We start from the raw sequence: 72,089 nt of genomic DNA, 5'->3' as shown, positions 1-72,089 counted from the left end.
ACTTGATGAGGCATTTGTAACATTAGCCTGGGAAGCACATATTGTTTAGGCAATAAAGTCTAACAAGGCTGGTATCTGGGCCGCAGTCCTATAAACTAGGAAATGCTAACTAGGACCTATAACATTGCTCCTAACTCCATTCCAATGATTAAGGAACTTTTATTTTCTGAATCAAGGACTTACATACATGTATACCTGGCTTGCTCAGTTTTAGGTGCTGAGACGTTAGTGACAGTCTCCAAATCAGAACTAATCTTATATTGAGCCCTCAGAACTCTAGTCCTAGGAAATATCCTGACTGGCAGGATCAGTCATAGCCCTGGACAGCTGTTTCCACTTTTCTCAGTCACCAAGCAGTGATACTGGCTCATATGTGTTAATCCCCATTAGATCACAAGAGTCGAATTCCCAGACTCCTTTCTGACTGGTCTACAAGCCAAGTTCTCACTTACTGATTATATTTCTGTCCATTTCCAGTTCACAGAGATGTTCGTCTTGTTCTTGTATCTGACTATTTCTTTTGTGAAGTATTTTATCGATCATTATAAGATGTGTGGGTGTGTGTGTGTCAGGGGATAAGTCACCTTATGTATTTTTATGTGTAAACTCACATGTCAGCTGCCCTGAAATCTCCTTATATTTGTTTTTATTTCAAGCCAATTCATGACCCTCATTATTTCCCATGCATCCTTCTTATTTTCCTGTCTCAATGCCCTTGCTCTTCACTTTTCCAATTGGTCTTTCCCTGTTTCCTCATTGTGTTCAAATCCTATGAATTTTTTTCCTACCCAAATTTCAAGTCACTTCTTCCAGAAAGCATTCCTTGTGCTCACCAGCCAGAAGTGATGATTCTAACTCTGACTTCATATGATACACTCTCTGTCTCTTTGAGAACCCTTTCAATATTCTCTCAACAAATGTTTAGGGGTCTATACTGTATCAGTACCTATACTTGGGTCTGCAGCTAATAGAGGTGTAACTCGTCGTTTGATGTCTTGTGTAGTGTGCCTATTTATGCTCATAATTTATTTTCCATATTGCAATATAAGTTCTTTGAAGCCAAATGTCTATTTCATTCATCTTTTTCTCCCCAATGGCCTATTGTGCCAAACTGACGCTCACTGAATTGATACAAATTAAATAAAGGAATAAATTCCTGAATAAATCAGATGATACATTCTCAGCCCCCTAGATTGTACTTAGAATACTTGACCATGCTTTATATATTTTGGGTTCTCAGGGTCTAGAAAAGTGGTCCGTTATATAGTTACATTCAATAAGTAATTGTAGAAGATGATAGTGGTGATGTTATTTTAGTCAACTACAGTGTGTAAAAACTCACTTTAACATCAGTGAGTGTAAAAATGTTAAATACACTTTAACATCAGTGAGTGTAAAAATGTAAAAATACACTTAACATCCTCTTATTATAAATATTCCATATTCAAAATGATGGATTAAAAAGTTCTTTTTAGTCTGTGTTTCTCATTGCTAAGCTAGAACAACTTTTCTCCTTTCCTTCTGTTAATAATGTAAGTTCTATTTTGTAAGAACTCCAAGATTTTAATCAATCTTTCTTTCTCCCATTATGCTAAATTATTTTTTACTTCATCTTTACCTCTGTGTAAAATAATCCAGAAAATTATTTGAAGATTCCATTACTATTGCCCATTTTCTAATCAGATTTCCCCAATTCTAAGGAAGCAAATTCAGGTGACTTTTTTCTAAATTTTCATATTTCTTACTTTAATGTTTTCCGTGCAGTTTTGCTCTCATTACTCTAGCCATAGGATTCAATGGAAAGGTGATTATTGGTTTTAAACAATGCAAGTTTAAGCCCCGGATAAATAGGTTTTCTTTAAGAATGATATTCCTTTTAAGACATCTAGGTACACTTTATTTCTCTTGCTAGTAATGCTTTTTTTGAAAACCTATTTTATATTTTAATGTTCCTGATTTCTTCATCCTATCTGCAGACCTTAAAAGTTACCTACATAAGTCAACATGAATCCCCAGAAATTCAAGGCTCAGATTCAAGATTACTTACTAAACACTTTTTAAAGAAGAGGGGTTTTATAGGGTTAGGAGAATATGTGGGTAAGAAAATTGAGTACAGTTTTCTTAATCTTTATAACACACTGCTTCCAACCTCATTGCCTTTTATTCTTGCAGCTTCCCTGACACCAAAGCACTTACCATTTGTTCAGTGAAAATTTAATAAAAGGAGAAAACTGCTGTGTTATTTTCCCAAATGTTTACTGTGTGCATTTCTCATTTGCCAATGTTTTGATTGGCAGCTTTATATGACCCTTGATTTTAATTTTACAAGAAATTTGATGGGAGGTATATTTTAGCAGTCACAATCAAAAGTGACTGTAGTTCCTCTGTGTTTTTCTAATGAAGCTTTTCTTCCCCCAAGTTGAATTTGATAGTCTTGAGACACCATGAAAAGAATATGCCTTAACAGGCAGCAATCACTTCTGCTATTTGCAGAAATGAATAAATTGCAAACCCTTTTAAACATTACTTTGGTGGAAATCATTTGGTTCAAATTTGTTACATTTTTGTAAATTTCCTAAAATCTGATTGTCTTTCTCTTTTTGTGTTTTTTCCTGTTGTTGTCTATTAAATACCTTTTGACTAGACAAAGTTTAGAGCTGTGGGGACAATGGTCATAAAATAAATGATCTATTTTCATTATTAACCTTTGATTGTCATCCTCAAGACTTTCTATTCTATGTTCTCAAGGCCCTAGCTACTCCGTCGACTACCAGGCAGCTTGTTACAAATGTGGAATCTTAGACTCCACCGCAAATCTCCTGAATAAAAAATCTGCCTTTTAACAGAAACTTGGGGTAATTCATATACCTTCCAAATTTTCGGAAGCATTACTCCAGATAAATTGGTTATATATTTTACACCATTCCCACAATCTTTTATTGGCTGATTTAAAATGATTCTCATGCCCCGGAATTACTTCTCCACACCATGAAGTTCATATGTTCTGTTTTTCCAATATCAGAGAAGGGAGTTTTCATTAGACTAGTATGGAATAGTATCTTGAATTTCTTGCTAATGTAAAGCTATCACTTTTTGTAGCATTGCTTCTTTATTTTAACTATTTGAATGGGAACATTTCCAAAATACATGACACATTTCCTAATCTCTGAAAATAGGGTGTGCAAAACATAATTTAACCTTTTCTTAGAAAATGCTGGTTATTATTATGAACTTCAAAAATATCACTACTGGAAACAAAAAGGAGCTTAAAAGTTAGTGTGCTATTCAGGCATTAATCAATCTTATATGATTTTCCATAGACTGCTATGTTGTTTTAATTCACTTCTGTCTTAATTAATTTATTTCTCCTTTCTCCATAGTAGTGTAACTTCCTCATTAAGTTTCACCACTCTCAGTAGGATACTTTCTTCTCACTCCTGTCATGACTTCTACAGTGGTTTAATTCTTTCACTCACAGCTCTGTCTTATTGAGACAGGTTTCTCTTTCTTGTTTTTCTGTGTTTATTTTTGGTTTTGTCTAGCAATTTTTTCCTTTCTCCTGTTTGTTTTTCTTTTCCTGATACTTATTATCTCATTTGACAATTTTAGTCTTTTAAATTGCAATATTTAGTCCATTTACATTCAAGTGACACATTTGGGTTTATATTTACTATATATTTGCTTCCATAGAACCACCTGTTTTATGCTACTTTTTCTCTTTTCTTAGCTACTTTTAATTAATAAATTGCTTTGTTATTCTGTTTCTCCCTATAACTGATTATTTAAAAATTTTAAATATTATTTTAGTGGTTACCATAGATTTGAAATTTATCTTAGATTTATTGAAGCCTTAAAAATAATGATTAAAATTTTAATGTTTAATTTTAGTCTTATACAAATTAATAATTTTTATCACTTTCCCAATAATGCTAAAATGTTGGAACACTTTAATAACATTTAATTTTCTTAATTTTATATTATCATGCATTTAAATTCTACATTATATTTAAAATATTCAGACATACTATTTTTTGTACATTTTTATGTTTGTACATTGTTATTATATTGTTATATCCAGTCAAAATCCATTTATATTTAGCCTCATTTTTACCCTTTTTGTTGTTCTCCATTTCTTAGTGCAATTTAATATTTTTGCTAGATATATACTTCTAAATTGGCCATTATTTTCTCTCAGGACTTCATGATGTCATTCCATTGTCTTTTGCTTTCATTATTTGTGTTGACGAATCAGCTGTCCATTTCATTGCTACTGTGTTAAAGGTAATATGTCTTCTTCTCTGACTGCTTTTAGTATTTTTCTCTTTTTCTTTGGTTCACAGCTTATACTACATCTCTAAGTGTGTTTTTCCTTGTATTTGACTGGTTTGGGCTTGTAGAATTTCTTCAATCTGTGGGTTGATGTACTTTGTCAGTTTTGGAAAACTTTTAAGCATTATCTCCAAATATTGCTTCTGTCCCATTCTTTCTTTCTATTATTTCTGGGACTCCAATGATGCATATGTAAGATATTTTCATTTTGTTACATAGGTCAAGAAGTTGCAGAGAAACAGCTGCTCCTGGATGGGTTAAGCAGTCTGCAACAGAACTGTGCGGCTACAAAGAACAATGGAAATTTGATACAATTCAGAGATCATTTGTTTAGGTGCATTGATGAGCTGCTGAGGTACTGAAATCAAAGGAGCTAATATGAGAAAACAGAACCTGAGAAAAATGAGATGACATCTGCAGCTACTTTTACCCAGTATTTTCAGTTTCTTGATGTGGGCAAAAGACTGAGAATCCGGAGTAAAATGTTTCCACTTTTCACACATTTTATAGGTTGCTAAATCAAAGAAAAGAAAACTTTTTTTTTTTTTAGGAGCACGGTTAAATTTCAAGGTTTTTTTCTTCTTATCTACAATGGTACATAATGTAGCACAAATAACACTGGCTTTAAATTTAAATAAATCTGCATTTGAATCAGATTTGTGAATCCGCGCTCCGCTATTAAGTGCATGACATAGAGTACATCAAATATTCTCTCTCAAAATATTTATTCATTTTTTAAAATGGTAATAACAATAGTACTAAACATTTTAGATTGTGTTGATAATTAGCAATAACTGAAATAAATGTGTTTGGCAGAAAGTAAGCATTTGAAATGGCAAACATTCTTAGAGAAGAATGCCTAAAATATTACTAACATTTATATGATTAATAAATTAGTGCTAGATGCTTTAAAAATAATACTATAGTCCTGTTCTTTGTATTGAACCATAAACCTCTGTCTGGAACTCTATAGTAATAACTCAGGTGTGAGCTAAATGATGGGAGTGATATATATATATATATTCTGTTCTTTACATAACCAAACCTGTCAGCTCTCTGGGCTCTTACCCTTAGATGTGGGTGTGTTTCTGTATGAAGGCAAGTGCTTAGAACTCTCTTTACTCTCATTTCACCTCACCAGCTCTTCTTGGTCTAATGTTAACTCATGTTGGAGACTCGGAAGACAGAGAACTTTATTAGAAAGAAAAGAATTTGTTTCCATTGGCTCACGTGTTACACATTGGCTATAATTTGTAATATTTGGGATGTGTATGTGCTTTAATATTTATTAAGCACTTATGATGTGCTATACCTAGGCCAATTATTCTACGAGTATTAATATCTTTAATCCTTATAAAAATGCCGTGAGGTGGGTACTATTGCTATCCTTATTTTGTAGATGAGAAAACTAAGGTAGACATTCTAAATAATTTCCCAACATTTCACAGCTGTCGTGGTAGAGCCAAGATAACAACCCTGGTGGTCTAGTTCTTAATCACTATGTAATAATGCCTTACTATTACTATTGTCATTACGAACATTACCTTGGGGTTTGGAATCCTGGATAGTTAAAATCATTATTCAATATGGACTGGTAAAGGAATGTGTGTAGATTTTGTTACAACGAAACTTGGGAAATTCATTGTCTTGTTATTCATACTGAATTTAATTAAAATTCCTTGAGGAAACTCATACTATTCCTTAAAAACTGTATTGCAACTAATCTCAATGTCTGATAAGTACCCCAAAATGTTCATGAAAATATCCACTGGAGAATTTTCATCATAATTTAATATTTTTAAATGCTCACAGAATATCAGTTCCACACTTGATATTTTTCTATTTCTAATATGAAATGTTTGCCTGGATCTATTTCTTCAATAGTAAATAAAGAAAATGGGTTATTATTATAAAACAGTAGCTCCTTAAAATTATGCAATTCTAATTCACTCACTTATTCATGCTAAATCATTATATTGGTAGGGATCTTCTTGCACTTCTGTTATGTCCATCATTTATTTAATTGAAAAAAATCTCACAGACATGTAGCAAAAACGTTTAAGAGTGTACTTATATATTTTTTTAAAATATGGCAAAATAAAAACTCTGTAAAATAAGACCCTTGCAATATAAATCAGCAAATCTGACATTGTTAGCAAGTGTTCTGGACGTGTGAGTAGGACAGACACTATATATATTTATTATGCACTTCCAAATCATCATTTTCACCTCAACCTTTGATGGAACAGTCATCAGATCACAGGTAAAACCAACTTGACATCAAGACTAATTCACAGTTTACAAGGTTTCCTAGAATATAAAGGTTTAGAACACAAATGCATTTATCTGATGGCCTTTTCTAAACTCTAGCTATTAGATGTGTTATATAGGAACAATCAGATCTTTGGAGAAGTGTATAAATGGAATTGATGAACCAATCTCTCTATTTCTGCATTATATTTGTGGCATTCTATGTTAACTAACTGTGTTCTTTTAACAAACTCTCTCTTCTGTCACTTGCACATTTGGGCAGCAGCCATTACTATAAGTTGGCTTCAGGAAACTCAAATATGTGAAATATAAAGAATAAAAATCTGGCCACTTTTTCTGGGCTCAGGTTTTAAGTGTGTGAACTTAATCCTGGTGTTCTCTGGGTTCTCCTCCTTCTGCCAGTCACCATTTCTAATTAGCTTTCCCAATGGAGGAAGAAGATGGATTATATTTTAATATCTAGAGACTAAAATTAGTTTATATTTTAGCAAGTTAGCACTTCTTAGAAGTTGATTTACTCTTGAAGCTGCAAAATCGGTGAGCTTGCAATTAATCATACGTTGGTCATTTTCTTTCAAAAATGTTCAGTTTGGCTGTCTGTATCATAATAGGGGAAAACATGTAATTTATGCAGTTTAGAAATTATAGCTCTGTGTTTAACTATGTCATAATATATTTTCTCACCCGCTCATTGTTCTTAACACTATAAAAGAATGTCATCTCACTGGGATTTATTTAAGCAAAACCTTTAAAGTGAGATCCCTAGCAAAACAGTAACCTCTTGGAGTTGGGCTTTATTTTTCTCTAAATGGGTGCTTTTAGGATTTGTTGTGACCAGTCTTTATTTTGTGGCAACTTTTAAAAATACATTTTTAAACAGAGAAGCACATTCTTGGCTTTCCTCTTGCAACAATAATGCTTAATCTTCTTAAAATTGTCTTTAATATTCTCATGTGCATAACACATGTAAAAGTATTCTGTTAATATGCACAGAATACACAAAACTACTCCCTGGTGGCAGTGTGATAATTTAAAGACACTATAAATTCGAAGCGATAGATATCTTTTAATTCACTGAATTTTTAAGAAAATAGGCACTTATTTGAAAATCAAAAACAGTACATATTTTAAGCAGTTTCCCCAACTAATCTCTGCCAGAAAATTAACCCAAAAACTGTTTGACATCCTTGAATAGTATATCATAAGGCTGCCAGCATACTGATCACTCACTGTGCTCTGAAACAAATCAATTAGCCTGCCAATTGTGTTCATTAGAATTCATTCATATCTCCATAAAAAGTTAATTAAAAGTAAGAGTGAGGAGGAACTCATGTCTAACATTCTTATTAAATCCAAATTACCAAAGTAATTTCAAATCTAAATCAACAATCCTCACTAAAGCCCTCCTTCCAAAAGGTACAGTATACCTGAAAATCAGATAAAGCAGATGTGAACATATAACTCTTCAATAAGGATTTCCAAATTAAGGTATTTATTTTATTATCATTATTAATTATATTTGCTTATGGATTTCCCTTGACTCTGATAAAAGTGTCTCTTTTTGGTTAAACCTCTGAATTTTATTAGCATAGGTGAATGCTGTAACCGGCACTTTACCTCATTTTTCAAGACACACAGCTTAATATAGTATTTAAAAATGAATGACAGCACAAAATAACCAGTGGAACATGGCTTTCTAAACCAAATGAAATTATCTTGATATAAGGACCATCGCACGTAGAAACCAGCTGCCAAAACAGAAACAAGTCGACAAGACATAGCTTTCTGATTCCTAAAAGAGACTCTATTCCTAACATAATATCTAAATGTCTCTGGTAGAGCTGTTAAAAGCAAAAAGTGTTAGAATGTGAAGTGTTCTGATTAAAACATGAAGCTCTCTCCCAGCCTCTCTGTTTCTTCCATATTGGGTAAGGTATCAATCCCTTTTGTTCCAGAGGTCCACAATGAGAGCCCATGTGAGGGTGGAAGAATCTTCCTGACAAGCCACAGAAAGCTTCAGACTAATTTCATATTCAGTTCTTGGCACTGAGGTCTGGGTGGAGGTGGGCAGGTCCACCCTGCCTTTCAGTCTCATTAATCATTTGGCTTTCCCTGGCTGCTCCCAGCATCTTCTGGAGGAACCCTTCTCTTTATTCATTCAGACAACCCTTTGGATTAAACAGAGCCAGCTAAATGTCAAAGCAAATCTGAGTCTTGATGCAGATAATCATTTCAATAATATTTCTCCATTTGTGCCCAAACACCAGGGGAATAAAGCTTTTCTGCTGTCAGGTACTGTAAGACTGCAGTTGGTGTAAATGCTTGACACTGAGCCAGATGGCTTAGCCGTGCCTCAAACATATGTTCAACAAGCAGGCTTGCACACATTGGAATTTTATTATTTTGAACTGGTGAGGCTTGCATATTTATTTACTTGACCCCCTTTGGTGTCACTTTGGTATTAAAACAATCAGTTATAAAGCTTCTCCAAGCAATAGGGTAGGGCTAGTTTATAAACTACTTGTCAGTTTCATATCACCACCTGCAGGGAAGTATTCCTCGTCTCATGGCCTCCTCTTGGTAATTTAAGAAGAAAAGGTGGCAAGGTGCGTGTGCTTAAGGGAGGAAGGGAATGGGAATTGAAGGAGAGAATGCTGGCCTACCCCAAAGACAAAGATGAAAGTGCCCTTTTCTAACCAACTCTTTATATGACCTGGGGACAAGTAATTTTCTCATGTATTATCATGTATATTTCACTCAGAAAATCTTGTCTGGGTTTTAAGGAAATCACCCATTAAAATACACAGCTACAAACACCCTTTAAAATATCACATATAAATCTATATATGTGTATGCACATACAGCACATATGTATATATGTAACTGTATGTTTATACATGTAATAAAAATGAAAACCCATGCTATTGGTTTGCTAAGAAAGCGTTTGCAAGCATCACAAATATTATCATGCTGCTAATATATTGCTCAAAATACAATTTAAGCGGTTTACTATTTAGTAGAAAATATATTTATACAAACTTAATTTCATGTTACTTAATAGGTTCAAACTGAGCATTAGACAAGACCCCAAAACAGGTATCAAAAACAATGAATATTGCAAACGAAATATGTGGGTTTCTGTGTAGATTCTATACTATGGAAATAAATTCTGCCTGTAATAGTATGGTGTCTTAGAAAAATTAGAGTTCATCAATTCCAGCACTTTAATCAAAAGAAAAGGCATGCCCAGAGAAATGTATTGACTCACCCCAAATCACACAGCATGTAATTGTCCATCAGGACAACAACTCAGGGCACGTGTCTCCCACACTCGACCCCACTGTTTTCTGTGTTATGTACATTTGTCCTTTCACCAAAGTCATCTTTTGCTGAACAATTGGCTATATTACAGGCATCCTGCTGGGAGACCTAAATCTACTTGAGATAAAATGTTTCTAGGATAGTGGTTCTCAACACCATCAGACCCAATATTCCCCATTTTATAGCAAATATATTGTAATGTCCTCATTATTTTCCTGAACTAAAATCCATAGATAAGAGAATTTACCTATAAAGTTAACTTTTAAACATCAAACCATAATATAAATAATAAATGAAAGAAAAGTACTAACTGATGGAATATGTATGTATGTGTGTGTCTGTTTCAATATGTCAAGCATTTGGAAACAACTATACTAGATAATATAACGAAGTCATTAAATGCTTGCCCCTTTAAGGAATTCTCATGAACACATAGCTACAAAATGCAGGGTATTCAATCAGTGACTCAAATACCACAAATGTTGTTGCTGATGACTGATAAGATTTTCCAAGATGGTGAGCTAAATCTTGGTAAAATCTGAAACCAAATTATAAGCTACAAAATTGTATTATTTTGATTACTCGTATATGTTTTTCACATTCTTAGAAAAATTTTGTCATGTTAAAACTAGGCAGATGCATTTTGTTTTAATATTTAAGTTGAGATTGGTTCTAGAGCCAGATTATTATCAATAGGATTTCCGATTCCCTGAATATCTATCTAGAGGGACATTTAAAAGACGTGCAGTATTCAGGAGAGTTCTTCATTGTAAGGTCTATCCTATGAAATAAAGAAGGTCTAATGTGCTACCTCCTATCCAATAAATGACATCAGTTCCCATCAATAACTGCAACAACCAACAATGTTCCCACAGGTTTCATAATGTCCCAGAGTAGAATCATCATCCTAGAATATTGCATGTGGGCTTTCTTCAGCATAGGAATCAAGGTAACCAATATCAAAACCATGAAAAAGTTAACCATTTATGAAGAACATATCATATTAAATGAATTCTTAAACATTATACATGACTGAATTTACATTCCTTTTTTACTGTTTCTTTTATTTCTCTTTATTATTATTAATATTCTTATTTGCTTTTGCTGTGAATTTACATTCTTTATATATCTGCAGAAGGGAATTTCATTTTAAAATTATAAGCTTCAGTGTCTTTGCAAACAAGTAACAGAACATAATTTCAAAATCAAAAATCCTAGACTAACATTAATATGAAATATAGTTTAACTTAAAACATAATTCATGTTAAATTTAATATTGGTTTAATTATATTTCATAATAACCCAATACTTAAAAACAACATTAATTTTTTTTGCCATAGTGACACATTTTTCTTACATAGATATGGGTATTGAGTAAATGCTATTTACTCATAATATAGAATTTACAAGAGATTTTTATGTCAGCCTAGGGAAACAGTACAGCTAACTTTGGAAATGAAAGATAAGACATCATCAAGTATAACTGTTCGTTATCCTACACATTTACATCTTTATATTGGCCTATGAATCACTGCAATTAGATTCAATGATTACATACTTTTTCAATTTTTAATTGACCAAAATGAGAATTTCTCTTATATGTGACCAGTTTCTATTAGAGGCTTTTAACTCTCAATTCACCTGTACGAGGTCTGACAATTAAGTTCGTGAACTTGTTGCAATGATGTTGCTAACCTTTTTTGATATCAGACAGATTGTTCATTATGAATTTGTGTCAACTGGACAAGCAGTTAACCACATTTACTAGTTGGAAGTGCTGAAAAAGCTGTGTGACAAAGACAAAAATGACTTGAACTTTTTGCCAACAATTCATGGTTCTTGCATCACGACAATGTACCAGCTCACATGGCACTGCCTGTGAGGGAGTTTTTAGCCAGTAAACAAATAACTGTATTGCAACACCCTCCTTACTCACCTGGTCTGGCCCCCAATGACTTCTTTCTTTATGCAAAGATAAAGGAAATATTGAAAATAAGACATTCTGATCATTTGGATGACATTCAGTACATCAAGTGTAATACCACAACAGCTCTGATGGCCATTCCAGAAAAAGATTCTCAAAATTGTTTTGAAGGGTGGACTAGGCACTAGCATTGGTGCACAGCTTCCCAAGGGGAGTACTTCGAAGGTGACTATAGTGATTTTCAGCAATGAGGTATGTAGCACTTTTTTAGGATGAGTTCCTGAACTTAATTGTCCTACCTCATATGTCAGCAACCTGCCACACAGCCCTTAAGAGAATATCTCATTATATATGTAGTTCTGACACATCTCGAACTACAATGTATATCATTGTTCATTTTCTTTTCTGAATTGTTCAACTTTCAGTTGTAGTATCCTTCCACAGAAGAACATAAAGACATCATCTGCCGCTTATTCTCTTCTCTGTTGTACATTTACTGTGTGTGAATGATCTCCAGCTTGTCCAAGAGAGAAATAGGCACAATCAAAGAACAATAGCCCATTTTATGTCACGATGAGTCTATACTGAAGGGTAGAGTACTCGTATATCTTTCTCTTTTTAAAATCACTTGGTGTCACTTGTCCAAGGACTCCAAACACAATGGAAAACTACAAAATACAAGAGCATTTACAGTATAGCATTATGCTAAAGCTTCAGCAAGCCTCTTTCTAACCAAATTAACAATAAAGTCATTGTGCTTTGAACTAGGAATAAAGTGGTGGAGACATCTTTCATTCCCTACAGTAGCACAGAATAGATTACTCCTTTTCTGAGGTTATTATGCACAATCCTACAAATGAGGCAGTCCCCTCCTTCCCACTCACCACCAAGCTGGCAGGATGGTTAGCCCAGCCCAAAGTGCTGAGAGGAGAGATCAGAAGAATCACTGAATCTGAGCATCCATGTAGACACAAACAGCTGTTACTAGGTTGATGCAGTACTGGCTCTGACATTAGAGTAATCAGTGGGGATAATATTTCATGCAGCTGAACATCCAGAGAGAACATGGAGATCTCAGAGGGCATGGAGCTGGGGCAGATCTTCAGAGCAGTGCTTCTCATTTATTAATGTGCTATTCTTTCAGAGATCAGGTTAAAACACAGATTCTGGTTCAGCACATCTGTGGCAGAGCTTAGATTCTGCTTTCTCAATAAGCCGCCAAGTGGTGCCAATGCTGCTGACCAGTGGACCACACTATGGGCAGTGAAGCTTCAGAGAGCCTTGGAAACATAACACCTTTCATTAGAATTGGGAGGCTGAGGGGGAAGTGTAACGTGGTGAAGTATACCAAAGAGTAACTCAAGACCGTAATGCTGATACAAAGAAACGGAAACCTTGTAAGGTTAACATCATACATTGAGAACCATGCACCAAGTAAAAGAAAAGTCATCCTGTTCCTGCCTAGACAGGAAAGTAAAAACCACCCATCAGTCTGATGCAGTGTATAAATGTGCAAATGAAACACAGAGCAAAACAAAAGACTGAAGCAGCTAAGGCAGAGAATGACTTCGTCTTGTGTTTTATTAACCTGACCTAAAAATATTAGGAGGAATATAGATGATACTATTAAAAAAGAAAGTAACTTGTAGATAATAACTGTGGAATAAAACAAACAAAAAAATATATATATAAACCAAAAAACTGCATTTATAGTGCAGCTCTTAATGGCTCCAAGTTACTCCCACAGTAACTAATTGGAGTTCAGGATGATTTTACCAATAAGGTTTACCAATTTTTAGCTTAATTTTAACCTATGTTGAATATAAGTGTAAATATGGAAAAGCCAATTGTTTCTGATCTCTGCCATGAAGTGAAGATAGAAGAAATTAAGTTTATATAACAATAGCCAATAATGACGTACATGAAGAGCTGCCGCTGAAGTGGTGGAGACCTCCTGGTTGGAATGGACGGACTCAGGTGCTGTTCTTTCCTAACATTTAAGATGACCTTGAGCAACCTCTGAGACAGAACTTTATGTCTGAAATTGTAACTGAGGGGACAGGATACGGTAAATATGAAATTCCAGAGGAAGAGCCTGACCCTATGGAAAATTATCAAGAGCTATTTCAGGTCTCTTGAACTTCCTCACTCATTTTGATGTATGAAAGGGTTGAGAGTGGATTTCCAGACGGTATTTTTTTGGTGAGCGTTGCTACCAAGCAGTGAATCCCTTTGCAAAGGGGCTGGTGTGTTTGCCTCTAATTTTATTATTATTATTTTTTAATCTAGAAAAAAAGAGTTTTGACAGGGCTGTTCAGAGAGACGTGAAGGGGACCTTCAGCAGCTTGCAACATACGGGTAATAGACTAATGTCTGCTGTGGAATCTCAAGGGAAGCTGCTGTGCTAAAGGCCTGAGATGGCAAGTGAGAGAAAACGAAGGTTGATTTGGAAAAAGCTCTCCTATCCATGGCAAGCACAGAACGGGTGAGTGTTTCTCAATCACTGGGGCAAAAAGGATTATAAAGCTGACCTGAGCCACTTCAAATTCTGCCCAGGAGAACCACTTGGAACGTAATGTGGAGAGCCTCATGGGAAGACCAGGTTCTGGAGAAATGGCTGCTGTGACTACGACTGGAAGACCTAGCAAAGAGAACCTCTGAAGAATCCACAAAAGTTCCTAAATAAGAAAACCATCTTGAAATAGTACCAAGACTCAGAGAATGTGAAGTAATCTTACACAAGACTAGTGTACTTTCTGTGCCTTCTTCCATTTTCTCCTTCTCTGCCACTGTCTTTGAAAGAGCCAGAAAGCTCCTGCAAGCTGCAGGAGGAGACGCAGGAAAATAACAGAAGATACTGGCTGTACCCACTTACCGGGGACAGTAATAGCCTATCTGAAATCCTCCTGAACCAAGAGAACAGAAAATATTTCATTTTTTCAATCAAGTTTGGAACTGGGTTTTCTAATATCAAATGAAGACTGTTTTATGAGTGAGAGGGAGGAACCTAAAAATGACAACAAAGTCATAGGGTCCTCAAAATTTTCACCCAGCAGCAGAACAAAAAAAAATTGCCCTACAGCACATATTTTGAACAGCGAGTGGGAAAGAAAAATAAAGTGACATTTGATTATATTCTCCCAATTGTGCCACTTCAACATACAAGTCATGCTACTTAATTTGTCTCTCTCAGTTTCCTCATGGGTAAGATCGGTGTGGAGAAGCTGTTTTCAGAATTCATTATTGTATATCACAGAAGTCTGTCTTTTCTGGGAGATAGGAAAGGAGGAAGAGGTGTATAATTTATGAAAATAGCTCAACCTAATAGCAAAACCTGATCAGATAGCCTGTGCGCACCCATACACATAACTAAACACTATGAATAAAACTGTTTTAGTGTTAGAAAGGTAAGCACCCCAAGTAAAACAATAGTAAATTAAATTCAGAAGTGTATTAAAGAATAATAAGCCATGACAAAGTAAATTTGTATCCTATAACTACAAAGATAGATCAATAAATATAGATCTGCTAATATGATTTATGACATCATCGTAGAGACTATAAAAAGCATTTTATAAAAGTCAACAAGGATGTCTGATTTTAAAACAAGTAAATATTCTGAAATCTATGTGAAAGAATTTCTCTTTAAAACAATGACTACATATCTAATACATGCAGGCAATATCATACATATTGTGAAGACTCAAAGAACTACTATGTCAGAAAAAGATAGGATTTTCCATTATCCAATCAATATTCTACATTGCTTTGAGGTTTTAGGTAATGCAAAAAGAAAATAAATATTATTAGATATAATAAGCAGAGAAATATCATTTTCAGCAATTTTTTTTGGTATCATAATTTTCAAATGGACTTTTTATCCCAGTGCTATTGAAATAGTGATTTACATGTCTCCTAATATGTTAATGTACTCAGATTTTAGGTAGTGATCTAAACTGTATCCGATATGCAGATAATTAGAGCAATAATATGTGTTGAGCAATCATTTGCCCCCCTCACTAATTCAAAACACCACCTTATCATATGCAGTATGTTGCATACTTATTTTTAATCAATTTCCGTACTCTGTATTCTCTTCCAGATAATCTATCTTTTTCAGCCAACATCACCCCTTGTTAGTTATTGTAGCTTTGTAATGTATTTTGAAATTTGATGAGAAACTGCCTACATCTGCAGGCACTCTCTATTTGACCCAAGAACTGTTTTGAAGTTTTGCACTTTATAATTGTCATCGTGGTTATTTGTTCTACCTATTGTTGTTAAATACTGCTCAGATGATACAAACAGTCATGGTTCTGTATGGGAGATTTATTGATAATACGTGTTTCATGGACAGTTAACATAATTTTCTATAGGATACAAATTTAATCAGCATAATTATTATGCTAATATCCCACATCCTTGTTTATCTTAAAATCGCCCAGCTTTCCATTTGATTTATTTTTTAAATGTATTGGGGTGGCAATTGTTAGTAAAATTACATAGATTTCAGATGTACAATTCTGTATTACATCATCTATAAATCCCATTGTGTGTTCACCACCCAGAGTCAAAAACAAAAATCCATTTGATTTTTAACGTGTCTGTTTTACATGTGTAGTGATTTTTTTCACATCTACAGTGTAGGAGTATGAGAAATGTAACTTCTTTCTTCTCTAACTGAAATTAATTTCTTTCTGAAGTCCCAATTTATCCTGATGCTGAGGGGTCAGCTGACAATTTAGGGGAATGTGTGCTCCTCCAGGTCAAACTTGGGTTCTGCAGAATATGTACTCAGGAAAATTATTTCTTTCTTCTTCAGCCACATTTGCTTTCTCTTCCCCTTCCTAGGAGATCTGAGCTCCCAGGACGTACGTATTATTCCAGATCTAGTGGCAGTGCATTTAGACTTTCCCATGCTCTGTTTTCAGTGTCCACCTGGGTCTGGTTTGTTCTTCCTGTCAACACTGGCTCTTCGGTTAATGTCAATCTCTGGCTCATAGTGCTGTCTCTTGACATGTAACTTGCAAAACCTCTTCAAGCCTGCTTATCTAAACAATTCCTCTCAAGCTTTTTGGGGAAATAGAGAATTTTAGAAATTCTGTGAAATCTCTACATGACTTAACATTCTACATGATCAAACATCAAACTGCTGTGGTTAAAAACAAAACAAAAACTGCAGTTCTGCTGATTTCTGCCTATTTTCATTTTCTCTTCAGAAGCTTCCTCCAACACATACACTCTTCCTTGAATTTACTAACAAATCTTTTTGTTTCTACTAACTTGATACCTTTTCTAATACAATTAATCATTCTGCATTTAATCATTCAATTTAATCATTCTACATTTGTTTTATTTCTGTGTTATTATATAACACACACACAATTGTGGTCATTATATCTCTTTTTCCTTGAATGCCTTTTGATACAATAAGATAAATTTCCTTGTCCCATTTATTGTATTTTACTTTAAAAATGTGTTTGCTGTAGTACTCTATTTTATTTTATTTTTTTATTTACCTGATATACTTTTGTCCTCTTGATTTTTTAATCTACAGTGTGTCATTTTTCTGGATGTTTCCTTTAAGCATCGATTTTTCTTTCTAAATAGGATGTTTATCTGACTCATTTACAGTGTCATATCCTGTATTCTTAATGTCATTTGTCAATTTGTTTTTTTTATAAAATGTTTCCTTGATGTTTTCCTTCCACGCTGTCTGTTGGTAAATGGCTTATACTTTATTTGCCTCTATCCTTTGAAGACTTAGAAGATATCATCTGTGATTAATTTGGAGAGTATGTTTGTAGTTTTTAATATGCATGTGTTTATATATGTATGTATATGTGCATAAATATACATATAAATTTATTTACTATCAAAAATAAAATTGTTGCTTATTGATTCCTCCCTTTGTAAAATTAAGAATAAACACAATTTTAATTTCCTTTATCATTTCTCTAAAATGTTTTTATTTTATTGCTATTACCGAATATTTTGAAACCATTATAATATTAATAAATAATTACTGTATACCATACATTTTTTGTTCAAGAACTGTTTTATATGTGTATTGGATTTTTAAGTATATTTGCCATGATTGTTTAAATGTAATTCTGTAATTTATAGTCAAATTATACTATAACTACCCAATCTTTTATTTGATTTCCCCATTGGTCACTTGGTTTATATCTGACTAATTTTTTTAGGAAAGGAACATAAGAGGTATACTCCTGTCTATTTTTTCCAGGTAAAGTATATTGGAAATATAATTATATGTATAATTTTGGAATCACATATGAAAGGTGGAAATTCCCAATACTGGAAGAACTGAAACTCTTTTGCTCTGGTCTGTATCCATGAGTTTTGGTGACAATATTTTTCCCTCTCAAGAATAGATTGATATTACTGCCTTGACTTCTGATGATTACTACTCTGGAGAAATCTAAGATTAGGATGATATTTTGTACATTTTTCATGTCATTTTTTTTCTATCTAAATGCTTATAAAATGTTTTCTTATGAAACAAACTCACCAAGAATTGTCTAAACATTACCATTGTTGATGACACTTTCCTTAAAGAGTTCTGTTAATCTCCAGACTACAAGTCTTTCTTCACCTAAGAAAAGTTTCCTTCTCTATATTGTTGTGTATTGATTCTGTTCTATTTGTTTTTATCTCTTCATCAGGGACACCAATTATCTTTACGTTTGATCCTTTTTCTATATGTTTGGTAGCTATCATCTTCTCTTACACAATTTAAAATTTTTATAACAAGATTCTGTGCTTTCTGGAAAATTTTTTCGTGTTTGTCCACAACATAAACTTTCTACTTCTATAATATAGATTTGGCTCTTTATTGATTCTAAAGTGGATTTTAAATGTGCTAGTGCATTTTAGTTTTCTTTTTAATCTTTCCAGGTTTCTAGGCTGGTTTTCATCTTTACTTGCATTGAATTTAGCTACATTCTAATCTCATCCTGTCATTGTTCTTATTTTTCATCTCCTTAACAAAAACTCATAAATAAAATTAAGCGTTATCCAATTGCCTTCATATTGTAGTTTTTTTTCTCTGTGTCTTGAATATAAAGTACCATTCTTTTCATATTAAATAATATTTCAAAGTCTCATGTTGAACATATTTCATTGTACACACGTTTCAGAGTACACAGTTTTCACTACTTCTTTCACATTTACCTCTTTCTCCTATAGACTTCACCAGGATACACTCAGGAAAATTGCACTACTGGGACATCTCATATGTGTATAACTAAAGAAGAGTGGCCATGATAAGGATGATAGGAAAGAAAATGTCCCTAGTCATTTTAGAAAACAGTTACAACATAGATCTAATATCCCTGGAAAAAGAGTAAATGTTAATGCTTGGTACAAATCTGCATACAGTCTAATTTTGTTAAGCTGAAATTTCTTATAAGGTTATGGAGATAATTGTCAAAAATCCCTAGTTTCTAATGCTGCAGAAGTATTCCACCCCTAATGCAGAGGTGTCTGTGAGCATTTCATGGGAAATTGGAAGAAAAAAAAATTCTGCTAGTTCACCTGTATTCTTCCAAAACAAACCACATCACAGATATTTAAACTGAAACAAGCAATGTTTTTTCCCCTTTTGGAATAATTCTATTTTTCACTTTTTACCCATGCATTCTTTTCTATCTCAAGATATTGGCAATGCATATAAAAGAAAGAAGGTAGTTTATTTCTATAATTATAAATATATTAGTACATTAATTCTATGCTGAAATGGACATTAAAAAAACAAAAAACAACTAAGCTAAGAAATAATAGGCATTTTTTCTCCATGAGTCTCAACTGAATTCTTAAAAGCTAAAGGCAATCTATTTTTAATAATTGATCTGCTAATAATAACTCCTGCAAAAACATGCCTGAAAGAGGGGAGCCTCCAAATTTTGCTTTTATGTACTTTTACATCTCTCAGATTTTTTTAAACACAATTAGTAGTTGAAAGCTAACAAAATTTAAAATACTTTGAGCACTTGCTACATATAAGACACTACATTGTATCAGACATGGCCTTTGCTTATAAGTTAGACAGGGGAGCCAGGAAACACTCAAGAAATGGAAGCTCACTATATTGCTCCTGCAAGTTGCAGTGTCATTTCTACCTAAAATAAATTTCTGAATTGTAGAAACTCAAAAGTCTACAACCCAAAGGATAATAGTCATATTCTGACAAGGATTCCTGATTGACAAGCTAGAACTGAATTAGACTTCTGGAATCCCTATCTCCACATATGAGATGAATTTTAGATTTTTCAAAATAAAAATGAAGTTTCTGAATAAGAATTTTTAACTAATAAAGAAATCTATGGTCTATGTGGGCTTATTACAATGACCACTTATTGAAGTATGTCATGTTCTTCTGTCCATTTCCCTAAAATTCTTTTCCCCTCTACCTAGACGGCCAGAACTGAAGCTCTGCTTTAAGGAAGATAACCCAATCCAATGTCAACAGAGTTTTCCTTTGAAAAGACCTGTCACTTTGTGTCAATTGTAGGAATTTGTGTCAATTTCTGAAGTCATTTCATATTTACTTTACATTACATCATTTTGCTCATGTCTCAAGCAACTGATGATGTACCTGAAAATTTATTGGACAAGACAGCTCCCTTCTCAAGTGCAGATAAGCCTGAAAGGCAAAGGTGAAAAACAGTCAATGTTTTAGGAACAACTAAAATATCTAACTAAAATGAAACAAACTTTAAGGTTTAAATTAAATTTGACGTCATTACCATTGACGTTAAAAATAATAAATTGAGCTACACTTGACTTATACTTGATTCTCTATTTTCCTAGCTAGTTTTGCGTATCTGATTTAAACTTGATATATTTTTAAAATACCTAATTTTTAAGTAGTTGAATTTTATATTCAATGATCAAATAAAATTGGTGTCTCACACACAAAAGACTATTAATTGGATTGTTTTTCTAACAGTAGAGAAATTTGCATCACATCACCAGAACTCATCACTTTTCGTCTGAGAAAGGTACGTTAGTTGGGAAGTAGACTTGGTCCACATAAAATGTTATCTCTATCTGAACAGACATCATTCTTGGCATCATAATTTAACCAGCCAAAACGATGTTCCCAAGGCTAGTTCTTTTCTGAAAATAAATAAGCACTTAAAATTGAGGGGCTCATAAGTGTCTTCCAGTCCTGAAATTCTTCTGTCCCCTAAATTTAAGATTTTCTTGGCATCTGCATTTGTTTTGCTCTAAAGCAGAACTACTGAAAATTTAGCATACCATACTAAGTCAGAAATATAAGGATTAATATTCAATATATGGACAATATATGAAAGAATAGGTCTTTTACGACATTTCTTTTCATGAGTGAGAAGGGACCTAATAAATTACTGTATTAAATCTCCTCTCACAAGTGAAGATAAATGTCATAAAGAGCTTAAGTCCTCATGTATTACATATAATGTACAGTTCTTCTGTCTACCTTCTGATATTTCTATATTTTATCAAACTCATCTAATGGGCTTTACTTCATCATCAAACACTTTTTTCTTTATGACCAGAAAAAAAAAAAAAAAAGAAAAGAAAAGAATAAAGAATGTATGGAGAAGAAATTGTTAACTTCATTTAAGTTGTTGCTCTACTTGGTATATCTGTTCTTATGTTCTCTGCTGTTATACTTTTGTTCATGTAATTTTTCATCTCCAAGAGCTGAACAGATGAGGGTAGCTACAGTGTTGATGTTTTATGCTGAGTAAAACTTTAGACATATTTTGGATCTCTTCCCTAACCACCCTTTGTGTCTTTTTAGTTTTTCTTTATCTGAAATGATATTACTTCTCCCTAAACTTGCACCTCCTCTTGTTTAAAGTTATTACTAAACACCTATGTAAGTTAGACAGAAGGAGGCCATCCTGCACTCTTCTGTGACTCTCAAGCCATACAACTCAAATAACTCTAAATTATGTATGTTCTACATTTTCATTATCATGCCTATGTACTTTCATTTGTTAATGCCTTTGCTAAGTCCTCATGGTCTTTTACATAGACAATTTTTATAGTCCACTACAGTAGTAGCTTTCAAATTTTTTTTTCCTATCACCATAAAATAATACATTTACATTATGACTCATTGAACGCATACATGATTACAGTTGAATATATTGATGAAATATAAATTTCAAAAAATTCTTCTCTTAATTTGTGATGCTCACTGATGTTTTTTATTCTATTTCATTTTTAAAGGAAAAAATGATTTTACAACCTCACTGATGGGCGGTGTGCTACCTAGAATTTGAAGAACACTGCAAAAGAATGGCTCTGTCTCCAGTCAAGACTCTAGTTAATGAATTTCCCATACTGACAGCAAAGAGTTCTGTGTTCTACCTAGCTAACCACATAACTTCTCGCATTAAGGCTTCTCTTTCAATTACTGGATAGTGTAAACTTATTAGTTTATCATGCAAACAGGGCTCTCCTTGTTTATATCTCCAACTTATATTTCATACTCCCAACTCACATGCTCAAGCCATTCCATTTTATATCGTATATATTTCTACACAGTAATTCTACTTAGAAAACTTAACCCTTAACTCTTCATATTTTTATCCTTCAATTCTATTCAATACCTTTTTCCTTCTCTGTAAAGCTGTCTCTAATCCCTTCCGAAATAGAAATAGTTATTTTTCTCGTCCCACTACTGTACTTTTAAGTACACTTAATGGAAGAGACTCACAGAACTCACTCCCCATAGATGCTTCCATCTTGCTTCTGTAGCCATTAAGCATGTATTTATCATAATGGTATGATTGTTTTCTTCTGATCCAATTTTTCCAAATTTTCTATTTCTCAGCAGGAAATTTTTGTACTTCTGTTCATGAGACACATTGCTGTATGAATAAGATTCTTCAATATCCAGGGGTAGGAGTTACATGTCCACCCATGAAATAGTAAATGGTATGGCAATTGCTTTGCACCAAAACTAGACATTTAGAAAACTAGATGAAATATATGAAACAGCTATTTTCAACCACTTGTCTGTGGAGAGAACAGGATTGTGATAGATCCTGATAGAGCGACAAATGAGAAGTCTATGATAAACTTGGCTTTCTGCCAGGGTAGAACAGATTCAAGTTTACAGAATTGAGGAAACAGACATAGAATCCCAAGGAGAACAAAGCAGCTGGAATTTGGAGGACAGAGTAATGGAGAAAAGGGAGCTCCTCAACAAAGACTTTTAGGAATCTACACAAGCATCTCCAAAATTCTTAGGCTAAATCCCAGGTTGAACACCAATCTGCATATGTACCAGGTAAAACTCTATGAGGCCTGGCAAAAATCAACTGTCAGAGCTATAAGCTTAACAATTCCCAAAGGTCACAAAGGGCTAGCAGATATGCAAGTCGTTTTGTTTTGGTTTTTTACCAGCCCAAGTAAAAAGATCTTGTTGAAACGGTGGTGAGGTTTTAATAGACATGTCAGAAGGATCACACCTTAGAAGCAAGGTTAGACTAACCCTAGATTGAAAGATATTTTAGACTCGATTTAACAAAGCTTAAAACAAACAAACAAACAAAAACCTTGAAAAAATTATACTGATCTTCAAATAATTTAACTCCATGCCCCCAAATCTTTAATACTCTAATGAAAAATAAAAATCCAAAATAATCAACAATGTGTCATTCATAATATCTGACACCCATCAAATATTACTGTACTACAAATATTCGGTAAAGAAGTAGCAAAATTTGAAACATAACTAACAGAAAAAGCAATTAACAAACATAGAGCCAGAAATAACAGAGATGATGGAAGAGGAAACAAAACTATAAAGAAGCTTTCACAAATATGCCAAATAATTTAAAGGAAAATATAAGCTTAATGAATAAAGAAATAGAAGATATTTTTTAAAGAACAAAAGGAATATCTAGAGACGAAAAATGTAACATATGAAATACACAAATGAGATGCTGGACAGTCTGGGCAACATATTAAATGCTTCAGGAAAAAATCAATTAATTTGAAGACATAACAATAAAATGTATTCAAGCCAAAGGACAAAGAAAAACAAGACTAAAAAAAATCGGGGGCCCTAAGTCACCTGTGAAATAATATTAAGTGGTCTAATATATATGTAATTGGGATCAAATACGTGGAGGAGAATAAGAAAGGGAATAAAAATTACAGGAAAAAAATAATCAAAATACTTCAAGTTTGATGAATTGTTAACACAGATATTCAAAGAAAGCCACACCAAGGAACATCATAATCAAATTGTTTAAAATCAATGATAGAAAAATAATTTTTAAAGCAAGAAAAATATTGACATTCTATACAGAGAGAAAACAATATAATGACCATGGACTTCTCATCAGGAAAAATACAAGACAAAGTCAATAAAGTGACATATTTAAAGTTCTAAAGGAAAAAAGTTAACAAATATTTTTATAGTGAGTGAATATTTGTTTCAAAATCAAAGGTTAAATGAACAGTTTTTCAGACAAGCAAAAGTTGAGAGAATTCATATCCAGAAAATGAATAAATACAAGAAGAAATATTAAAAATATTAAACAGTAAATGTTAAAAATAATTATCTAAGCTGAAAGAAAATAATACTAGACGTATACTTGGAAAAAGAATATCAGAAATAATAAATATATAAATAAATATCAAAAATCCTTTTTTTGTTTTTAAATTTTCTTTAAAAGCAATTAACCATTTAAAGTAAAATTTATAACAATAAATAGTGGGGTTTATGTGTAGAAAAAAAAATATGACAAAAATAGAACCAATGGTGGAATGGAACAATAGCACTATATAACTATAAATTTCTTATGTTATATGTTAAGTGGTATATTTGAAGCTAGAGCAAGGGTTGGTGAACCATGACCCATAGGCAAAATCTAGCATCATCCTGTTTTTGTAAGGTCCACAAGCTAAGAAATTTTTCTCTTTACATTTTAAAAGGCTTATTCAACAAAGTATATATATGACAGAGAATTTATGATACCCATATATTTACAGTTTGCTTTTGTATTATAAAAGTTTGCCAATTCCTGAGCTGACTGTTATATTAAACTACATATAAAAAAAACTCTAGAGAATTTACTGAAAATATAAAGGTATAAACAATAAGCCCACATAATTGGATAAAGTGGAATACTAAAAAAAATAATAAATTAATTTAAAAGAGGAGGAAAAAAGGGACAAAAAATAGATGAAAAAATATATATCAAGAGGATAGGTTTGAACTCAAGAGTATCAATAGCTACATTAAACACTCCAATTAAAAGGAAGAAATTTTCCTTTTGGATAAAATGTCAAGACTTAATTATACTCTGTTTAGAAAAAAGCTACTTGAAATACAGAGATACATATATGTTAAAAGTAAGAGCATAGATATCTTACGCAAATATTAATCAGAAGAAAGCTGGAATATCTATACTAATATCTATTAATATATTTAAGGAATCTATAAATAGATTCATTTTATAAAGTCTGTAAAATAAGCTTGATGAAAAAAACTATTTCCAGGGATAAAGAGGGATATTATCATTTCAAAATGATTAAAAAAAAAAGATGGCCAAAGATCTAGTCACTTCTCAGAGAAGATATGTGAATGACTAATAAAGACATGAAAAGATGTTCAACATGACTAGTCATTATGGAAAAACAAATTAAAATCATAATTTGGTACCAATAAATACTGACTAAAATGCTTAAAATAAGAAATGACTGACTATATCAAATTCTGGCAAAAATATGCAGCTACTGAAACTCCTATATTTCTGGTGGGAATGTAAAATGGTACAGTCACTTTGGAAGTCATTTTGGCAGATTTTTTAAGTTAAATATATATTTTCCATGATGCAGCAGTTTTACTCCTAAGAGAAATTAAAACATAGGTCTACACAAAGTCTGGTAAATATTCATAGCTACTTTATTCATTAGTCTAAAACTGGAAACAATCCAAATATCTATCGAAAGGTAAGTGGATTAAAAAAAAAAAAAAACAGCTATGTAATACCGTACAGTGAAATACTACTCAGCAATAAAATGGAATAAACTACTGAGACACACAGTAACATCGATGCATCTCAAAACCATTGTGTTGAAGAAAACAAGACACTAAAGAGTACCTAATGTGTGATTCCTTTATATGAAGTACTAGAAAAAGCAAAATTAATTTATAAACAGAGAAACCAGGTCAGTGGTTGCTGAGGGTGTGGGATCAGCATTGGGTGCGGTTAACTATGAAACTTTTTGAGGCAATAGAAATATTCTATATGAGGACGGCAATGGTGGTTATATGGATGTATAAGTTTGTCAAAATTGATCAGACTTACACATTTTAAATGGGTACATGTTGCTGTCTGTGGATTATACTTCAACAACTCCTTTAAAGAAAGGAAATCACTAATGACTCTTATATTTCAGTCTCTCATTTCTAACCAGAACTTCCTTGAAAACAGTAGCTATATATTATTACATTTCCATCTACTAGTACAGTACCCAGCGGATAGTATGTAAAACATAAATATTTGATGAATACAAACATAAGTATTTGAGCAAATAAATGAATGATACTGAATTTATTCAGACAAAATCACAAGCCAAACTTTAAAATGAATAAAATTTTGGGAGGCATCATGGAAGTTTCCTTCTGACTATTCTTCTATGAACCTACCATGACATGATTTCTAACAATCCACCATTACAGATATATAACTTTGGATAAGAGAAATTACTTCCTTAAGATTCCAATTTTCAAGTGCACATACATCTAGGATAAAATATTGAGCTATTAATACCAACTAAAATTGACATATCAAATTTGTCAGTATTTCCAGCAAGCAGTTTTTAGAATAGGCAAAAAGTTCTTACATTTGGTATTGGAAAAAAAAAAAAAAGAGAATGGCATTATTTCTAGAAAGCATTGACCTGGGTGGCAGGTCTTGGGTAACTGAAGGCTGAAAGGGAGTACTCTGCATTTGAGCAGTCAGTGATGTGCTGAAAGGAAAAGAAATGGTGCAAATAGGGATGGGGAAAACATAGAGAACACTTTTCGATTCTTCTTTTTTTTTTTTTTTTGACATTTCCCCTCATAGAACCAGCTGGGGTTCTAGGGTGATTCAGCCTGTCTCTGGGAACATTCCCACAGATGATTTTTGGGGTTAGTGGCTCACACAAGGGCCATCTGTGTGAGGGTCCCAGAATGTAATGCTTCTCAAACTATTAAGTTTTCTTTTCCCCCAAATCCCGTTTCTGGGCTGAAATATACTATTGTGATATTGCCACCTGGTTCAGCAAAACAGACAATAGATTTACTTGAACTTCATTGGTACAAAGCAAGTAAAACAAGCATTGAGTTTTGAAAAATGTTTCTTTTCTTCCTGAATACCCATGTCAAATAAAAGTCTGGGAGATGAAACACTTAATTCCCTTAAAACTTTGGATAGTGCGGTGCAGAAAATGTACATCAAATCAGAGTTCATATTCTTCCTCCTAGGACATAAGGAAACACTGGATTTCCCTGCAGGCTTGCAGTTAGGCAGGGCCATGGACTGATTCTGAAAAATTAACTGAGTCACTTGTGCATGGAGACAGTGACAAGCCCTTTCACAACTCTTTTGTCCTTCTCTCTTCCCCGGCCTTGGTCACTGGTAATATTGATCTCAGAGTTGGAGGCCGCATTGTCTGTGGTACCTGGGTGATTCTGCAGAGAAGACACCACCCTCTGCCCTTGCCAGCCTTCCTTGGACATATAAAAAGAGTTAGAAACAACTTTTGTTGTGCAAAGTCCCTGAGGTTTGTCTTATTTAGCCTGGGCTGACTAATACAGCTACTTAATGTTTTATACAAAATAATTACTATGATTTCCCCTTTTTAAAAATAATCTATATAAGAATCACAAACATTGAAAGAAAAAATGTCTTTTGAATTGGGGGGATAATGGAAGTTTCTCCAATGGTCCTCACATTAAAATATTATTTGTTTATTATTTTTAAACTTTTCAATATATTTCTAATTATGGAAAGTTTTCAGAAGCTTGGCAGAATTTAATCAAATATGAAGTGCTAAATTAACAGCATTGACAGGAAGTATATTAACTGAAATACAATAAGTTTTGTATATATATACATATGCTATAACTTACAATTTAACACAAAGTATATTGAAGGTGATAGGTCTATTTAATTCAATATTTTTTTGTTTTACTTTTCCAAATCTTTATAATATTTTACTGAGCTGTTTTACATCATAGTTCTACATAAAAGATTTATAAAATATATCAAAAATAAAAAGATGAGACTTCTCAAGAAGTAGGTAATACAAAAGGATATACTTTCCCCCCAAAATACAGCATATCTTTATCCTGTAAAGCAGGATGGAGTCTTGCCTGAGAGGGGCAAAAAAGTAAATATTTTAAGTTTTGGGGGTCATATATTCTTTGTGAGTGTGGTGTGTGTGTGTGTGTGTGTGTGTGTGTGTGTGTGTGTATCTGTAAAAGTGCGGAAACCATTCTCAGCATCTAAAATACAAAAAGACGCCAAGAGTCGGATTTGGCCCACAGACTACAGTTTACCCTCCTTACTAGAAAGAGTTTACTTCACTAATAGCATAATAACACTACCATAGCATTTTTCTTTTGAAGTCATTTGAAGGAAAAGACAAATGCCTCAACTGGTTTGAAAATTGCTGAATTTCTTGGAGTGTTTGTATTCACAAATCTTTCCATTCCCATGCAAAATTATCCTTTTGCCTGAAGTTATCCTTACCTTTCATTTGGATACTGTTAGGGTTTGGATATTAGTTCACAGTTGTTACTAAATAATCACATTTGAATATGTACACATATAATAGTACATTAATTTGCCAAGTACCATGTGGGCCAGTGTCTCCCTCAGGACCCAGCAGCATCCAAATGTCCAATTCTTGTATTTATTCAAGCCACCTCCTCATCTCTACGTTCCTTTGCTGGCAGCCACTTCTCTGAAGTTACTGGGCCCTGATCACACCTTCAACTGCATCCAGAATCACTACTCTTCTACCCACGTGACCACTGACACCATCTTTGATCGAAGTCTTCCCAATTTCAGATGTGGCAATAGTAGCTCAACTCAAACAAATTACAGTGCCACTTTGGAAAGAGTGACAGACACTTGACTATCCCTTCAAAGACTTTCTCCTTACCACTACGTAGTAAGTGGCTGAAGTGGTTAGACTTGTTGTTACACTGTCAAAGCTGTTGTCTGACTTTTCTCCCAGACTGGAAAAACAAAGCAAAGGAGAATATGACAGTGGCACTAAACTTGGCTGAGGTCTGCTGATACTGGGGCTGAATAACAGAGAGGAGAGAGCTGGCCCTTGCTTACAATGGTTTTTGCAAAGAGAAATGAAAGTCTGAGTCACTTCAGGAAAAAAAGTTAAGAACAGTCAAGGTTGTGCAATGGCAATTAGTCAAGACAGAAAGAGTGGATTAGGGACCTGGAGACGGACGCTATCTCTTGATGCCATAAAATGTAGAGAGGACATGTTTACATGGGTGGTGGTAAGTTGCTTCTAGGGCAGTGAAGCCACTTACATATTTAAAAGAGTTACATTACACTCTTACCATATATGATAGACCTTGCTACTAACAAATTAGAAAGATCACTTCCTGTTCTTACAGGTTGGCTCCTGCTAACAGAATAATGAAGATCAAAAGCTAGTCCTGCAAAGAACAAAGATATAAGACCATCTGTATCTCTTGGATTATAGTGGTCTCTCGTGTTCCCTAAGAGATTTCCTTAAGCAATATCTCAACTCAAGTACATAGCGACTTTGCAAAACCTTCATATTCTTATATCCCAACCAAGGACACAGGGGCATATATCAAGATGAGACATCAGAAATAATCCATAGTATGCCATTAGTATCCAAGATGGATATGCAAACCACCTCTAATAATATTTCAGTAATACTCTTTTTATAAAGCTACGATTAATATTCTTCTCTTTAATCCACAGAGAAAAACAATAAATGCCATGTTTCTAACATGGAAAATGTTAAAATACCAGATGCTACTTGTTTGGAGTAATATGTTTCCATGTAGGGTTGTTTGTTTCTTTGTTTGTTTGGGTGTTTTTTTTGTATACTTCAAATTAAAAAATGCTTTTATGAGATTTTTACATTGTGCTTTTCCAAGGAAAGTTCTAGGTTGGTTCCACCAAAGGAAGCATTCTATTCTTTCCTGTTTAAAATTACAGAAGTAAGTTTATGTTAAGGTAACAATGTCTTTAATTTCAGGTACCATTTAAAAATCTCATGAACATAGGTGTTTGTTTTGACATTGAGAAAATAACTGTATACGATTCAAACCCTTTTCTTTCATTTGTGCTAAATATGTGCTACGAATGTGACGTAGGCCCCTTATTGCCACCTAGAACAATCAAGAATGAAAACTGATATAATAATAAATCCTGGAAATTGAGAATATAAACAGAATAATGATGTAGGCATCTGCAAGTTCATCAGATCCCCAAACTTAACCATCCTGTTCAGAAAGCCTTCTAGAACAGGTAGTTTTAAGTTATTTTAATACCTGAAGATAGAATTTCATTTTCTGACATGCTGTGAAGTTCTTCCTTCTAACTAGCATTATAAATCCCTCTTGCTGCAGTTTTAGCTCACCTCCTGCAGTTTGGTCTTCCGTGATCAGGAAGAACAGCTGGTCTCCATCATCCTTACAATAACCATTCATATCCATTCATATTCCCAAAGTTATATCCCCCTTGGGTTTCCTCTTCTCTAGGCTAAAAAGCCCAGTTCCTTTAACCTTTCCTCAAAGGTCCTATTTTTCAGCCATTTCATCATCTTTGTTGATTGCCTCTGGACCCTTTCCAAACTCTGTATCTCCTGTCAGTTGTGCTTTTCTCAAACTAGAACAGGACTTGATTGAAGACCTTCTCACTGCCAAATATACTTCCTGTTCTTACAGGTTGCCTTCTGCTAGCAGAAAATTATGATCAAAAGCCAGACACTCATAAAACCCTGAGCTGCCATTATATTCCTATTGCAACTCCCACCTTCTGCCCTCATACAACATGAGTAGAGATGGAATGCATTTCTGCAGTAAGGAAATTATGAAATGGGGCAAATCAGGCTTTCGAGACATACCACCTCTGCATTCAGCATCTTTCCTTTCTCATGCCTCCCATTCTTGGGACATCTCTCTTGCCAGCCTCTGAACATCTACAAATTTACATCTAGAGCCTTTGGAGCATCTCCCTGCCTCATGGCACCCTACCCAAGGTTCCAAGAGCCCCCCAGATTTCTCTTTTCATCTCCTCTTCCCTCAGATGCCCACCGTATGATTAGGGTTCCTTTTAGTGCGAGTAAAATTAATTCTGGTTAAATTATTGATAATAAGAGAGATACCTCCAGTGTTCAGTTTTGCAGGCTTGTGAACTATATATTAATGCTATCATAATGTATGCATTTTTCTGTAATTTTCTTGCATTTCCAGTAATAGTATGCTCAAAAATTTTATCTATATAGATGCATATATTTGAGGTTATTTATTTTCACTTCCATTTAGTGTTGCAGCACATGTTACTGCTATTGTTGAGTTTAACCTGTCAATGAACAATTAAATTACTTCCAGATTTTCTGTTATTTTAAACAAAGTTATTATGAAAATTTTTGTACCTATGTGAAAGTTTTTCTATAGGGTATGTCCCCAGGAATGGAACTGCTTAGTTATTATGTGCATTTTCAACTTTAATAGATGTTCAAAATTTTTCCCAAGTAGTTAGAAGAATTTACATTTCCACCAGCAGTGTATGAGTTACTGTTGCTCTACCTCCTCTCCAATATTTTTCATTGTCTGACTTTTTAATTTTACAAATCTGATCTATACTAAATTATATTCCATTGTGGTTTCAATTTGCATTTCTCTATTGACTAGGCTTAAGTCTTTACATATATGAGTATTCTTTAGAAATTGTGTTTCCTTTTCTTTAATTCTTTTTCATCTATTTTTTTCTCAGGTTATGTTTTGTGTTGATTTAGAGAAGGTTTATATATAATATATTGTATATGTGTTTGTACATGTTTTCTGGATATTATCCAATGTACATACTGCAAAATCTCAAATGGCTGATCTTTTAATTGTATCCATTTTCTTTGGTTTCTGTGGCAGATTTTTTTCCCTTATGCATTATTATGCTTTTAGAGTCTTATTTATGAAATCTTTCCCCAACTGAATATGACAAAGATATTCAACTATGTTGTCTTTTTAAAGTCTTAAAGTTTTTATTTCATTTTTAAACTTTTAATTCATCTTCTATTGATTTATGTATTGTTTGAGATAGAAATCCAGTTTAATATATTTATATGTGGATAAGCAATGTTCATTGTGTCTTTATTAACTCATTTATCTTCAATGCTAGTTCTGTCATACTATATGTGAACCTTATTTTGGACCTGTATTCTGTTCCATAGATATTTTGCCGATTCAAATACGAATGCTACACTATCCCAATTATTTTAGCAAGTTTTACCACACTGTATTATTCTTCTTTCAAAATGTCCTGACTATTCTTGGCCCTTTGCTCTTCCACATAAATTTGAAATTCAACTTGTGAATCTACACACACACACACACACACACACACACACACACACACACAGAAAACCCTGTTGGTATTTTGATTGGAAATGCATTGCATCTAGAGATCAATTTATGGACAACTGATACATCTTTAAAATGGTAAATCATTCAATCCAATAACTGAAAAGATAAATGGTATATCTTTCCATTTATTTGCCCCAATCTGAGGCTATTCATTTTTTAATGGGCACTTTGAACTCTAATTATATTCATTTTATCTATTTTTTCATTTGTGGATAAGGTTTTTATAGTAAATGCTGCCACATGGTCAAGAAGATTTTCTCCCATGTTTTAACTGAAGCTTTATAGTTTAACATTTCAAATTCAAGTCCACAGGTTATCTTGAATTAATTTTTCTATGGTATGAAGAGAGTGATGGTTCATTTTTTTCCTCATGTAAGTAGCTAATTTTTCTGGCACTATTTATTGAAAAGGTTTGCTTTTCTCCAACAAATTGTTTAGATCCCTTGGTCAAAATAATTGACCAAAGAAGTTCGAGTCTTTTTTGGACTCTATTCCTCCCAGTGATTTTTTCTTTCATTCTTTATAGCTGTACCACACTATCTTGATTACTATAGTTTGATTAAAATAAATCTTGAAATTAGATAGTTTAAGTGGTCACACTTAATACTTCTTTCCAACACTGTTTGGCTACTCTTGGTACTTTTAAAGCCCATACAGTTTTCAGAATCGGACATTAGTTTCTACCAATCTGTCTAGATTTCAATTGGGATTGTATTGAACCTATAGATAAATTTAAAGAAAATTCATTTCTTAATATTATTTTGCAATTTATAATCATGACGTATCTCTGTTCTTACTTAAGATTTTAATTTCTCTCAGCAATGTTTTGGTATTTTTAGTATACAGATCTTACAGATACTTGTTAAATTTATTCCTAAGCATTTCATAGGTTTTAATGTTATTATGAATGATATTTTTAAAATATCATTTTCTAATTATTAGCTATAAGTATATGAAAACACAACTAATTTTGACTTTTACACAGAGAAAGTATATGCCAAATAGTGGTAAGCTGAATTAACCTATAAATATATACTTTGGGGTTTCTGTACTTGTTTTCTGCTGGTAATTTAACTGCCTGCCAAAAAAACAAAAAAGAACAAAACAACAACAACAAAAAAACATTTCAACATTACTGAAAAAGACACAAGAGAATCCAGACATTCAACATTTTGATACAATGTCCAGCATCCAACCAAAATTTTCTTTAAAAATGAAGAAGCAGAAAAGTGAAATCTACAGAGAAGGAAAAGAAATCAGAAAATAGAAAGACGAAAATTAATGGAACGAGCTCATAAAAAACTTTGAGAGGTTCAAAAAATATTTAAAGAAAAAACATGAATATAAATGAAGATATAAAAGGAAGCATTTTAAAAACAAAGAATAATGTTTAAATGAAGACAAAATTAAACTGACCACATAGCAATACAAATTTTCATGTTCAATACTGCATTTTTTATTTCTAGAATTTTCAGTTGGTTTGTTTTAATAATCTCCATTTTTCATTTGAGATTCCCTATTTGTACCCTCATTATATTCATATTTTGTCTTTGAAATTTTGACTATATTAACACTAGCTCTTTTAACTGCTTGACCACTCTTTTCATCTACATTTCTGGTGTGTTTCTATAGGTTATGGGTCACATTTTCCTGCTTCTTCCCTTACCTAGTAATATTTTACTGGGTGCTGGACATTATGAATGTTATACTACTGAGTAGTTAACTGGCTTCTAGATCAGCTCAATGTTTTTAAAGCTTGTTTGTAAGATTTGTTAGGGTAGATCTAGAATAGCCTTTTCTCTAGATCTGGTATAGTTCTGGTACTAAAGAATGACCTTTCTGGTGGTCTCTACTGAATGCCCAGGTCTTCAATAATGTCTCTGCATTCTGGTTATATGGAACTTAAACACTGCTTAGCTCAGTTCTGGTAGTTTTTTTCCTGGCAATTGTTCATTCCCTGGTTGGTAGTTGTTCTTTCTTGACACATCTTGCGAAGTCTCTCCCTGTGTCTGTTCATTACGGTTTTATGCCAAAGACTCAACAAACCCCTATACAGGTTTTTGAAGTTCCTTCCCTGCATAGCTTTTCTCTCACTGGTATTCTGCCCCACAATTTCAACTGCTTCAGAAGCCCTGAACACTGATTCCTGTCTACTCAATTCAGTGAGACGAGAAAATGCCTCCAGGCAAAAAATGGGGCCAGTCATGGTATTCATCTTGCTTATTTCCCTTCCCTCACGGATTACAGCTCTGTACTTCCTTGTTTCTATCTAAAAATGGTTATATAATATATATTTGCCAAGTTTTATAGTTGTTTACACTGGGAAAGCTAGTCTGTTACCAGTTATGTGACTAGATGAAGAAGTGTCTATATCTAATTTTCAGGTATTCTGACCTTTATTCTGCAATTGGACTGCCTTTTATTTGCTATCTGCTAAATTTGAAAAGTACTTTGCCCTGACTGAGTGGTTTAGTCTCCAGTTCTGGATATAATACTTCTCTTTGGGATGAACCATGTTGTTGAGAAAACAGATTATAGAAAACTCAAAGTGACTTTTTGTTTGTTTATTTTGTGAACGTGCAATTGTTTACCTCTGTGCAACTTTATTTGCTACTGTTGGTCCAAAGCTATAAAAATTGGACCAAGGAGAATAGTAGCCATCTATCCATGGCTCTCACTTGTCCCTGCAAAGCAGGGGGATTTCCCCTACTATGGAGAAAACTGTAATGCAATTAGAAGCCAGAAGAAGAATGGGAGGGAGATAAGCATATATATACTTCTTCTTTTAGTCCTGCCTGTATATTCTTGGATTAAAATTCTTTTGCCAGCTAAAATTCTTCAATTCTCATCTCTTCCCTTCCCACAATTGCAGTTCTAATCCCTTGAAATTAGGGCATATTAGTTGGTTCCTATAATAATTCTCTACCGTGTCCTGAGGGAAATTTTGTGTTAGGTAAAAATATCTTTCTTCATTTTAAATGGTGCCTGTTAGAATTTTTTAGAAGTTTGGTAGATCATTCATATATTTAAGAACTGACTTCTATACTGTGGTAGTCATGACAGCTGCTCACCAAATATTCCAGCTCCCTTCCTTCCAATATCATGGTGGAATTGCACTTTCTTTAAACTGCTTCTTTGGAATTCAGGCTTCTGCAAGCGACTTACTTTGACAAATCAATTGACCAAGGAAGTGATGGCTATGGTGTTTCCCTGAAAATAAGACCTAGCTGGACCAGAAACTTTAATGCGTCTTTTGGATCAAAAATTAATACAAGACCTGGTCTTATATTATATTATATTATATTATATTATATTATATTATATTATATTATATTAATTATATATTATACCTGGTCTTATATTATATAAGACCCAATCTTATGCTAATATAAGAATAAGTGTTATATTAGAATAAGACCAGGTCTTATGTTAATTTTTGCTCCAAAAGACACATTAGAGATGATGGTCTGGCTACGTCTTATTTTTGAGGAAACACAGTATCATTTGCAGGCAGAAGCTTTAAAAGCCAGGCCACCATTGAACATGTTCTTTTCCTTACATGGTGTTTGTTGAAGCGCATATTGAGATGAAACATATATCAGTCTCAGTCACTGAGTAGAGCACTTCCCCACCACCAGTTATAGAGACAAAGCTGAGTTAGACATATACTATGATTGAGAAATAAAGCACTGTTCTGTTAAGCTATCAAAAACTTGGGGTTGTTTGATACAGAAGCATTACCTAACCTTTCTTTGCTAATATACCAACTCTCATTTTTCTTCTCAGTGATCACTTTGGCTGATTCTTTTAAGTAGCTGATTTTGAAATTTTGTTCTTATGTCACCTTTGTTGAAAGTTGTATGTGTGTGTATGTGTTATATCTATCTATCTATCTGTCTGTCTGTCTGTCTGTCTGTCTATCTACCTATCATCTATTTATCTATCTATCATATACTCAAATGACAATCAATCAGTTCCAACCATAAACCTGGGAAGAGGAGAGATGTAGCACTTTCAAAAAAAAAAAAAAATCATGTGAGTCATTAATTTAGAGAAGTGACGATTATCCACTTGGACATCCCAGATAGCCAGATTTGCATTTTAAAGTATTAAACCTTCCATCAGGATGACCCTAGGCATCCCAAAGGTTAATCATCAGAAGGCCATATTCAGAGGACCTGATAGCTGTCATTAGGATAAGATACTGTAGGCCATCTAAGGGGGAAAAATTAACTTGCAAACTGAAATAATATAAATTTGACCCAAATGGGGGACCAAAACTTCATACCCAGAAAAAAGACCCCAGAGCAAAAGTAATTTAGGGTTGAATGCTAATTTCTATTCACTTTTGATGTGGTCAATGCTTTTGTTTTAATATAGTACATCAAATAAGTATTTTATCACAAAATTGAAGGAAGTTCTTGAATATTTGTAATGCCAAAGCATGAGATGGCTTGAGAGAAAAACCAACAAGCATTGTTTGGCAATTAGAAGGAAAAGAAAACCAACACTTAATAGTAAACAGAACAGTATGTTGGTTAATAGCGTGAGTGCTGATGGCAGACTCTTTACTTTCAAATGACGTACTTCTACTTGCTAGCTTTGTGATCCAGATAAATTACTTAACTTTTCTGAGACTCAGTTTCCTTGTCTCTAAAATAGAGATACTACCAGTATTCACTTGACAGTGTTGTTGTATAGATTCAATAAAATAATGCATCTAAAGTGCTTAGACTCATGACTAGTAAGTACATAGTCATTATTTCACTTTAATAAAAATTAGCTACATTATTATTATTTTGAACCTATGTCTTCCAATCTTTTATCAATTTTTTTAAAACTCTATATAATTCTTTACTGATTTTCCCAAATCTGAAACTTGACCAATCCATTATATTGTATCCTTATACCTACGTACCCTTATTCATAGACTCCTCAGATATTAAGCTGCATATATCATCTATTCTACCCAACTCATTATATCAATAAGGGAACTGAGGCCTGCTCAAAACAAATGTATCCATCTACATTTGTTTTACAAATTATTAGTGAATTTGAATATCTCTATTATACATGCAATTACTTTTCTGAGACTTATAAATACTTCTGAGTTTTACAAATACTTCAGTCAGTTGTATATACCAACCATTTATGAACACAAAGAAGGTAACTTTAACATAACAAGTCCTGGAATCTTTATTTGGTTGATTTTTAATTTTGGTAACATATTTTGCATATCTTTGTATCTCTGGCATATCCTTGGGTAGGTTTTACTATGGGTCCACTTGTTTTTTCACATGTTGCTTCTAGATTTCCATATCTAGACTAAAAGCATAGCACAGTAGTTCATAAAGTACTTTTTGAATCTAGCAATTCATTTGTAGCTCAGAAATTATTTTCTAAAACATACTACATGAAAAGAAACTACACAACTCGTACATTTTCAAAGGGAAGGTTAAGGAGACAGAGCTGAGCTGGGATTCTGAGGCTGTACCTCCCCCAAAACTAGAATTCAGTCTAGAGTCTACTGCAAAGAAAGAAGAATAAAATTAGCCAATATTTACCAATTGTGTTTCAATTAGTGGGAAATGCAACCCCTTTCCTGTAATCTAAACCTCACAAATTCTGTTGTGCCTGTTACTGTTTTTAGAATCTCCAAATATTAAATATCATATTCAGATTCCAAATAAGGCAGTAAAATCTAAATAATAGATAATTCCACAAACATTTATAAAAGTCTACTGTATGTCAGGCACTGCACCGAGCGCTAGAGATACAAAGGTGAGTCTTTTTTTTTTTTTTTTTTGGAAAGTACTGCCTTTGAGGAGCTTATCATCCAGGGTTTGGAGTTGGACAGCTGTATGAAAAATAATTTGATACAATGATGCGATAAGTACCAAGAGCTCTGGGGGCACCAGGGATGATGCCTGGCCCAACCTGAGGGTCAGCAATGCCTTCTGGAGAAGACAAGGCCCACACTCTGTCCTGATGATCACTACCTGTTATCTAGGTGCAGAAGGAGGAAGAGCATGTCAGGCAAATTCCCATCTGTGTGAGCCATATCACTGAGTAAGGGGATGCACAAGAGCGTGATGTGGAGCACTGTGGATAATGGATTACAACCTGTAGGTAATGGGAGAACTGAGGTGTTGTAAGCAAGGTGCAAAGTATTAAGACATGTTTAGAAGGTAGAGTGAACATGCTCACCTGTCCTTTCGGACACATGTGAAATGGTACTTCGCAGGTCCCTTGCTATGGGTGGTGCCATGTGATTAGTGCTGTCCAATAGGCTATGGACAATAAGAACATATGTCACTTCTGGGCCCAAACATAGAAGAGCCTTTGTGTGACCTGCCATTGTTCAATAGCCTGTGTTTGTGGAAGCACATGTACAGGCAGAGATCTGATAAGAGCAAAGAGGGGTGGAATGCTGAATCTTCACAAGGAGGCTTAACGCAGAAGATTTAAGGAGAATGAAAAATAAACTTTTGTTTTGTGAAGTCACTGAGATTTGGTTGCCATTCATTACTACAGCATAACCCAGGCTATGCTGACTAAAATGTATCAATGTTTATTATTATTTGTATATGAAGGATGAACAAGGGAGAGGGGATGACTGTGGCTCCTATATTTCTGGTTTGATCATTGGCTGCATGGTTTAATGACTATCTAATGAAATAAAATTCAAATGTGAAAACTAGTTAAATTAGTGTGGAAATCTGTAGAAGTGCCAATGTGATGATGTGTGAACTTTGAAATACCTGTGTCATCCTGATGGATTTGTTCAGACAACACTTAGGTGAAGCTCAGTAGATTCTCAGGGCTAAATATAGAGATTTAGATGTTCTCTGAATGGTAGTTAAAATTCTGAGAATAAATAAGCTCATCCAAAGAAATCATGAAAAAAATGTCTAGTGAATTTAGGCTAAGCAAATAACCCAAACCTCCAAAATCAATTCCAACTGAATTACCTAATTTGGCAAAACACAATAAATTTAAAAAAAAAAAAAAAAAAAAGCTTTTCATTGAGAGTTGTCATCTTAAAAACATACTGGGTCTTTTTGTATTAGTACACTGTGAGTACGGTTTTTGTTTGCTATCTCTTCTTAGATTTGGGTATTTTTTTTATTTTTTTATTTATTTTTTTTGCATTTCCAGCAGGTATTTCACATTAGTTTGTGACTCTCTGATATTCTTCCATCTGTCTATGGGTCTGAAATCCTGACTTCATTAATGTGCAATGCCACATATTCAGTAAAGGAGGTGTTCACTCAATTGTGGGCAAATCTTTGCAAGCAGTATCCTTTATACTGATCATTACCCAAAAGTGAACCTACAGATTATTCATGACTGTGAATGTTTGTCTTAAGCATGTCAAGATGGCTAGTTATTGCACAGTAAATACTACAATCTTCATTTCTTACTTTTTTATCTCCTCCTCCTTCCCCAGTAAAATATGAGCTCAGAGTGATAAGAGATTGTACCTGCCTTGTTCACTATTATATCCACAGCACTGTACCTGGGACGTGGTATTCAATCAACATCTGTGGAGACTGTTGAATGAATAAATGTGTACATGTTGAAGGAAAATGTACCATAACAAATAATTATTTTGTCTCCTACATAATATGAGAATATGACTACTGTTTGTTACAAAATAGAAATTTTAAAAGATATTTAGTCATTCCATTTCTCATTCCTGCCTTTACTGACATGCACATCCAATCCTTTGGCAAATTCTATATATCATGCTTTCAAAATATATCCAAAATCTGACTTCCCTAACCTGTACCACCCTGATCCTAGCCTCCCAACTCTCTCTCCTGGATTACTGCAGTAGTTTCCTTACTGGTCTCCCTGCTTCCGCCTGCCTGTCCACCCTCCTGATCCCCTGTACCCCAGGTTAATTTCAATACAAAGGTCAGAGTAATAGTCTAAAAATGTAAATCAGATCCTGTGACACCTGTTAAGAGGCTTCCCATCTCACTCAAAATACAAGTAAACACCCTCAGAGAGTCTCACCAGGTCCTACAGCAGCTGGCCAGTTGACCTTATCTCCTGCTGTCGTCTTTGCTTCCTTCTTTCCAGTCATACAAACCTTCTCCTTCTTCTTTAAAGACACTACGCATAGCTCCCACCTCAGGATGTTTGTATTTGCTGTTTCCTCAATTTGGCATGCTCTGCTTCCAGATATCCACAGGGCTGGCTCCCTCATTTTTATCAGGTCTCGCCTCCAATGTAATTTTTCTCAGTAATGCATTGCCTAACTGGCCCATAGAAAACGTCAGTGCCCTTGTCCACACCCTTTATTTCCTGTCCCTCTAACACTAACTACGTCTTTTGTCTTCATAGCATTTATCACCATCCAACATATTATGAATTGACCTGTGTATTTATGTATTGTCTGTCTCCCCATAGTAGAACATAAGCTCCATGAAGTCAGGGGTGTGCCTATTTTGTGCAATGCTGTTATCACCCAAAATAATGTTTGACACAGAGTAGACATAAAATAAATATTTACTGAGTAAATAAACTGTAACTCTAAACACCTAAAGTTTAGAATCAACTCTGAGTCAATGAGAACTAAGCTGATGAGTATTTCAGAAATCCCATGAAGACGACGGATATGGGAGCCTGGGAGTTAATTTTCAATTCTGAGCTAATTTTCGATTCTAAACTCTGGGCTGTAATAGGACAGACATCTCAGTTCACAAGACCTTCAGCCTCTCTTTTCCTCTACAAATCAAAGTTTGTAAGAGAATATTTCTGACATCACAACTGGCCCTGAACCCTAACAGCCTGACCAGGGCCCAGAAAACACCTGAAGATGAAAAATGTCAGTGTTAAACAGTGTTTCCTCTTACCACTTAACCTAAGACTGTAGTGCAATGACAAGTCCAATAATATAATTATCTTTACCTTTATTATTATTATTATTATTTTAGTGGTGGTTTCAGTGCAGAATTCAGTGTTTAGATTGTTTTTATCAGAACTAGTTTAATTTTGTTGAGGTGGAAGTAATAAGAAGGTGAGTGTTTTACTAACATTTGGGAAATAGTCTTACAAAGAAAATTATAAATTAGGCTCTAATCCAACCTAACTTGTATTTGTTAAATATTTTAAAATCAATTTATGGTTTTAACTTCATGGAAAAAAAAAATTACAGTGTTTGAATGCTGTGTGGCTTTAAAATACATTTTATCTTTATTCTATTGATGTCCTTAAAAGGTTTACAGGTAATTACATCATTTCCTACAAAAACATAAAACATTATGAGGACACCCTCATAATTTTCGATATTAGGTGATACAAACTGCATTCTCGTAGCCAAGACAAGCAAATGAAACGAGCTCAGCAAAGTTTATACAAGTCCAATAGCCAATAACAAATAATTAAAATAATAAAATGTAAACTGAGCCTGCTGGAAGGTAACGATACAAAGCAGAAGTCTATACATAAATTTAAAATCAATAGATGTACACACAAAGGTGTATTATTTCTCTCCCTGGATACCATCAGTTTAATCTCAAACTCAGACTGGAAGCATTTGCAGCTAATACCATTCTCCAAATGTCTATCAGAGAGTGTTTGATCGATTGCATAGAGCAGATGATGCTCAAGAACAAGGATGTATTTATTCTACTAGTGGCTAAATCAATAGGTGATAGAGCCAATTTTACATGCCGTGATGGCGATCTGTACGTTTTTCACTTTTTATGCACAGATGTAGGTGGCCCTGGTTGTGGCAGACACTCATTCTCAACAGAAAATGAGACCAAGAGTCCCAAACCTTGACTGTTAGGAAATTGCTCAGAGGGCTGCCTTGCTGAGACAGTTCATTCGTGGTGCCTCAGCTCTGCACTCATTACTCAGCTTTTCACTCAGTAACCAGAACCACTTCAACAAATACGGAAGTCAGACAACACTTTGCAAGTAATTAAACTAAGAGGACCATGCCTCTTTGATATCGGATTTAACATTTCATGAGACCATATGACAATTCATCCCCAGTAATATTTGGCTTTTCCTCTTACATAAAACAAAGATTGAGAAAAGAGAACACTGGAGCTGCACATGTCCTTTTCATGGTATTGTCCTAATTGTATTCCTTTGAAATGAAATACTAAATTTTGTAAGAAATTATATTCATAGCTATTTAAAAAATTATCCACATACATATTTCAACCCTTCCAACAGCCCTGTGGGATTAGTCATTTTGATGCCGGTTTTACCCGAGGATTTTGCTTCTTAGAAAAGTTCATTTGTCATATCCTTGGTAGACAAGTACAGAAAAGGCTCATCTGACACTAATGCTCTGGTTTCTCTCCATTTTTCCACTTCGGGGCGCCTAGACATCTCATTCCCCACCCCTGCCAAGCACAAAGGGGACCCCACCACACTTTTTCCCAAGGACTGGCAGCATCCTGATTTATCAGAAGAATTAATGCACTTCCCTGCATTGAAAGGGCTTGTTTGAAGAAATCCGTTCCTGCTTGGAAGAGCCTTGGGAAAATCGAATCTTCAGTGACCTTTAGGAAAATCCCAACCTTCAAACCAAAAGGCCCTGAACCAGAAACCAACTTGTGAAGGCACCTCTCGACACTCTCCTGACCCACAGCCATCAGTTTTACAAGCGACCCACTCTCTTTTAATATCCACCCTGGGTACCGCCTGACACTCAGGTTCCTGGTGCAGAGAGACTGGGACTGGCCAGGCGGTAGGAAAGAGAGCGGAGGGATTAAAAAGTACCCTGCTCATGGCTGGAAAGTTTGTAAAGAAAGTACTGAACACAGACTTCCCATCGTATCAAAAGGAAAATTTATGCATCGCCTTTGAGTTCAACTTCTCCATTAAAGCTTTTCCCCTATAATCTAGGGAGTTCTTATCTTGGTGACTTATGATGTTATGGAGGGGCTCATGCATGGAAAATGTCAATAGAAATAGTAACTCTGGAAGGGAAGGGCCTCCTAATTAGTCCCCATTTAGATTTTATGATGGCTTTGAGATCTGCTCATCCTGACAGTGCGCACTGTGGTTACATATTGTTCTAGCCTGAGGGAACCATAGGAAAATCCAGATTTATTGTACCTATCATACCAGCATATTTCATTTGCCATTATGAGCAGCCATCTCGCAATGATGCAGGAGTATTTATTACAGATTAAATTGTAGGACCTGGATGGTTTAGTGAGGTTCTTGAGGTATCATTTATGTCATTAACTGGCTCATTATCAGATCTGCAAATCTCCATTCTTTTCTGAGCCTTCTGTTTGAGCACGGAGGCTTCTGGGCTCGGGCAGCTTCCAGGGCCGTATTTTGTGGTGGCGTGGTCATTAAGTTTAAATACAGACAAAGCAAATTGCTTGCATCACACCCCCTTTTCCCCCCCACCCACACACACTTCCCTGTGATTTTCTTTTTTCTTTTTTTACCTCATTTCCTGGAAGGTGGTGGCAAATGCCTCCTTTAGGGCTATTGCTGGGGTCAGGGTGGACTGTTATTATGCATCGGGCTGCTAGACTCTGCCCAGGTGCTGGTGTGCACGGAGCAGTACGGGGTGGGAGGAGTGACTTTTGAGCTGCAGGATTCAGGGGAATTATTTTCCGAGGTGGCTAACGCTAATTAGGTTAGGAGTGCCTGGCTGCCTTCTACAGAGGCAGCCTCCAATTTTTCTTCTCTGATAAATAACCCCACGTTTGAAAACCAGGAAGGGAAAAGAGAGTGTGTGAAATTTAATTGTGGTTATTTAGGAAGTTAGCTGTTCTTCTGTGCTGATTATCTGCAGCAAGAGGGTTCAGTTTGCATGTCCTGGTGCCTCTGGGACTGCGTTTTAATTCTACCTGGGCAGCTGAGTGAAGAGGATTCACTGATGGCCGATTGTGATTTTTTTTTTTTTTTTTTTTTAAAGATAGCAGAATATTCTTGCCTAAAACATGCTGGTGAGCATTTTTGGGAAGGAATATTCAGACCAAAGTGTTCACCCCTGCTACCTCTCTTCTCTGGTTTAGTTCTTCTATTTGCATTTATTGTTTGACTCAAAGTAGGGGTTTTTTGTTGTTGATATTTGCCCTATTTACTTTCCTATATTGCTTTTTCATAAAACCCAGGGAATGGCATTTAAGTTGCTGCGTTCTTTGGTATTAAAATACTCTCCATACAGGCACAAAAGTACCTATAGAAATGCTGAAATAAATTCATAGATTATCTGGGAGAGAAAGGCCTTGTGATTTAATTGTTGAGAATAATTAATTCACTGCATAGACAATAGTTGCTGTTAAAGGTGCATTCTTAACAAGGGAAATTATAGGTGGAAGCTATTATGTACTCTTTAAAAGGGATTTGATATTAGAAAACTGGATTTGAGACAACAGAATTGTTTGACCATTAATATTTGCACAGATTAATCCTTATAAAATACTGCTTCCTTTATTTATAGAGCCATATAAAATAATTTCATATTGACTAATAATTCTGGGGAAGGTATACAAATATTTACATCTGCAACTCTCCCTCTAGATCATAAAAGAAATAAATTCGAAATGCCCTGGCTGAACGGAAATGAGTATTAGTGAATTAATATATAGCAAGCATTTCTTGCCACACACTGAATTCACCCTCGTTTAGCATGTGAGCCGGTACCCAGAGTCTCCTGAACAGACGCCGCACAGCTACTTCTTTTAATCAGTTGTATCAGAGGGGGCTGCAGAAAGCTTCTCATTTGTACTTGTTGCTTGCAAGTTAGAGCTAATGAAGGAGTGTAGAAAGGTCAGAAGGCATCATTTTTACTTTTTGCCACTAAGCAGGATAATTTAGAGGCTTGATAACGATGTTATTGCTTCTATATTGCAGCAAGAACGAATTGCCCTGCTCTGAAGAGAGCCTGTCACTTTTACTAAGCACGATTTGATAACAAGGATTATATAATTTCTCATTTACCCTTCTTCATTTTCAGTGTCTCTCACACATGTTGTTTTGAGACACAAAGAGATTTGGGGTTAAATAATGTGCAGTAATTATTTGCCACCCATCCTCAACGTGCAAACAAAATTAGTTGACTCTAGGAGTTTCTTTTTTTATAGTTATGTCATATTTTTCTCTAAAATGTAAATAATTTTTAATTATTTCTAATCTGTTTCTCATAGGCATTGTAATATTATATAGCTTTTTGTAAAGAAACAGATTTAGGCCTTGGTTCTTTACATCCACCTGCCCCACCTAAATCTTTATGAACTGTCACTTGTAAACAGAATTTAGGGGAATATACAAAATTTCTGTTAACTCTTTAGTTTTATTCTGGTACCCTGAACATTGTTATTTATTTTCAAGAGTTGAGTAATGGAACTGGAATAAATCACTGATCAGAGAATTACCCTTAAAATAACATAAATGCTTACATTTAAGAATAATTTTAAACTAAACATTTAATGACATTATCTTTATCAAAGGTAATTTTAAAGACTCCCTATTTTTAAACAAGTGCAGTATTTAAGGGAAACATCCATAAGCACAACTGCTGGTAATATTGTTTATACAGTCTGTTGATAAGTGTGTTAAGCAGATTATAATTATATACATGTATGTATATATGCATGTGTATGTGTAACACTTTACCTGAGTGGATAGCCAATTAAGCAGAACTTAGCACTAAATAAGTCATCTCTCATCCTCACTGTATACTATAGGCATTCTTGAATAAATAAAATCTGTGCTGCTATAAATAGGCTCTTTGAAATAAGAGATTCTAATTTGAGGTTTCTTTGTAATGCTCCTCTCACCAATCTTATTGCTTGGTCTTTTGCATTATAGTCTTAATATTGAGCTTGCTCATTAATCTCCATCCTTTTTCAGGTTAGTCTAGGCTGTTCTTGTAGCTGTAGTACTCACTGGGTTGCCGTAGGAACAAGAGATCTGAGTAAATATGCTTATGGAGAAGAAATGACTACTAATTAAATGTGAATAGCATTTATAAATTGCCTAGTTCTCACAAAATGCAGAACATAATATGCTTTGATGTACTTCATTAGTAAAAGGCATCTATGTTTTTTAAATATATACTAGTAGAGAAAACCAAATTTTAATGCAAAAGTGATCTTTATGTGGTTTCGTTTTTTCTGCTGACTATAAATCCTGTAATTTAATGCAGATATCTTTTTACTGCATTTACATGGCAGAGGGAGACATTTGGTTGGCCTGTGAAAGTGCTGGAAACCTTTACTGTTCCCTCACCAAAGTGTAATTCCTTTTTTATTGTTGGAAGGATAGCTTTTCTATTACATTTTAGACAAAAAGAAACTGGCTTATAACGTCCACTCTGAATCTAAGTAGGTAATATTTTCACATCACACAGAGTGCTGTGGTCTTTCATGCATATTGCCTAGAAAATCGGGACTTTGGTGTGAAACTACAAAGCAAGCTTGCAGTCATGGGTAGCTTTAGTCTTGCTTTGTTTAGTTCTGAAAAGCACCTCTCACCCTTTCCAAGATGTTAAGTCCCCATCTTCATTATCATTCCGTATGTCACAGCTGATGACCTAATCAGATTTCCTCTTTTGATTCTGCAATTCCGGAGTACAGTCATCTTCTCTAACACTTTTGTCTTTTGTCTTTCTCTCTGGGGGCACGGAGAGTTTGGGATTGACTTCTTTCCAAACAATTGATAAATAACTGGTCCAGAGCACTCTGACGTCAGATGATTATTGTAAGCCCTATCTACAATTCCAGGACCAGCAAGCCATTAAATTAAATGGGCCGTGGGCATAGTTATGTTAACTTCTAGGTTAACTGAGGGAACTACGTGCAGTTTGATTATTATTTTCTAAAGATCTCTCTTCTCAGAAAGACTACCCAAATCACTAGCTGGCAGAATAGCAAAGAAAAATAAATTTCAGATTTTGTTTTGAAAAAAGTGTCTTGACTGACCTACTTTATATTTCCCTTTGTTTTAGTTATATATATATATATATATATATATATATATATATATATATATATATATATATATATGTATATCTCTCTCTTTATATATATATATATATATATTTATATGTACATATTAATATACATATACATATGTATATAAAATATATTTCTATTTAACAAAAGAAAATGCTTGGCCTTGTGTCCCTTCTTTAATCAAAGCAAGAGGTGCTGTGTCACAATGAGAAGCCTAGGTGACATAACAGAGTTTTCTTTTCATTTGGCTACGTAGAAATCAATCCCGTGGCTTCCGTTATCTGAGCATGAGCAGTTGGCCCAAGGAAAGGCAGTAGGAGTACAGCTGCTCACTTGGTGGGGGTGATTAGGGCCACTTTTTCTTTTTATCGATTTTCAGTAAAGTGTTGGTTGCCAAGCTATGTGCCAGGCTGAGAGTAGTAACAGAGATGTGTTGTTTATTTACTGGACTGGTCTTATTTCTTGAAGTAGCTAAAGTAACTTTTTATATCTGTTCTAGAAGAACATAACTGAGTGGATAATGCTTAACATTTAATAGACACTATACCTGTGCTGTTTCTAATGAATACTATTTTTGTATAGTGTTTTGCACAGATTTAAAGTATCATAAACTTAATAATGTCTCATAAGTTATAGGCATTTTGTAGACATTCAATAAATAAATGTTAAATATAATTGAATAACAAATCTTAAAAATTATCAATCTTTGAATAAAATTTGAATCTCTACTTTCTGAATTAAATTTACCCTTTAAAGTACTATAGGGAAAAAGCCCTATACATTAAAATTATATTATTAAGTTTTGATGAATCGGCAGAATTGATTATAAGGTTATTCTACTAGCTCAGCAAACCATAGTTTTTTGTTCTTGTATTTTTTTTTTTTTTTTAACTTACAGGAAGGGCATTGTCTAAGCACACCCGTTAGGTACTCAGTATTAATTGCAGCCCATTTATTTAAGGAATATCATTTAATTCAGGTTCTGATGTTCAAAAATCTTTGCAATTCTATATGTGATTTTGTTTAAATCATAATAGGTAATTTTCATTGAGCATTTGCTATGTACTAGGAGCTCTGCGAAAAACTTTATATGCATTATCTTTTTTAATCTTCATAAAACCCCATGAGAGAGTACAATTATTGCTTCATTTTTAGATGAAGAAGGTAAAGTTCAGAGAGATTAAGTAATTTGTGATAGATATATGTGATAGAGCTAGGATTTAAACCTTAGTCAGCCAAATTCCAGAGTCTCAAGCTTAACAGTTTTATCACACTTCCTATTTTCATCTTGTAAAAATTAATAAACAAAAACCTCATTTAAAATGAAATAAGGAGACCAGAAGGGGGGTGTTCTCATGCCCCTTGTCCATCACAGATCCCAACAGTAAGAACTCTGTTTACAATAGCTCTTCCAACTTCTTCTTCTCTTCTATAAAAGAGTCTTCTTTCTTTTCTTTCTCAAGACTTGCCGTGGTTCTCCATTAGATAGCATACCCCGAATTGCAATTTTTTGTTGTTCTTGAATAAACCCATTTTGCTAGAGAAATATCTGGCTGTCTATTTCTTTAAGATCAACAATCTTAACTTCTTTTTCTTTGTGACGTTTTACTGCAATACCCTATTCTTTGCAAAATCATGTGTGCTTTATGGCCACTTGATACTTCCTTCTTTAATTATCATTTATATATAATGAGTATAATTCTCTTTTTCTGTAACTGCTGTAAATATAGAAAAATTGTGGAAAAATTGTGGCACCCTTTCAAATTATGGTGTAATTGTTTAGCCCAGTTCTACTTTATAATGAATTTTCAATTTTCATGTCTTGAGTAAATTGGAAGCCTTGTGTTTTAGCATCTGTTTTCCATTCACCTAGAATTCACATCTTCTTTTAAAGTTTATAAAGTTATCTTCTTGACAGTATTTCAGAAGATAAAATTATTCATACAAAGGTTGTGGTTGTCCCAAAAGATTGATTTTTATATTAAAAATAAAATAAAGCATTGATTCTTAAACCTATAAGGGGATTAAATTATTGATTTGGATTAAAAACAAACATCAACACTTCCGTAATTTTATTGTATCTGAGGTTCCATTTTTCACTTAGAAAATCAAGTTAATCTCTTAGAAATGCCTTATGCAGGGTCCCTTCACATTTGCTGAAGTCAAAGCTTATGATACTTTGGGACTTTTAGTGACTCTTATCTCTAAGCACCACAAAGTACCCTAAGTAGGTTGTGCTGTTGCTCTCCTTCGTTGCCTGATTATCCCACCCTCTCATCAGAAGAATAACATTTCAAGATTGGACTGTAGCCAACTCAAGACACTACACTGAGGAATTAATTTTGGAGAATATAAAATAGTTTAGAGATTTTTTTTTTTTACTGAGTGTGATGACCTGTATTTTTTAAAATTTCTTATGTAAAAAATAAAATATTTAGGTCAGAAAACCAAATGCATCTATTGAGTTCCTCTTCTCAGTAAAGGAGATGCTAGTGGACAGAGGACCCACTGAAGGGACAAAGACTAGGTCATCAGTCTAGCTCCATCTCATTCTAGCCACATGATACAAGTCACATCCTCTCTGTCACTTTCTTTCACATTTAAAGGTTGATTTTAAATCTATTCTAATTACAATGCTCTTATAATGATCATGTGATATAATATGTGAAAGTTTTAGGAGACTTGTGAAGCAATACATTATTAAATATAAGATCTTATTAGCTGAGTTTTTTAAAAGAAATTTTTACCACCTAAGCTAAACTCTACTAGTCCTTTTTCCAATTCTCAAAGCATGCCCTTAATAATGAAGGATGTTTTATCAGGATATAAAATTCTTATTTTATGGGGGTGTGACCATACCATTAAAATTTGCCCAGCTTCAAATTTTCACCTCTTATCTATATGGGTTCAATAAGCCACATAAATATTTAAGAACAAATTAATAAATTACCATCTATAACAATGTGTAACAGTTTAGAATTATATTATCTAACTATGTGATAATTATAAGATAGTAATAATTAACAGAAAACATTTATTGAAGGCTGACTATTCTAGGCATTTTGTTATGTATTGACTGTACACAACAATCCTATGACTATTTATTATTTCCTTTTTTACAGATCTCAGATTTGAACGCAAATCAGATCTGATTTCAAAGCCTTTGTTCTTAACCATAATTCATATTGCCCTCAGTCTCAGGGAATGAAGCCATTTTTTCTTTTTTTGACAAACTGGGAATGATACATTTGTTTCTTGCCTTTAGCAGCAAAAATTTTGAAAGCTATATACTTGCCCAAATGATACTCAGATCCTTGAAATTCCTTGCTAGATGCACCCTCTGAGCCATTTTCCAAAGTATATTACTTCTGACAAATCTAATTGTATTCTCAGCTAAGTTTTGTCTACAAACCATAGTAAATACTTTATTCATTAAATCTGAGTAAGAGTAATTTTTCACTGGTTCCAAAAACCAAAGATATAGATAAAAAAATTATTTTTAAGTATATTCAAATTTTATATTCTAATCTCTAAAGAAAATTAAAAAGTTGTTCTAAAATGCACTGAATGCTATCAGTATCATTAAATATATATCTTTAATCACACAACATGACAGTTTGGAATGGAAAAACAACTACCCAAAGTTTAAGTTTCAGTAAGTTGGTTCAAAATGAAAAAAAAAAAACAAAAAAAAAAAAACCACGTTGCTTTTATTCCAATGCTTTCATTTCATAAATTGGGACACTGAGGCCCAAAGTGTAGATTGAATATCCCAGTTATTACCCAAATCCTATTTCCCTGGTGTTTGACCTCATTATGCTTCTTTCTACATGTATCTTGTATTACTCTCCAAGACCAAAAATAGACAAATGACAATTCAAAAGTGAGATTATGTGTCATACTCAATACAAATATGTGGTATTTCCCCAAATATCTGGAAATTGCTTACTAAAACTATGCATATGTCATGCAATTGTTTCTTTTAGAGTATAACTTTTTGTCTGACTAATAATCAGCTAAATGTCCAACAAATTTAATAATGTACTAATTATCAAAATAATTCTTCATGCAACATCTACCTCAAAAAAAGAGCTACCCAATTTATAAGATCTTTGAATACACATTTAATATAACAGTAAAGTATGTAAACAACCATGTTTCCTTCTAAAAATGAATCAAATGCATGTGTCTGCAATGATTTGTGCCAAACAAGTAATTTGAATTTGTAACCCTTGATGTTTAGAAAAATCTTTTCTTCAGTGTAGTGTTTCCAGTTCTATATGAGTACCTTGAAATTTAATTCATTGTACATATATATGTCTTATGCACTTACTACCCAAAGCTGAATAAAGCATTTTCAGAACTTCAGTGAGTTCACAATAAAATAAGATGCAACCAGTGATAACACTGTGAATGTGACAAGTATCATAAACGTTGCTCACAAGCAGAAAGCATGCTCCATCCTGATAGGAGGAGAAACATGTGGTAAGTGTGAGTGAAAGAGAGGAGAGGTGTTCCAGATAAAAAACACAAATGCATGAAGGGAGGTACTTGTGAAAGTGTGTGGTAGGTCCTGGAAGAAGAAAGGTGCAGAATTCACAAAGACAAGAATTTGAGGTGTGAGGCACAAAGAAAGAACTAGAAGATCAAAATATTAGCAGGTGAGTTTACAGAAGGCCTTTACTAAGCTGTTTAGATTTTACCCAATAAGCACTGAGTCATCACACAATGGTTATAATCAGAGTAAAATCTCATTGCGTCGTTGTTTCTGACAAATAGCTATATTCATAATATAGAGAATGGACATCAAACAATGGATTAAAAAAGAAGTAAAGAGTAGTTGTATCACTAAATTTATATTTAAATCCCAAATATTTTTCGAATAGGTCAGGGTGCTTCCCATTTTTCTGAGCCACTAAGCCTGGTTTTAGATTTCAGAAACTCTTCTGCTCTCTCAGCTTAAATCTTACTTCTAGAATAGTCTTACCTTTTTCCCTTATGATATTTTCATGCAAACAGGGAAATGCACATACCAGACAAAATGTCACTTGCTTATTTTTCTCCAGCTTCTTTCAGACCCCCTATAGTGGAAGTTTGCTGGTTGTTTTCCCAGCATGCATTCCCCACTTTTCACATCATCAAAAAACTTTATTTTCAATAGGTATTTATGTTCATCTTAGTAAGTTCATGCTATCCTAAGATGCAGAGACCTGACCTAAATTAATAAGTGCATTCCATTCCCCTGGCCAAGTCACTAGTTTAACAGTGAGCCAGGGTTGTAAGTTGGTTCAATCAGACTGAATTTCAGAAATTTGCTGGAAATAGTGGAAGAAAACATGTTATTTTTATTTGCTGAAATAAATCAAGAAAGCACCTAGATCTGAAAGCTACTGGCAGCCAATCTGGATGACAAGGACAGAGCTTGGTAAGGATGGATCCCAGTGGAGAGGAGATGAATGGAGAGAAAGAAATCAAGTCCTGATCAAGTAGCTTGAGACATTGGGCCAAGACTTACCTAAAGCCAGATTATCCCTGGACTTTTAAGTTGTTTGAGAGAATAAAATTTTCTTTATTATTAAATTACATTGATTTAAGTTTTTTGTATTTGCAACTAAAAACGTTATAACCGTTGCATATCAGTGTTTCATGGTTTGCAGTTAACACATTCCATTTCCTTCTAGGCATTTTCTTTAATTTTGGCTTATTTGTATTGCCAGAATAAAATATTTGATATATTTAAATATACTCATACTAGGATATTTTAATCATTTTCATATTCCCCTATAATTTATAATGGCCTTGAAAGTGTACAAAAATAAATATATAACTTAAAATTGACATTAGTTTTAATTTCACATTATAAATATTTTATTTATCAAACAAAATGAAATTATACTTTTTAATAAGGAAAAGGACAGTTTGACTATAAGAGGTATGTTAACAGACACGTACAACCATGGTTTTAACATTTGGAAGAATTGTTAATGTGGTTGTTCAGAGCTCAGGACATTAAGTGGGCCGCTTGTTTCTGTGTGCTAATGGGCCTTAAAGGCCAGCATCCTTGCAGTGCCCTCTCTCATTTCCCTGCCATGAACGCTCACTCTCCCACTTCCTCCACTTGTGCAGTCAAGTGGGCAAGTTACGCGAAGTCCGTTCTGCAGAGCCACATGCTGTCGCCCTCTGCTAGCAGGGCAGTCCTGGGCTTTGCGTGTGGAACAGAGGAGAAAAGGTGAAAACCTTTGCACAGCTCCAGCCTCTAAGAATCAGCCTGATATTCCGACCCTCCCAGGGACAAGAAAGCCTTGTGAATGGAGCGCTGCAGTCTGGTTTAGACAGATAATATTCTTTGACTTACGAAATAAGACTAAGTGTAATAGGAACTCTGATTATAAATCCTCTGAGAGAATGTATTCTCTGTTCTAGCAAAGTGCCTGGAATATAGTAAATCCCCAATAAAAACATTTACCAAGTTTTTATTGGGGATTTACAATATACCAAGAATGATTGCTTCACTTTTATGAAATTGTATGGTGTTATATATAATGTATTTGTTACATAAAATCTCTACTTTTTCACTGCTGGTCAGTTTTTGAAACTACTGCAAAAATGATTTTGCTTTCTCTGAGAAGAATCTGAAGTTCTTACCAAATAATTATTTGTTGTTGTTTCCAGTCATTAAACTTCGCTTCTATTCATTGTGTAAAATGTTTTGTGGTTATTTAAGTAAAGAAATATGAAACTAGGATATAACGCCTCACAACATCACCACCCAACCCTTGACTTTTCCCATGAAGGAACCCTGGAGACCCAGCAGACTGGGCTCTGTCCCCAGAGGCCTTTGGGATGTGTTTCCCACCACATCCCACCACACACCTCCCCCCAACAACGTGGCTCAGGAGGTATATGTGAGGGTGCAGGTCTGGCTGCCTTGTGCTCTGAAGAACTCCAGAACAAAATGTGCATCTAGTGTACTTCCCAAGTATGTGACAATTTCTTTTTGGGCCTTTAAATTCACCCAAGCGGTGTTAGAGGTAAAGACAGTGATGCAGAAAATTAAATTATGCAGAGAAACACCCATCAAAAAGTGAGATTTCATTTCAAATTGCCTATAGAAAACTGAACCTTTAGATTGTCTTTGTATCATGGCCCTATATGAAGGACTCTTTTTGTGTTTATTGCGCAGGTGACAAATTTCTCCAGGTTCACAGCAGCCAGTCATCCTGATCCTGGATGGAAAGGATGCTTTGCTGAGCAAACTTGACATTGCCTTTGCTCAGATATGACATCAGATAAAATTGATCCTTCTGTTGTTGCTCATGATGCCACAGGCACCCCTAAGTGCTAACTCCAGTGTTTAATTTTCAGTCCTTATTTGATGTATCTATAGTATTTGACACAAATTTTTACTCCTTTATCCTGAAAACAATTGCCTTGCTCAACTTCCAGGGCATCACATTCTCTAGGTTCACTACCATACTAATTATTATTTATCAGTTACTCATGCTGTTTTTTCCTCATTTTCCACACACTGGAAAACCCCCAGAGCTCATGCCTTAGATTTACCTCTCTTCAATCTAAAGTCACTTCAAGGATGAAATTCATCCAGTCTCTTGATTTTAATTGCAGTTGTGTACTCACTACTTCCAAATACATCTCAAATCCATCTCTCTCTCTCTCCTGAATTCCAAGTTCACAGACTTAACCACTTACTTAATCTCTCAACACATCTTAAATATATCCAAATCCTGTTTACCATCCCCTCCAGTTCTGTTTCTCTTGTAATCTCTCTCCATGTAGGAATACAGTGGCTCTGTTCTTCCAGTTACGAAGTGGTCAAACCTTGAAGTCGGTTTTGGTCCTGTCTTCCTCTTACACCCCACATGCTGCCAGCTCTACCTTTGAAGCAGATCATTGTCTAACCACTTTTTCTCCTTTACCCCTACTAGCAAGCCATCATTGCCTCTGGCTTGGATTTTGTAAATAGCTCCTAATAGATGACCCTGCTTCTGCCCTGTGTCCTTGTCACTTCTCCGCTCATGACCTCCAATGGCATCATTGTTGTAAACCCACAATTAAAACAAACAAACGACAACAAAAAACGCACTGTTCATTGGTCTACAAGGTCTTACACAATCTCCACTGACCACTCAAACTACATTTCTATTAATTTCCCCCTTCCTCGCTGTGCTGCTGGCATGCTGGCTTCCTCTCTTTCCTTGAACATGCCAGGTACACTGGCACCTCTGCTGGAATTCTCTGACTGCCCCTAAGGCTGGTTCTCTCACCTCCCTTATGTGCATTTTTTCACACGTCACCTTCCTAAGGAGGCCTTCCCTGATATTCCTATTTAAAATTACAATGCCCCCTTCAAGGGCACTCCCTAATCTACTTACCTTAATTTTCTCCATAGCATTAATCACCATCATAATTAGTACGTATTTATTTGTCTGTCTCCTCCCACAAGAATGTAAACTGTGATGGACAGTAGGGGTGTTTTATTCACTGCTATGTCTACCCTGTGTCAGACACTCAATGAATGTTTTTAATGAATGAATAAATGAACACAATCATATATTAATAATGAATAAACTGCATAATAATAAAGATGCATATATACTTTTTTATTAAATAGAATCCTCTCTCAACCTGTCCCTTCTACTCACAAAGCAAACACTCAGCACCACAGAGTCCGCAAACAAGTACTTTTCTTTCTCTGTATCATCTGCTGAAGGGCAAAGTTTAGACACATGACATGAGTGTGCTGATGAGTAACCATTTCTTCACCATAAATTTCATGTAATTTAAATTTCTGAATAATGATTAATGGTCCTAATAATAAATATATTATCTGTGTTTCTGCATTGTTTTAAATATCTTACACTAAGAAAACAAAGCACAATAGTATTTGACACAAATACTAAATACTATTACAAGTATTATGATACTTGTAATAGACAGTATCATATACTGTCTTGAATTTGTCTCATCATATACTACACCACAGCAACTGTTTGGCCCAAGGGCTTACTGTTTCATTTTTATTTTCTCATTAAAGTAATATATAAGACCCAGTATTATATTATATTATTACATTATATTATATTATTATATTATATTATACTATACTATACTATATCATATTATATTATATTATTTTATATTAAAAAACTAGGTCTTATATTATAGTATTAAAATAAGACCGGTCTTATATTAATTTTTGCTCAAAAAGACGCATTAGAGCTGATGGTCTGGCTAGATCTTATTTTTGGGGAAACATGGTTGAAAATATTGTAGATTGCTGTAAAACACACAAGAGTTGATTTGACCTTGAATTAAAGAATCATACACATAAATTTATGCAAAAAGTGGCTATGGGCTCACCACACTCTGCATTACGTAAGTGTACAATTAATAGGCATGGACAATTGAAAGAATGAAAACAGTAATAATGAACTGGTTTCACCCTATAATATCTAACAGTACTCTGACCCAGCTCTTATTAGGGCATAGACTTAATACTATTTACATTTTAATTATTTACTTAAGTGTTTATGTAATCACTGGTTAATAACTTAGAAATGTGTCTTCAAAATTGTTCTCTCTGAAGGTAGATCACGAAAGGAAAAAAGTGGCATCTATAAGGCCAATTAGTTAATATAATTTATTAAAAGTTATATAATATAAATTCAATAGCAAATAATTAGAATAGAATGTTTTTCTTGTGATAAAGGAAAAACCCATGTTCTAACGCTCTTCCAAGGTCATTACTGGAACATGGGGTCAGTATGAGTAATTACAGTATCGTTAATACTAAGTTTTCCTCATGCTGAGAAAGCCATGATAAGAGTATAGCTAGAACACTGATTTTGCTACGTGAACTTTCTACTGGAAAACTCAAACCAGCTTGCCTTGGAATGATCTGTCTGTTCTACTCTACCTGAAAAAAGAAAAAATGAGAGACATGCCTGAGATATGAGAATTTGCAGTTTGCACAAAAATAGTCTCAAGTACACCTGAGGTTTATAGGTAATACATTTGTGATCCAGTAGTAAAAGCTATTGTTTCTGGTATAGATTCAATGTATTCTGTTTTGCATTTTTCTGGATTATGACCCTAAATTCTCTCAACAGTAGGTACAATCTATAAAAAGAAAATGTGAACAAACATTGTATGTAGCAATGGATACAGTCATTCCAGTGAAATTCAACTTCCTTTACTTTAGAAAATTCAGTTCTGCAGGGTTTTGTAGAATAAAATATTGTAAATTTGTTTACAATATCATTACATTCTAATTCACAGTCCCTATGTCTAACATAAATGCGTATTGCCAAATTATGTACACTTTATGAGAAAATGGAAATAAAACTTTATATTGAGCAACTTTGTATATACCGTCTTATGATTTTTCTGTACCATCACACATTTAAGACCTTATCATATACTGTCTTGAATTTATCTCATCATATACTCCACCACAGCCACTAGCTCAAAGCATATGGTAGGTACAAAGCAGAGGAAATTTAATGCTCCTTGTGATCACTTTCTCCTACCAGTTATATCATCTAACACACTCCTTAGCTTATATTCTTGCTATATAATCCATCTGTGGGCAAGGGTGACAAGAAAATTACTTAATAGAAAGTGATAGTGTCGCCGGAGGCTCATGGGGATGTCCAAGAGAGGACTCAACCTGGAGAAGAGGTGACTGGGTTCTTGTCCCTGCACAAGAAAGAATTCAAGAGTTAGACAGATGCAGGAAAGTGGAAGTGATTTATTAAAAATGAAAGTGCACACCTGAGAGGAAAGTGCAGGCGGGCGAACTCAGAGAATGAGTTTCCCAGAGCAAGTCATGATCAGGGGTATTTATCCCTGGGGGCAGGGTTGGGCATGAGGGTAGGAAGTGGTGACAACTCATTGAGTTGTTCATTCATCTCCTCCCCTGGGCAAGACCCTTTGTTACCTGCTTTGTCTTCCTTATTTAGTTCCTCTGTAACTGTCATGGCATCAGATGCATGATGGGAGTCATAGTAACCGCAATGCAAAGAGATTATAATAACATAATTCATTAAAGGTCAGGTCCCAGTCATAAGGATCAGCCTTGCTGGAAGAAACTGGTCTTGTTTTTCTCTAGCTGCAGTTACTGGATACATTTACTTGTTACTTGTGTAACCAGTGAAGCACATCAAGTGATACCCTTGAGGGGGCTGTCCATTTCCTAGGCTACATGTCCTTCCTCAAGTGGGGGCACCAACCAATGAGAAAAGTACAGTCACAGCACTATATCTGGATCCTGAAGACCTTAAACTGGATTAGATGTTAACGTTTTAATGGTCGTTACGCAGCGGTAATCCCAACCCTTGGGGTTGGGACAGCTAGGCCAGAGGGCATATTAGAGAGCTTGGGACAACTATGTTTACCATGCAATACAGGAATAATTCAATATTTTAATAATCATCATGATAATGCCAGTAGGGACTATCAGCTGACCACAATTTTATCAACTTCAATGATTTCAATAAACAAATCCACAGCTCTAGTCTTTAACTCATTTTCAATTGCAAACTTCTATTTTCAATAATCTCTTAGAATAAAACTAATACTTTGTCAATCCTTCACACTCAGTAAATCCAAAATTTAGTGGACTCTCTTCCTCTATAAACACAATCTTGCAATTATCTTCTCATTCTCTGTAAAGGCATTGCTACCCATTCTAGATCCCAGCCTAGAAACTTGAGACCACCTCTGACTTTACCCTCTTCTTCATCTCCAATATCCTGACTATCATTATATTTCATCAATTCTGCATCAGAAATAGCTCTGTCATCCATCCTCTTCTTCATTTCTATCACCATAGCAGTTCAGGCCCTCATACCTCTTGTTTATTTCCTTGTAATAGACATGACTTCCCTCCCTTACTGCCAGGCTCTCACTTCTTAGTCATTGTTAAATGTAGGTAAGAGTAGGATTGCTGCCCTAACCCAACAAATTTGAAGATTCTGCATTGATAAAAATCTTGCTTCAAACTTCTACACCTCAAACTTAACCAGTTGACTTTTTTAGCCTCATTTTGTACACATGTCCACACACCCACATGTCCTTATTAATCTTTTCATCAATTTCTGCCTTGAATTAAATTAATATTTTTTCTCCACCTCTATGACTTTGTTCCTGTAATCCCCTCTTCCCAGAAAGCCCCCTTTTCTCTTCTTTCTCTATAAAATCAATTTATAGGGCTCACTTTCCCCAAGAGTTCTTTCTCAATCCTTCCAGACAAAATCAATCACTTTCTGGTTAAGTGTCTTACATGGGTCTTTTCAGACTGTATTTGCAGGGATGATATTATGCCCTATTTTACTATTATTTTGGTTCATAGATTACAAGGTTCTTGATATTTGGAATTATATCGAATGCCCAATAGTGTCTAACACAGTACCTTAAATAGAGTATGGACTTAACAAATATATGTGGAGTAATTTGCAGTTGCTCCTTCAAGACATGATGATTCCGTTTAGTATTTCCAACTTGGGGCACTACACAGCCTCTCATCTGGGTCCTATCTCTAGAGTGAATCAGGGTGTCAGCTACTAGTTAGACACAAACTAGTTAGATCCAAACAGCTAAGAAGAAATACAGTTCAAATATTGTTAAATACTTCAGAGCAACATACATATTATATAAAAGTGCTTTTGTTTTATGTGCAAAATATTTACCCCAAAGAAAATTTATAGTCTACTTGATTATATAAAAAATTTAATATGAAAATCAAGAAATATTACTTCTGCAATTCTGTCTTGTCTGTAGCTATCCTGTTTACAATTGTTTTGGCCTAAATGCACCTTATAAGTTGAACTAAAGTCTGGTGCATTATATGGAAGGTTTATCGATGGAGTTGAGTTGTTTCTATAACGTACAGCAGCAATTGAAGAAGCACCTTGGATCCAATTCAGCAGACACTTTTTGAGCAGATATAGTGGTGCTGGCACCGAGGGGGATTATAAAAAAGATAAAGGATGCATGATGCCTGCCATGAAGGGTTCTATGATCTCTTGGATGAGAATAATTCAAGGTCAGAACACATGAGAAACCTCTTTCTGAAAAATATGCTGAGATCTTTCATTTGAATGGAGGTTGGCGTGGAACGTCTTCCCAGGAGAACATTGAATTTTTCCAATTTTTGAGGAAATTAGTGTATTAGTCAAACCTTTCTTGAGTGTTCACTATGTGCCAGATAGTGATACAATCACTGCCAGTATGGAACTTGCCGTGTCTCTAATCATTTTCAAATTCAATTTCATAAAAATAAATTTAACAATTAAGTATTTGCTGTGATATATAGTATAGGGAATATAACTCACAGAGTGCCACCTGTGGACTGGAGGTCCCATCTTAAAGTCTAATAGAGACTTATTAATGTTCAGTGTGTAAGTTCTATGACATATCCTGTTCATAAAAACAGAAACCAAAATTCTATGTATTTTACACAAAAGTAATTTTACACACCACAATGCCTCCTTATTTCCTATTTATTTAATATTAGTGATACACCTGAGTCCTGTAAATTATTTTTACCATAAATAATGCAATATTCACCTTATAAGTGTTTTTATTTCCATCTTAAGGAAAATATTTATTTTATTTTATATTTTGGCAACTATTATCAACAGTTAGTGAAAATAAAAACTGTCCTAAAACCATCCATCATTACCATGCTTGGCTTATTTAAGGATCAATGGTTCTTGATTAACAATTTCCTTCAGATTTCCAATCCAGACGACTTATGCATATTTGAAACACATGGTAAATGTTTCACTGTAAAATAATTATATTAAATTGGATTTCTTTAATTAAATTCCTTGCTGTGTTTTATTCAGATACAATGCAGTTTGTATAGAATGCTAAATAAAAAGTAACAGTTAATTTGGGGGGCTATTGCTATAAAAGTATGTTATCTTTTATATATATCACAACATTACTTATTATCAGCTTACGCCTAGCACTTTGCGTTTGATTTATACAAACAACTGTAATGTTTTATATATTTGTGAGGAAGTGAATGATATTAGACCATCAATCCATGGGGACTGCAAATCAGGAAAAAAAAAAAAAAAAAGCTATTACATTTCAGAAGCTGTTAAATCAGTTGTGCCCCCTGGCTGATTTTGTCAGCTATATTTGCTGTGGGTAAAACCGTTGATGCCTAGAATACTGGAGCGGCCCTGAGCGTGTTAGAGAGTAAATAGCAGCAGAGTTGTAAACTACACCACACATCTCACACTTACTGCATAAGCTGGGCTTATGCTTTCCTCTGAATAAATCCAGCAGCTTTAAAAAGAGCAAGAGACAGAGAAATAAAGACAAGGGGAGGAGAAAAGCAGGCAAAACTGGGCCCATGCCTTCTGTCACTGCCTCTAGCTTTAGCCCTCAGCCGCCTGCCAACAGGACACTGTTCTGCCAGTTGTAAATTTTAATTGGCCATCTGGGGAAAGCACAAACCACTGACTAGAGATTAATCAGCAAATTAACCCAGGCATAATACACATTTCCCACTGGACCCGATACTGCTCTAGGCTGGGGCAGAGCAGCCCCGGATGCAGCAGAACTTGTGTAGAATGCCGTTATCGTGTTACTGCTTCCTGCCGTGCAGGAGAACATCTTCTCAGAGTCCTGAAATTCCCTTCTGTGTGACCTTGTTAGTGCCCCTGATTTGTATGGCAGTCGCAAAGAGCTTTTTTATTTTTTTTTTCTTTTCTGTAAAGTGCTAAACACAGATGGCACAGGTACTGTGATTGCTGGAAAAAATGTTGATGAATCAGTGAAAGTGACAACTGTTCTCTAGTGGGCTATTCACTTGGTTTGCTAAAGGACCTACAGGAAGAAACAATAGTGTACCTGGATCTTTACCAGCTCCGTGAATCACTGGAGAATCACATTTATTTAGCCAGTTTCTTGCATGACACAAAAATGCCTTTTTTTTTGCAGCCTCTGCACTGTAAAAGGAAATTTGTAAATAATAAAGCCTCCTTCTTCAAGTATAGATAATAAAAACTAATTTAAGACAAATATCCATCAATATAGGATAGTGCGGCATCGACTCTTTCAACAAAGTCTTCTGCTCAGCTCATGGCTATCACCTGAACTGAGATAGGGAAAGAGGCTAACCCTAAAAGCAAGACATAGTAATGTGATAAACACCAGAAAGGTAACGTGAAGGACTGGCGGTAAATTGTGAATGGTTTTGATATACGGTGATAAAGATTATGTGGAAGAAGTGGCTTTATATAATTTGTGGATTAATGGAAATGAGAGGGCTTTCTGCTTTTTTGGAAACAAGGATCTTCAAGATACAGAATTTCAAGAAGACTCAGAGGTGGTCCTATAAAGCCCAAATAAAGGACACAGTGAATAAACTTGCTTGAAAGGGCCTAAAGGATGTTAGAGGGTGACATGGCCAGGGAAGATCAGGGAAGAATTAAGATTTTCAATCTTGTTGACAGTTGCATCTTCAGAAGTTAGCATGGTATGTAATATAATGGCATATACTTAAGCACCCAACATTTTTTTTAATGAAAGAAGACATATCTAGCTTTAACAAAATTAAAAGCCATTGTTATATCAGCATACCTACTATTGCCTTTCCTGTCCATAGTCCATGCTGAATGAGCAGTAGACCACGTCATGAGGGTCCCTACTCAAACCATCCTTAAGGCACCAATTTATAGGCTGACAAGAGAGAAACCTCTGATACCACCTAGTGCAAAGACATTGGCCAAAATACAAAAGAGCTGGTCCAATCAGATTCTTTTCCTGGAAATTTAGAAGTGAGACATTGAGAGATTCCATTAGCAATGGACTTGTAGTATAAAGGCTGTGATACAGGGAAGGACACAGTGGGAGATACAGTGATTTGTATGTGCAAGCAGAGGAAACCGACATGCTGAAAGAGAAGAATGGATCAGACTCGCTGGGAGGAGTGGCAAGAAGGAGGCACACAGCTGCCTAGACATAGGGAACAGCCTCCATTTTTCTGAAGACTAACTTAACTTCTTTTCCTGGCTTCTGATTTTATATGATTTGAGTGAGTTTACATGGCATTCTGATCATTGCAACCAACAGAACCTTGACCTAAACCACCATCAATAGTAATAGAACCATCATAAACTAATGGCCTGAGAAGACAAATAAAACTAGTAATTGTTGCCCCCCAACCCTTCCAGTAGTGTACAGAATTTAGAAACTCTGGTCATTTTCAGAAATACAAGTCATGGTGGATTATTTTATACAGCTCTGCTCTGACCCACCACTAAATCACACAGACCCATTCACCTGCCTCTGGCAAAATAGATAGATTCTTTTCTTTCACAACCAGGTATGGATTTCTTTCTGTTTTATTACATTATTGCAAGCAATGCTGCCTGCCAAACCACATGCCCTTAAACTGAAATGGCTTCTGGCCGAGCACTGGATAATCTGTGACAGTAAATCAGTCAATATGCACGGCCTAGAGACCACAGCAGTTAAATAGATGTCTTTGGCTTCAGGTGGGGAAAACTTCGCTCAAATACCCAGCTCAGCTTCTAATAAGGCCTTCAAAAAGCTTTTATTTAAATAGTATTTTAAATCACCCAGCAGTTATTGTGAGGTTTTATATGGAATATAAAGGAATGAAAAGAGAGTAGGCAACAGTTTTGGATTAAACACTGAAAGCAATAACTGGTAAAAGCAAAATATTTGAGTCTTTTAGCATTTGTAATATTCAGGAAAAAACTTTTAAAAGTGTTGACATGTCTGGCCTCTGCTCATTTTGTCTGACTTGCATGCTCTGGCTGTGTATCCTACACACAGGAAATAATTCCTAACACAACATTTATTGGAGAGTGTAGTCAGTATTTTCAATGTGCACTTGTAGATGGATTTCTTTATCTCCTTTGGGAGGGATATGATCCAAAGGTTAGAACAGGCTCAAATAAATTCTGTTCAGTTTGTGTGGGCTCTTCTGAATTATTTCAAAGCCTTCCTGTCTAGCTTCAACTCTGTTCCCCTACTTTACGTTATCTCAATTATATATATATATGAAAAATCAGAGGAAATTGTATTTACTCATTTGTAAAGGCATTAGAGATTCTTGAGAAGAAGATACCTGGGATACAAAAGTACAGAATAGTACAATGATAATATAGATCACCTATTGTTATGCTTGCACATAGCTTTTCATGTACCATACATATTTTAATGAAATAAAGATGCAAGATTCATAGTAATATTTTGAGTTTATATATTTCTTTTCTAAATATCTAAAAATAACTTGTGATCTTATATAACTTTATCTTCATATCTAAAAATAAAATAGCTTCATGGGGATGATTTCACACAATATTACTAAGATGTAAAAATGGAGTCAAGGAAGCTAAGATATGTAATTATCAGGTAAAAACTGGAAGAATAATTCACAAGAGGGCCTATTACACAGTAAAAATGTGGGATATATTTACATATTTGATTTTCTTAAAAGAGTGACCTGCAAGGTCCTTCATATCTGGCTTACTTTCCTTCTTCCCTGTTTCCCACCACTTCTTACACATCTTATGCCCCGGCCACCCAGAACATCTCTGGTTCTGCAACACATCATGGCTTTCTATGGTCAAGTATCTTGCATACACTCTACTTCGTAACATATCCCGACCACTTTCATTCCTTCTTTCCCCAGAAAACTCCCATTCACCTTCAAGATCCTGGTCATATGTTGCTTTGGAAGCCTTTTTTCTTCCCCAAGTATATTTAGTTGCTCTGCTCCCATAGGCTCCACCTGCACTTTGACCGTACCATTGCTTAACTCTTATAATATTTCATATTGAAATTTATCTGCCTACATATGTCTTCCCATCTAGGATGAAAACTCTTTGAAGGCTAAACTGAACACCCACCACAGCATCCCATATAAAGTAGACAATCCGTGAGATATTTGGTGAATGAAGACACTATTATTTGCAGCAGTGGTAGCATTAGGGATACGGGCAAAGAACCTCCATTCTCTGAATGGATTTCAGGACCAATCTTTTTTACCTTGATGACAGAGGAAGACTCAGGCTTCAAGTATAATTGAAGATGACCTTGGTTTTCATAGTGTAAGCCTGGTCAACACTGGCTACACTATTGTTTTCATTTCAGGCATTTTATTGTGTGAAATGGGACCTCATTGTTGTTCTAATCTGAATTGATGACTAATGATGTTGAAAATTGTTTCATATGACTATTGGTCACTTGAATATCTTCTTTACAAATATTGCATTTAAATAATTTGCCATTTCAGGAAAGTGGAAGAGGTAGTAGACCTTCTCATTATTAAGTTTTGTGACTTCCCTTTATATTCTAGATATAAGGATATTGTCAGATACATATACTGAAAAATTTTCTCCCTATCTAGGCTTGCCTTTTCATCTTATTGATGCTGTCTTTTCATCTATTACTTTTTTGAGTTAATATATGTGCATGATCTGAGGTGGAAGTCATGATTCATTTCTTTCATATAGATATGCAGTTGTTCCCACACCATTTGTTGAAAACACTATAATTTCACCTGCTGAATTATGTTGGTACCTTTTTTGAAAACGAAATGACCATAGATATATGGGTGAATTTTTATACTTTAAATTTATCTATGTATCTATCTTTATTCCAGTACCACACCATCATTATTGCCATTGTTTTGTTACTTTTCTCTAGTGTTTTTCTGTTTACTATTTCATCGATTTCGGGTATTAAAACTTTACAATTAGGTATTAGAAGTCCCCTACCTTTCTTTTTTACTATTGTTCTCTATTATTTTTAATATTGTTGTACATTTTGTATTTCCATATAAAATTTACAATAAATTCTTAATTTCTACAAAATATTTACTGAGATTATTATTAAGATTGTGCTAAAACTATAGACCATTTTGAGGAGGATATCTATCTTAACAACATTGAGTCTTTCTATGAACATAAAATATATCTCTATTTTTAAATTATTTTTCAATATTCTCAGCAATGCTTTCTAGTTTTCAGTGTAGAAGTTTTGCCCATCTTTAAATGTATTCCTAAGATTCTATTTTTGATGTTATTTTGAATAGTTTTGATTTTAAATTTCACTTTGAAATTGTTTGCTGTTAGGTACATACAATTGATTTTTGTGTATTGACCATATGTTCTGTGGTCTTGATAAATTCATTAATTCTAATGGTTTTTTGTAGATTATTTAGGGTTTTTTATGTACAAAATCTTGTCATCTGCAAACAAAGATATATTTCTCCTTCAAGATTTAAGCTTTTAATTTTTTTCCCCTTGGGCATTTTGTACTAGATCTTCAGTACATATTGAATAGAGGGGATAAGAGCTGTATTCTTGCTTTGTTTGTAATCTTAGGAGTAAAACAATCAGTCTTTCAATGTTAAATATGATGTACTTTGTAGGTTTTAATAGATGCCCTTACTTGGTTTGAGAAAGTTGTTTTCTATTTCTCATTTGCTAAGAGTTTGTTTGTTTGTTTTTTTAATTATGAATCTGTTAAATGTTTTTTTCATCTAATGAGATTATTTTATTGTTTTGAATGATTATGAAGTATCACACCAATTTTGAATGTATGAGATAAACTCCGTATGGTCACAGTATATTCATTTTTTATATGTTTCTGGATTGAATTTGCTAATATTTTGTTGAGAATTTTTGTGTCCATATCTGTGACGAATATTGGTAATTATCTTTTCTCTTATTTTCTAGTCAGATTTTGGTATTAAGGTTTTGCTGCTTTCAGAAAATGAAAGCAGTATTCACCATTTCTCTATTTTCTGTAAGATTTCATGAAAGATCATTATAATTCCTTCCTGAAAATTTTGACAAAATTTACCTGTCCAGTCATCTGATCCTAGAGTTCCTTTATGGGGAATTTTTTAATATTCAAATTATTTAATAGATATATGGCTATTCTGATTTTCTGTTTCTATTGCGTCAATTTTGAAAATTAGTCCTTTGTAGGAAATTTCTTATTTGATCTTAGTTATTTAACTTATTGACATGAAGTTATTCAGACTATTACCTTTATCAGTTTAATATCTGTAGGATCTGCAGTAATATTCTCTATTTTCATTCCTGACATTTGTGGTTTTTCTCTTGATTACTTTTTGCTAATTACAATCAATTTTAGTAATTTCTTCAGAGAAACAACTTTGGGTTTGATTAGTTTTCTATACTGTTTTTCACTTCATTAATTTTGCTCTTATATTTATTATTTCTTTTCTTGTATGCAATTTGAGTTAAATTTGTTATTCTTTATTCTGGTTTCTTTTTTTACATTTACGAAGTATGAACATTAAAATGTGCATATCTTGATCATTTTGCAATATATACAGATATTAAATCATTACATTGTTCACTTCAAACTAATAGAATGTTACATGTCAACTATGCCTCAAAATTTTTGAAAAATAAGGAAGTGCCAACCTTAGGTGTATGTTTTGATGATTCTAGAGTTACGTACGTATCCATGTAACCATTACTCACATTAAAATATTAAAAATTACCATCACCATAGACAATTCCCTTTTACACTACAAAATACATTATTAACAAGAAAAGAAAATTCCCTTTTGCCCCTTTCCAGTTAAAAGTTTCCCAGAAAAAACTGCTTTCTGATTTCTATCACTGAAGACTCGTTTGGCTGGTTCTTGGACTTCATTTAAATAAAATCATACAGTATGTACAAGTTTGTCTGACTTCTATCTCTCAACATAATTTTTTAAGATCTGCGATCCGTCATCTGTTAGAAGTTGATTCTTTTTTTATTGCTGAGTAACATTTGATTGAATATGCTCCTATTTGTATATCCATTGTCCCTTTGATGAACATTTGGTTTGTTTCCAGTTTGCAGCTGCTTTTGTTGTAATGGTTTTATAACAATGAAGACTAGACTATAATGAGAAAAATTAAGTCATTTAGTCAGTGCAAAATAAAGGATTAATTAAAATGAAAAGATAAACTTAATTTTTTAGTTCTAATATTGTTACTTTTCAATGAACTGACCCATTAATTCAAGTATACATAAGTAACAAGTGAAATACAACTTCATCACTCTATTTCAAAATATTTTTTACATTCAGATGTAATTTACATACCACAAAATTCATCTTTTAATGTGTGTTGTAGTATATTCACAAGATTATGCAACCATCACCATTTTCTAATTCCAGAACATTTTTATCATTCTAAAAAGAAACCCTAAGTCCGGTCAATCCCTATTTTCCTTCCCTTAACTGTGAATAACACAAATCTACTTTCTGTCTCTATGGGTTTACCTATTCTAGACATTTTATATAAATGTAATCATACAACTTGTGGTCTTTTGCGTGTGGGTTCTTTCATTTAACCGTAATAATTTCAAGGTTTATCCATGTTTTATCATGAATCAGTGCATCATTTCTTTTTTTTTTTTTGGCTGCATAATATTTTATCACATGGTATACCACATTTTACTTCTCCATTCATCAATTCAACTCATAAGAGGCTTTGCCAATTATGTTTGTGAACTCATCCTAGAAAAAGTGCTATATACCTCATTGTGGAATATCACTATGGTCACCTTCAAAGCGCTCCCCTTGGGAAGCTATGCATTGACGCCAGCACCTAGTCCACCCTTCAAAGCAATTTTGGAACTCTTTCTGGAATGACCATCAGAGCTGTCATCATATTTCCCTTGATGTCCTGAATGTCATCAAAATGTCTTCCTTTCAATATTTCCTTTATCTTTGGGTAAAGAAAGAAGTCATTGGGGGCCAGATCAGGTGAGTAGAGAGGGTGTTCCAATACAGCTATTTGTTTACTGGCTAAAAACTCCCTCACAGACTGTGCTGTGTGAACTGGTACATTGTCATGATGCAAGAGCCAGGAATTGTTGGCGAAAAGTTCAGGTAGTCTAACTTCTTCACACAGCCATTTAAGTACTTCCAAATAGTAAACTTGGTTAACTCTTTGTCCAGTTGGTGCAAATTCATAATGAATAATCCTTCTGATATCTAAAAAGGTTAGCAACATTGTTGCAACAAGTTCATGAACTTAATTGTCAGACCTCGGATGTTTGTAATTATTATATTTTTAATGGATTGATCCTTACATCATTTATAATGCCCTTTGTCTCTAGTGGTAGCTTTTGTCTTAAAGTTTATTTCATCTGTTTTTAGTTTTGCCATGCCAGCACACACTCCTTTTTTTTTTTTTTTTTTTGGCATGGTATATCTTTTCCAACCTTTGATTAAATGTGTTTGTTTTTGTTTTTTTTAATTCAAAATGTGATTCCTGTAGACAGCATAAGTCAGACAGTGCTTTTTAAAAATGAATTTGCCAATCTCTGCCTTTTGATTGGAATATGTACTCCATTTACATTTCATGCAATTACTGATAATATAGGATTTATAACTTCCATTTTGCCAATTACTTTCTACATGTCTCAAGTCTCTTTTGCCTTGTATTCCTCCATTATTGTCTTCTTATTTGTTAAGTAGATATTTTTTACTACATCATTTTAAGTCCTTTGCTGTTTCTTTTACTACACTTCTTAATTTATTTTCTTAGTGGTGGCCTAGGGGTTACAGTTATCTTTATTTATAACATAAGTTTGTATTACTACTAACTTAATGTCAATAGTATACAAAACCTTTGCATATACGTATGTAGCTTCAAACTTCTTCCTTCTTTTTGTTGTTGTTGTCATACAAATTACATCTTTGTATTTTTTGTGTCGGTTAACGGAGATTTAAGAATGGCTTTATTTAGTTTTCATATAAATCAAATAGAAAAAAATATTTACAAACATGATTCCCAATATTTGGAGATTTGATATAATTTATTCTTGCTTTTTCTGCAATCTGAAATACTCTGTCTTAATTGGAGTGCTTAGTCCTTACATATTTAATAAATTTAATACTGTGGTTAGACGTACATCATTATCTTCTTATTTATTTTCCATTCATCTCTATTTTTTGTTCCTCTATCTCTTTATTACCTTCGGGGGTTAATTAAATTTTATATTTCATTTTATTTTCAATATGGGTTTCTTAACTTACATCTCTTTTTATTTTTTTGTGTCTGTTCCATGGTTAACAATACACATACTTATAAAAATATACTTTGAATCAATACTATACCTTACAGTTCACATCTGATTCATCACAATTCTCACTGATCACCAAATGCTTCACATTTCCTACTTTCCATTGCATAATTTATACTACTCAACTTTCAATTCACAAAATGTATTAACCTTAAAACATAATAATTGCATTACATGCTACCCCATTTTCAATGCAATTATTCTTATGTCTTTTACTTTTACATACATTACAAACTCCCACCTTAAAACTTTACTAACAATTGTCACCTCAATAAACTTTAATTTTAAAAAAATGTTATTTTTAAAAATTAATCAGTTATCTTCTAAAGATATAATATGAGAAAAGAAGATTGTTTATATTTATCGACTCTCTTACCATTTTTGGTTTATTCTTTTTTACCTACAGGTTTGACATTCCATCTAGTGGGATAACCTTTCAGCCTAAAGAGTATTCTTTAGGATTCCTTACAGTATAGATCTTATGATAATAAATTCTCTAAGCTTTGGTTTGTTGAAATGTCATTATTTCACCTTTACTTTTTATTTTTCAAACTTTATTATAGCAAATTTCAAACCTAAGAAATGTTGAAATAATTTTATAGTGAACATTTATATGCTCATCAACTATATTATACAATTAATATTATCATACTTGATATGGTCTATCCATCTATCCATATTCTATCCATTCCTCAATCCATCTTATTTCTTAATGCATATAAAAGTTGGTTGCAAGTTTCAGGCTCAGTTTTCCAGGATAATTTATAGACTTTTAAGTTGCAATTTTTCTTTTTAATCACTATAAAGATTCCATCCCATTAACTTCTTGCCTAAAATTGCGTAGATTTGCCTTGATGAGAAGTGAACAGTAACTCTTTTTCCCCCCACATATAAGTGATGTGTATGTTTCCTCTAGCAACCTTTAAGATATTCTCTATCTTTTTCAGCAAAGAATTTTCAGCAGTCTATGATGTGCCTAAGCATGATTTCCTTGATAATTTTCCTGCCTGATAATTTCACTCAACTTCTTGGATATGTAAATCTACATTTTAAACCAAATTGGGGGATTTTTTTGCTAATTCTTCAAACAATTTGATATTGTCCCATATATCCCTGAGTTTTTTTTCTGCTTTAATTTAATTTTTTTCTTGTTCTTCTATTGAAAATTTTCTATTGTCTTCAAGTTCACTGTTTTTTCTTCCACCTACATTCTGCTGTTAAACCTATCCAAAGAATTTTTGTTTCAGACATTATACTTGTCAACTATAGAATTTGTGTTTGGTTATTTTTAATATTTCCTTTTCTCTGTTAAGATTGTTTATTTGTATAATTATTAAGGTTATATTTTCTTTTTAACTATTTGTACATACTTTTCTTTAGTTCTTTGTCTCCTAAACCCAAATCTGAAGCATGTCGTTTCTTGACAACATATATACATTTGCATGTGTACACATGTGCTCATGCACACAGACACATATGC

The sequence above is a fragment of the Rhinolophus sinicus genome, linkage group LG01, assembly GCF_036562045.2.
Source record: "Rhinolophus sinicus isolate RSC01 linkage group LG01, ASM3656204v1, whole genome shotgun sequence".
NCBI classification, from domain to species: domain Eukaryota; kingdom Metazoa; phylum Chordata; class Mammalia; order Chiroptera; family Rhinolophidae; genus Rhinolophus; species Rhinolophus sinicus.
This window is presented reverse-complemented; position numbering follows the sequence as displayed.